The sequence below is a fragment of the Lissotriton vulgaris genome, chromosome 10 (assembly GCF_964263255.1).
Source record: "Lissotriton vulgaris chromosome 10, aLisVul1.2, whole genome shotgun sequence".
Classification (NCBI taxonomy): domain Eukaryota; kingdom Metazoa; phylum Chordata; class Amphibia; order Caudata; family Salamandridae; genus Lissotriton; species Lissotriton vulgaris.
In genome coordinates this window covers 356089468-356161556 of record NC_141698.1, presented here as the reverse complement: position 1 = coordinate 356161556, position 72089 = coordinate 356089468, and positions in this window count along the sequence as shown.

The window sequence follows — 72089 nt, the reverse complement described above, 5'->3', positions numbered from 1 at the left end:
TTATGATCAACCACTCCTTCAAACAAATGTATACGTTTCAAATAATGGCCTAGGTCATTTCATCTCACCACCTTAGTCTTCAGCTGGGCATCCTGTCTACATTGCTCCCTTTGCTATACCATGATACATGTATCCTATTGCGTACTAGGCAACTGATTGGCCCTCATGATAGATGATATCCTGCTGTAGCTTTGTGATGTAATGACACCACTTGACCAATCGCCCTTGGTGACGATTACACCGGAGGACCAGACATCAGCAATTACACACTAGGTAACTACCTGTAAATATGACTGCACAGCAAGTAGAAGGTGTAATGGGAAAGTACACTGAACCATTAAAAGCATTGTGGTCCTATTTAAAGAGGACTAGAGTTAGAAGAGGCAACTGATTGGCCCTCATGTGAGATGACATCCTGCTGTAGCTTTGTGATGTAATGGCACCACTTGATCAATCGCCCTGGATGACGATTACACCGGAGGACCAGACATTAGCAATTACACACTAGGGATGTATCTGGGAATAAGTCTGCACAGCAAGTAGGAGGTGTAATGGGAAAGTACTCTGCACCATTGAAAGCATTGGGCTCCTATTTAAAGAGGGCTAGAGTTAGAAGAACACAGTTTCTAAATACCAGTCCATCTTGAGTATCAGTGTCCCACTCGCAGAGAGCAGGGAAACAGGTTAAATAGCTTCCCTCCATCTGAAAGTAAGTCAATTGCTCTAACCTAAGAAACCTCATTCCAGCCTGAAAGATGGTAATTAACTCAGAGGAGAAATTGCCTGCACAAGTATCTAAAGAAGATTTTGTCAGCCACATAGACAGCCAAAGTCTTTGATAAACTATCATGATGGCCATAGCGTTACCCATATTGCTACCATCTTTGAAGATTATATAAATGCGGAAGACCCCACTAAAAGGCACTGAGTGCCATCAGATGGTATGAAATTTGTATTAATGGCAAAATTATTAAATGAGAGTTTGACTTACCAAGTATATTTATTGAGGCATGGAGAAGGCTGAGGAATGAATTTTCTTTTTTTTTCTCAGCAAGCAGAGAAATATTCCTCTGCAACACTGCCTCCGTTGGCCATTCAGTATAATCTGCAGATGGAAAAGTCCACTGTTAGTCAATTTTTAGAACTTGAATATTTCCAAACAAAATGCAACACTACCAAAAAAAGATTTTTATAAAGCATCAATTATTAGTACTATGGCGTGTCTAATATTGTGACAATTTAAAGCTCACTAAAAATTATAATCTCAATTTAGATTTCAACCTAGCAGACTTCTTTCCATCCTATGCCTCATTTGCTGGTACTCTCTACACAACTCTAGCACCTATATGAGGACTTCGATAGAAAGATCTCTTTGGCAGACAAGATAGTGTGCCCTTCTCACAGGAATTATTATAGGTTATGGTACACCATCGCAATTCAGTGATCTGATATGTTAAGGGAGGAAGGTTTACGCTACAGTTTGTGGGAATAATAAAAACTATGAATAACAGATTCCAACATCTTAATTTTAGCACATCCCTATCAGCTAACCTATAGAGAACTCCAGAATGTTATGATCAACTACTCCTTCAAACAAATGTATACGTTTCAAATAATGGCCTAGGTCATTTCATCTCACCACCTTAGTCTTCAGCTGGGCATCCTGTCTACATTGCTCCCTTTGCTATACCATGATACATGTATCCTATTGCGTACTAGGCAACTGATTGGCCCTCATGTCAGATGATATCCTGCTGTAGCTTTGTGATGTAATGGCACCACTTGACCAATCGCCCTTGGTGACGATTACACCGGAGGACCAGATATCAGCAATTACACACTAGGTAACTACCTGTAAATATGACTGCACAGCAAGTAGGAGGTGTAATGGGAAAGTACACTGAACCATTAAAAGCATTGTGCTCCTATTTAAAGAGGACTAGAGTTAGAAGAGGCAACTGATTGGCCCTCATGTGAGATGACATCCTGCTGTAGCTTTGTGAAGTAATGGCACCACTTGATCAATCGCCCTGGATGACGATTACACCGGAGGACCAGACATCATCAATTACACACTAGGGATGTATCTGGGAATAAGTCTGCACAGCAAGTAGGAGGTGTAATGGGAAAGTACTCTGCACCATTGAAAGCATTGGGCTCCTATTTAAAGAGGGCTAGAGTTAGAAGAACACAGTTTCTAAATACCAGTCCATCTTGAGTATCAGTGTCCCACTCGCAGAGAGCAGGGAAACAGGTTAAATAGCTTCCCTCCATCTGAAAGTAAGTCAATTGCTCTAACCTAAGAAACCTCATTCCATCCTGAAAGATGGTAATTAACTCAGAGGAGAAATTGCCTGCACAAGTATCTAAAGAAGATTTTGTCAGCCACATAGACAGCCAAAGTCTTTGATAAACTATCATGATGGCCATAGCGTTACTTATATTGCTACCGTCTTTGAAGATTATATAAATGCGGAAGACCCCACTAAAAGGCACTGAGTGCCATCAGATGGTATGAAATTTGTATTAATGGCAAAATTATTAAATGAGAGTTTGACTTACCAAGTATATTTATTGAGGCATGGAGAAGGCTGAGGAATGAATTTTCTTTTTTTTTCTCAGCAAGCAGAGAAATATTCCTCTGCAACACTGCCTCCGTTGGCCATTTAGTATAATCTGCAGATGGAAAAGTCCACTGTTAGTCAATTTTTAGAACTTGAATATTTCCAAACAAAATGCAACACTACCAAAAAAAGATTTTTATAAAGCATCAATTATTAGTACTATGGCGTGTCTAATATTGTGACAATTTAAAGCTCACTAAAAATTATAATCTCAATTTAGATTTCAACCTAGCAGACTTCTTTCCATCCTATGCCTCATTTGCTGGTACTCTCTACACAACTCTAGAACCTATATGAGGACTTCGATAGAAAGATCTCTTTGGCAGACAAGATAGTGTGCCCTTCTCACAGGAATTATTATAGGTTATGGTACACCATCGCAATTCAGTGATCTGATATGTTAAGGGAGGAAGGTTTACGCTACAGTTTGTGGGAATAATAAAAACTATGAATAACAGATTCCAACATCTTAATTTTAGCACATCCCTATCAGCTAACCTATAGAGAACTCCAGAATGTTATGATCAACCACTCCTTCAAACAAATGTATACGTTTCAAATAATGGCCTAGGTCATTTCATCTCACCACCTTAGTCTTCAGCTGGGCATCCTGTCTACATTGCTCCCTTTGCTATACCATGATACATGTATCCTATTGCGTACTAGGCAACTGATTGGCCCTCATGATAGATGATATCCTGCTGTAGCTTTGTGATGTAATGACACCACTTGACCAATCGCCCTTGGTGACGATTACACCGGAGGACCAGACATCAGCAATTACACACTAGGTAACTACCTGTAAATATGACTGCACAGCAAGTAGAAGGTGTAATGGGAAAGTACACTGAACCATTAAAAGCATTGTGGTCCTATTTAAAGAGGACTAGAGTTAGAAGAGGCAACTGATTGGCCCTCATGTGAGATGACATCCTGCTGTAGCTTTGTGATGTAATGGCACCACTTGATCAATCGCCCTGGATGACGATTACACCGGAGGACCAGACATCAGCAATTACACACTAGGGATGTATCTGGGAATAAGTCTGCACAGCAAGTAGGAGGTGTAATGGGAAAGTACTCTGCACCATTGAAAGCATTGGGCTCCTATTTAAAGAGGGCTAGAGTTAGAAGAACACAGTTTCTAAATACCAGTCCATCTTGAGTATCAGTGTCCCACTCGCAGAGAGCAGGGAAACAGGTTAAATAGCTTCCCTCCATCTGAAAGTAAGTCAATTGCTCTAACCTAAGAAACCTCATTCCAGCCTGAAAGATGGTAATTAACTCAGAGGAGAAATTGCCTGCACAAGTATCTAAAGAAGATTTTGTCAGCCACATAGACAGCCAAAGTCTTTGATAAACTATCATGATGGCCATAGCGTTACCCATATTGCTACCATCTTTGAAGATTATATAAATGCGGAAGACCCCACTAAAAGGCACTGAGTGCCATCAGATGGTATGAAATTTGTATTAATGGCAAAATTATTAAATGAGAGTTTGACTTACCAAGTATATTTATTGAGGCATGGAGAAGGCTGAGGAATGAATTTTCTTTTTTTTTCTCAGCAAGCAGAGAAATATTCCTCTGCAACACTGCCTCCGTTGGCCATTCAGTATAATCTGCAGATGGAAAAGTCCACTGTTAGTCAATTTTTAGAACTTGAATATTTCCAAACAAAATGCAACACTACCAAAAAAAGATTTTTATAAAGCATCAATTATTAGTACTATGGCGTGTCTAATATTGTGACAATTTAAAGCTCACTAAAAATTATAATCTCAATTTAGATTTCAACCTAGCAGACTTCTTTCCATCCTATGCCTCATTTGCTGGTACTCTCTACACAACTCTAGCACCTATATGAGGACTTCGATAGAAAGATCTCTTTGGCAGACAAGATAGTGTGCCCTTCTCACAGGAATTATTATAGGTTATGGTACACCATCGCAATTCAGTGATCTGATATGTTAAGGGAGGAAGGTTTACGCTACAGTTTGTGGGAATAATAAAAACTATGAATAACAGATTCCAACATCTTAATTTTAGCACATCCCTATCAGCTAACCTATAGAGAACTCCAGAATGTTATGATCAACTACTCCTTCAAACAAATGTATACGTTTCAAATAATGGCCTAGGTCATTTCATCTCACCACCTTAGTCTTCAGCTGGGCATCCTGTCTACATTGCTCCCTTTGCTATACCATGATACATGTATCCTATTGCGTACTAGGCAACTGATTGGCCCTCATGTCAGATGATATCCTGCTGTAGCTTTGTGATGTAATGGCACCACTTGACCAATCGCCCTTGGTGACGATTACACCGGAGGACCAGATATCAGCAATTACACACTAGGTAACTACCTGTAAATATGACTGCACAGCAAGTAGGAGGTGTAATGGGAAAGTACACTGAACCATTAAAAGCATTGTGCTCCTATTTAAAGAGGACTAGAGTTAGAAGAGGCAACTGATTGGCCCTCATGTGAGATGACATCCTGCTGTAGCTTTGTGAAGTAATGGCACCACTTGATCAATCGCCCTGGATGACGATTACACCGGAGGACCAGACATCATCAATTACACACTAGGGATGTATCTGGGAATAAGTCTGCACAGCAAGTAGGAGGTGTAATGGGAAAGTACTCTGCACCATTGAAAGCATTGGGCTCCTATTTAAAGAGGGCTAGAGTTAGAAGAACACAGTTTCTAAATACCAGTCCATCTTGAGTATCAGTGTCCCACTCGCAGAGAGCAGGGAAACAGGTTAAATAGCTTCCCTCCATCTGAAAGTAAGTCAATTGCTCTAACCTAAGAAACCTCATTCCATCCTGAAAGATGGTAATTAACTCAGAGGAGAAATTGCCTGCACAAGTATCTAAAGAAGATTTTGTCAGCCACATAGACAGCCAAAGTCTTTGATAAACTATCATGATGGCCATAGCGTTACTTATATTGCTACCGTCTTTGAAGATTATATAAATGCGGAAGACCCCACTAAAAGGCACTGAGTGCCATCAGATGGTATGAAATTTGTATTAATGGCAAAATTATTAAATGAGAGTTTGACTTACCAAGTATATTTATTGAGGCATGGAGAAGGCTGAGGAATGAATTTTCTTTTTTTTTCTCAGCAAGCAGAGAAATATTCCTCTGCAACACTGCCTCCGTTGGCCATTTAGTATAATCTGCAGATGGAAAAGTCCACTGTTAGTCAATTTTTAGAACTTGAATATTTCCAAACAAAATGCAACACTACCAAAAAAAGATTTTTATAAAGCATCAATTATTAGTACTATGGCGTGTCTAATATTGTGACAATTTAAAGCTCACTAAAAATTATAATCTCAATTTAGATTTCAACCTAGCAGACTTCTTTCCATCCTATGCCTCATTTGCTGGTACTCTCTACACAACTCTAGAACCTATATGAGGACTTCGATAGAAAGATCTCTTTGGCAGACAAGATAGTGTGCCCTTCTCACAGGAATTATTATAGGTTATGGTACACCATCGCAATTCAGTGATCTGATATGTTAAGGGAGGAAGGTTTACGCTACAGTTTGTGGGAATAATAAAAACTATGAATAACAGATTCCAACATCTTAATTTTAGCACATCCCTATCAGCTAACCTATAGAGAACTCCAGAATGTTATGATCAACCACTCCTTCAAACAAATGTATACGTTTCAAATAATGGCCTAGGTCATTTCATCTCACCACCTTAGTCTTCAGCTGGGCATCCTGTCTACATTGCTCCCTTTGCTATACCATGATACATGTATCCTATTGCGTACTAGGCAACTGATTGGCCCTCATGATAGATGATATCCTGCTGTAGCTTTGTGATGTAATGACACCACTTGACCAATCGCCCTTGGTGACGATTACACCGGAGGACCAGACATCAGCAATTACACACTAGGTAACTACCTGTAAATATGACTGCACAGCAAGTAGAAGGTGTAATGGGAAAGTACACTGAACCATTAAAAGCATTGTGGTCCTATTTAAAGAGGACTAGAGTTAGAAGAGGCAACTGATTGGCCCTCATGTGAGATGACATCCTGCTGTAGCTTTGTGATGTAATGGCACCACTTGATCAATCGCCCTGGATGACGATTACACCGGAGGACCAGACATCAGCAATTACACACTAGGGATGTATCTGGGAATAAGTCTGCACAGCAAGTAGGAGGTGTAATGGGAAAGTACTCTGCACCATTGAAAGCATTGGGCTCCTATTTAAAGAGGGCTAGAGTTAGAAGAACACAGTTTCTAAATACCAGTCCATCTTGAGTATCAGTGTCCCACTCGCAGAGAGCAGGGAAACAGGTTAAATAGCTTCCCTCCATCTGAAAGTAAGTCAATTGCTCTAACCTAAGAAACCTCATTCCAGCCTGAAAGATGGTAATTAACTCAGAGGAGAAATTGCCTGCACAAGTATCTAAAGAAGATTTTGTCAGCCACATAGACAGCCAAAGTCTTTGATAAACTATCATGATGGCCATAGCGTTACCCATATTGCTACCATCTTTGAAGATTATATAAATGCGGAAGACCCCACTAAAAGGCACTGAGTGCCATCAGATGGTATGAAATTTGTATTAATGGCAAAATTATTAAATGAGAGTTTGACTTACCAAGTATATTTATTGAGGCATGGAGAAGGCTGAGGAATGAATTTTCTTTTTTTTTCTCAGCAAGCAGAGAAATATTCCTCTGCAACACTGCCTCCGTTGGCCATTCAGTATAATCTGCAGATGGAAAAGTCCACTGTTAGTCAATTTTTAGAACTTGAATATTTCCAAACAAAATGCAACACTACCAAAAAAAGATTTTTATAAAGCATCAATTATTAGTACTATGGCGTGTCTAATATTGTGACAATTTAAAGCTCACTAAAAATTATAATCTCAATTTAGATTTCAACCTAGCAGACTTCTTTCCATCCTATGCCTCATTTGCTGGTACTCTCTACACAACTCTAGAACCTATATGAGGACTTCGATAGAAAGATCTCTTTGGCAGACAAGATAGTGTGCCCTTCTCACAGGAATTATTATAGGTTATGGTACACCATCGCAATTCAGTGATCTGATATGTTAAGGGAGGAAGGTTTACGCTACAGTTTGTGGGAATAATAAAAACTATGAATAACAGATTCCAACATCTTAATTTTAGCACATCCCTATCAGCTAACCTATAGAGAACTCCAGAATGTTATGATCAACCACTCCTTCAAACAAATGTATAAGTTTCAAATAATGGCCTAGGTCATTTCATCTCACCACCTTAGTCTTCAGCTGGGCATCCTGTCTACATTGCTCCCTTTGCTATACCATGATACATGTATCCTATTGCGTACTAGGCAACTGATTGGCCCTCATGATAGATGATATCCTGCTGTAGCTTTGTGATGTAATGACACCACTTGACCAATCGCCCTTGGTGACGATTACACCGGAGGACCAGACATCAGCAATTACACACTAGGTAACTACCTGTAAATATGACTGCACAGCAAGTAGAAGGTGTAATGGGAAAGTACACTGAACCATTAAAAGCATTGTGGTCCTATTTAAAGAGGACTAGAGTTAGAAGAGGCAACTGATTGGCCCTCATGTGAGATGACATCCTGCTGTAGCTTTGTGATGTAATGGCACCACTTGATCAATCGCCCTGGATGACGATTACACCGGAGGACCAGACATTAGCAATTACACACTAGGGATGTATCTGGGAATAAGTCTGCACAGCAAGTAGGAGGTGTAATGGGAAAGTACTCTGCACCATTGAAAGCATTGGGCTCCTATTTAAAGAGGGCTAGAGTTAGAAGAACACAGTTTCTAAATACCAGTCCATCTTGAGTATCAGTGTCCCACTCGCAGAGAGCAGGGAAACAGGTTAAATAGCTTCCCTCCATCTGAAAGTAAGTCAATTGCTCTAACCTAAGAAACCTCATTCCAGCCTGAAAGATGGTAATTAACTCAGAGGAGAAATTGCCTGCACAAGTATCTAAAGAAGATTTTGTCAGCCACATAGACAGCCAAAGTCTTTGATAAACTATCATGATGGCCATAGCGTTACCCATATTGCTACCATCTTTGAAGATTATATAAATGCGGAAGACCCCACTAAAAGGCACTGAGTGCCATCAGATGGTATGAAATTTGTATTAATGGCAAAATTATTAAATGAGAGTTTGACTTACCAAGTATATTTATTGAGGCATGGAGAAGGCTGAGGAATGAATTTTCTTTTTTTTTCTCAGCAAGCAGAGAAATATTCCTCTGCAACACTGCCTCCGTTGGCCATTCAGTATAATCTGCAGATGGAAAAGTCCACTGTTAGTCAATTTTTAGAACTTGAATATTTCCAAACAAAATGCAACACTACCAAAAAAAGATTTTTATAAAGCATCAATTATTAGTACTATGGCGTGTCTAATATTGTGACAATTTAAAGCTCACTAAAAATTATAATCTCAATTTAGATTTCAACCTAGCAGACTTCTTTCCATCCTATGCCTCATTTGCTGGTACTCTCTACACAACTCTAGAACCTATATGAGGACTTCGATAGAAAGATCTCTTTGGCAGACAAGATAGTGTGCCCTTCTCACAGGAATTATTATAGGTTATGGTACACCATCGCAATTCAGTGATCTGATATGTTAAGGGAGGAAGGTTTACGCTACAGTTTGTGGGAATAATAAAAACTATGAATAACAGATTCCAACATCTTAATTTTAGCACATCCCTATCAGCTAACCTATAGAGAACTCCAGAATGTTATGATCAACCACTCCTTCAAACAAATGTATACGTTTCAAATAATGGCCTAGGTCATTTCATCTCACCACCTTAGTCTTCAGCTGGGCATCCTGTCTACATTGCTCCCTTTGCTATACCATGATACATGTATCCTATTGCGTACTAGGCAACTGATTGGCCCTCATGATAGAGGATATCCTGCTGTAGCTTTGTGATGTAATGACACCACTTGACCAATCGCCCTTGGTGACGATTACACCGGAGGACCAGACATCAGCAATTACACACTAGGTAACTACCTGTAAATATGACTGCACAGCAAGTAGAAGGTGTAATGGGAAAGTACACTGAACCATTAAAAGCATTGTGGTCCTATTTAAAGAGGACTAGAGTTAGAAGAGGCAACTGATTGGCCCTCATGTGAGATGACATCCTGCTGTAGCTTTGTGATGTAATGGCACCACTTGATCAATCGCCCTGGATGACGATTACACCGGAGGACCAGACATCAGCAATTACACACTAGGGATGTATCTGGGAATAAGTCTGCACAGCAAGTAGGAGGTGTAATGGGAAAGTACTCTGCACCATTGAAAGCATTGGGCTCCTATTTAAAGAGGGCTAGAGTTAGAAGAACACAGTTTCTAAATACCAGTCCATCTTGAGTATCAGTGTCCCACTCGCAGAGAGCAGGGAAACAGGTTAAATAGCTTCCCTCCATCTGAAAGTAAGTCAATTGCTCTAACCTAAGAAACCTCATTCCAGCCTGAAAGATGGTAATTAACTCAGAGGAGAAATTGCCTGCACAAGTATCTAAAGAAGATTTTGTCAGCCACATAGACAGCCAAAGTCTTTGATAAACTATCATGATGGCCATAGCGTTACCCATATTGCTACCATCTTTGAAGATTATATAAATGCGGAAGACCCCACTAAAAGGCACTGAGTGCCATCAGATGGTATGAAATTTGTATTAATGGCAAAATTATTAAATGAGAGTTTGACTTACCAAGTATATTTATTGAGGCATGGAGAAGGCTGAGGAATGAATTTTCTTTTTTTTTCTCAGCAAGCAGAGAAATATTCCTCTGCAACACTGCCTCCGTTGGCCATTCAGTATAATCTGCAGATGGAAAAGTCCACTGTTAGTCAATTTTTAGAACTTGAATATTTCCAAACAAAATGCAACACTACCAAAAAAAGATTTTTATAAAGCATCAATTATTAGTACTATGGCGTGTCTAATATTGTGACAATTTAAAGCTCACTAAAAATTATAATCTCAATTTAGATTTCAACCTAGCAGACTTCTTTCCATCCTATGCCTCATTTGCTGGTACTCTCTACACAACTCTAGAACCTATATGAGGACTTCGATAGAAAGATCTCTTTGGCAGACAAGATAGTGTGCCCTTCTCACAGGAATTATTATAGGTTATGGTACACCATCGCAATTCAGTGATCTGATATGTTAAGGGAGGAAGGTTTACGCTACAGTTTGTGGGAATAATAAAAACTATGAATAACAGATTCCAACATCTTAATTTTAGCACATCCCTATCAGCTAACCTATAGAGAACTCCAGAATGTTATGATCAACCACTCCTTCAAACAAATGTATAAGTTTCAAATAATGGCCTAGGTCATTTCATCTCACCACCTTAGTCTTCAGCTGGGCATCCTGTCTACATTGCTCCCTTTGCTATACCATGATACATGTATCCTATTGCGTACTAGGCAACTGATTGGCCCTCATGATAGATGATATCCTGCTGTAGCTTTGTGATGTAATGACACCACTTGACCAATCGCCCTTGGTGACGATTACACCGGAGGACCAGACATCAGCAATTACACACTAGGTAACTACCTGTAAATATGACTGCACAGCAAGTAGAAGGTGTAATGGGAAAGTACACTGAACCATTAAAAGCATTGTGGTCCTATTTAAAGAGGACTAGAGTTAGAAGAGGCAACTGATTGGCCCTCATGTGAGATGACATCCTGCTGTAGCTTTGTGATGTAATGGCACCACTTGATCAATCGCCCTGGATGACGATTACACCGGAGGACCAGACATTAGCAATTACACACTAGGGATGTATCTGGGAATAAGTCTGCACAGCAAGTAGGAGGTGTAATGGGAAAGTACTCTGCACCATTGAAAGCATTGGGCTCCTATTTAAAGAGGGCTAGAGTTAGAAGAACACAGTTTCTAAATACCAGTCCATCTTGAGTATCAGTGTCCCACTCGCAGAGAGCAGGGAAACAGGTTAAATAGCTTCCCTCCATCTGAAAGTAAGTCAATTGCTCTAACCTAAGAAACCTCATTCCAGCCTGAAAGATGGTAATTAACTCAGAGGAGAAATTGCCTGCACAAGTATCTAAAGAAGATTTTGTCAGCCACATAGACAGCCAAAGTCTTTGATAAACTATCATGATGGCCATAGCGTTACCCATATTGCTACCATCTTTGAAGATTATATAAATGCGGAAGACCCCACTAAAAGGCACTGAGTGCCATCAGATGGTATGAAATTTGTATTAATGGCAAAATTATTAAATGAGAGTTTGACTTACCAAGTATATTTATTGAGGCATGGAGAAGGCTGAGGAATGAATTTTCTTTTTTTTTCTCAGCAAGCAGAGAAATATTCCTCTGCAACACTGCCTCCGTTGGCCATTCAGTATAATCTGCAGATGGAAAAGTCCACTGTTAGTCAATTTTTAGAACTTGAATATTTCCAAACAAAATGCAACACTACCAAAAAAAGATTTTTATAAAGCATCAATTATTAGTACTATGGCGTGTCTAATATTGTGACAATTTAAAGCTCACTAAAAATTATAATCTCAATTTAGATTTCAACCTAGCAGACTTCTTTCCATCCTATGCCTCATTTGCTGGTACTCTCTACACAACTCTAGCACCTATATGAGGACTTTGATAGAAAGATCTCTTTGGCAGACAAGATAGTGTGCCCTTCTCACAGGAATTATTATAGGTTATGGTACACCATCGCAATTCAGTGATCTGATATGTTAAGGGAGGAAGGTTTACGCTACAGTTTGTGGGAATAATAAAAACTATGAATAACAGATTCCAACATCTTAATTTTAGCACATCCCTATCAGCTAACCTATAGAGAACTCCAGAATGTTATGATCAACCACTCCTTCAAACAAATGTATACGTTTCAAATAATGGCCTAGGTCATTTCATCTCACCACCTTAGTCTTCAGCTGGGCATCCTGTCTACATTGCTCCCTTTGCTATACCATGATACATGTATCCTATTGCGTACTAGGCAACTGATTGGCCCTCATGTTAGATGATATCCTGCTGTAGCTTTGTGATGTAATGACACCACTTGACCAATCGCCCTTGGTGACGATTACACCGGAGGACCAGACATCAGCAATTACACACTAGGTAACTACCTGTAAATATGACTGCACAGCAAGTAGAAGGTGTAATGGGAAAGTACACTGAACCATTAAAAGCATTGTGGTCCTATTTAAAGAGGACTAGAGTTAGAAGAGGCAACTGATTGGCCCTCATGTGAGATGACATCCTGCTGTAGCTTTGTGATGTAATGGCACCACTTGATCAATCGCCCTGGATGACGATTACACCGGAGGACCAGACATCAGCAATTACACACTAGGGATGTATCTGGGAATAAGTCTGCACAGCAAGTAGGAGGTGTAATGGGAAAGTACTCTGCACCATTGAAAGCATTGGGCTCCTATTTAAAGAGGGCTAGAGTTAGAAGAACACAGTTTCTAAATACCAGTCCATCTTGAGTATCAGTGTCCCACTCGCAGAGAGCAGGGAAACAGGTTAAATAGCTTCCCTCCATCTGAAAGTAAGTCAATTGCTCTAACCTAAGAAACCTCATTCCAGCCTGAAAGATGGTAATTAACTCAGAGGAGAAATTGCCTGCACAAGTATCTAAAGAAGATTTTGTCAGCCACATAGACAGCCAAAGTCTTTGATAAACTATCATGATGGCCATAGCGTTACCCATATTGCTACCATCTTTGAAGATTATATAAATGCGGAAGACCCCACTAAAAGGCACTGAGTGCCATCAGATGGTATGAAATTTTTATTAATGGCAAAATTATTAAATGAGAGTTTGACTTACCAAGTATATTTATCGAGGCATGGAGAAGGCTGAGGAATGACTTTTCTTTTTTTTTCTCAGCAAGCAGAGAAATATTCCTCTGCAACACTGCCTCTGTTGGCCATTCAGTATAATCTGCAGATGGAAAAGTCCACTGTTAGTCAATTTTTAGAACTTGAATATTTCCAAACAAAATGCAACACTACCAAAAAAAGATTTTTATAAAGCATCAATTATTAGTACTATGGCGTGTCTAATATTGTGACAATTTAAAGCTCACTAAAAATTATAATCTCAATTTAGATTTCAACCTAGCAGACTTCTTTCCATCCTATGCCTCATTTGCTGGTACTCTCTACACAACTCTAGCACCTATATGAGGACTTCGATAGAAAGATCTCTTTGGCAGACAAGATAGTGTGCCCTTCTCACAGGAATTATTATAGGTTATGGTACACCATCGCAATTCAGTGATCTGATATGTTAAGGGAGGAAGGTTTACGCTACAGTTTGTGGGAATAATAAAAACTATGAATAACAGATTCCAACATCTTAATTTTAGCACATCCCTATCAGCTAACCTATAGAGAACTCCAGAATGTTATGATCAACCACTCCTTCAAACAAATGTATACGTTTCAAATAATGGCCTAGGTCATTTCATCTCACCACCTTAGTCTTCAGCTGGGCATCCTGTCTACATTGCTCCCTTTGCTATACCATGATACATGTATCCTATTGCGTACTAGGCAACTGATTGGCCCTCATGTTAGATGATATCCTGCTGTAGCTTTGTGATGTAATGACACCACTTGACCAATCGCCCTTGGTGACGATTACACCGGAGGACCAGACATCAGCAATTACACACTAGGTAACTACCTGTAAATATGACTGCACAGCAAGTAGAAGGTGTAATGGGAAAGTACACTGAACCATTAAAAGCATTGTGGTCCTATTTAAAGAGGACTAGAGTTAGAAGAGGCAACTGATTGGCCCTCATGTGAGATGACATCCTGCTGTAGCTTTGTGATGTAATGGCACCACTTGATCAATCGCCCTGGATGACGATTACACCGGAGGACCAGACATTAGCAATTACACACTAGGGATGTATCTGGGAATAAGTCTGCACAGCAAGTAGGAGGTGTAATGGGAAAGTACTCTGCACCATTGAAAGCATTGGGCTCCTATTTAAAGAGGGCTAGAGTTAGAAGAACACAGTTTCTAAATACCAGTCCATCTTGAGTATCAGTGTCCCACTCGCAGAGAGCAGGGAAACAGGTTAAATAGCTTCCCTCCATCTGAAAGTAAGTCAATTGCTCTAACCTAAGAAACCTCATTCCAGCCTGAAAGATGGTAATTAACTCAGAGGAGAAATTGCCTGCACAAGTATCTAAAGAAGATTTTGTCAGCCACATAGACAGCCAAAGTCTTTGATAAACTATCATGATGGCCATAGCGTTACCCATATTGCTACCATCTTTGAAGATTATATAAATGCGGAAGACCCCACTAAAAGGCACTGAGTGCCATCAGATGGTATGAAATTTGTATTAATGGCAAAATTATTAAATGAGAGTTTGACTTACCAAGTATATTTATTGAGGCATGGAGAAGGCTGAGGAATGAATTTTCTTTTTTTTTCTCAGCAAGCAGAGAAATATTCCTCTGCAACACTGCCTCCGTTGGCCATTCAGTATAATCTGCAGATGGAAAAGTCCACTGTTAGTCAATTTTTAGAACTTGAATATTTCCAAACAAAATGCAACACTACCAAAAAAAGATTTTTATAAAGCATCAATTATTAGTACTATGGCGTGTCTAATATTGTGACAATTTAAAGCTCACTAAAAATTATAATCTCAATTTAGATTTCAACCTAGCAGACTTCTTTCCATCCTATGCCTCATTTGCTGGTACTCTCTACACAACTCTAGAACCTATATGAGGACTTCGATAGAAAGATCTCTTTGGCAGACAAGATAGTGTGCCCTTCTCACAGGAATTATTATAGGTTATGGTACACCATCGCAATTCAGTGATCTGATATGTTAAGGGAGGAAGGTTTACGCTACAGTTTGTGGGAATAATAAAAACTATGAATAACAGATTCCAACATCTTAATTTTAGCACATCCCTATCAGCTAACCTATAGAGAACTCCAGAATGTTATGATCAACCACTCCTTCAAACAAATGTATAAGTTTCAAATAATGGCCTAGGTCATTTCATCTCACCACCTTAGTCTTCAGCTGGGCATCCTGTCTACATTGCTCCCTTTGCTATACCATGATACATGTATCCTATTGCGTACTAGGCAACTGATTGGCCCTCATGATAGATGATATCCTGCTGTAGCTTTGTGATGTAATGACACCACTTGACCAATCGCCCTTGGTGACGATTACACCGGAGGACCAGACATCAGCAATTACACACTAGGTAACTACCTGTAAATATGACTGCACAGCAAGTAGGAGGTGTAATGGGAAAGTACACTGAACCAATAAAAGCATTGTGCTCCTATTTAAAGAGGACTAGAGTTAGAAGAGGCAACTGATTGGCCCTCATGTGAGATGACATCCTGCTGTAGCTTTGTGATGTAATGGCACCACTTGATCAATCGCCCTGGATGACGATTACACCGGAGGACCAGACATCAGCAATTACACACTAGGGATGTATCTGGGAATAAGTCTGCACAGCAAGTAGGAGGTGTAATGGGAAAGTACTCTGCACCATTGAAAGCATTGGGCTCCTATTTAAAGAGGGCTAGAGTTAGAAGAACACAGTTTCTAAATACCAGTCCATCTTGAGTATCAGTGTCCCACTCGCAGAGAGCAGGGAAACAGGTTAAATAGCTTCCCTCTATCTGAAAGTAAGTCAATTGCTCTAACCTAAGAAACCTCATTCCAGCCTAAAAGATGGTAATTAACTCAGAGGAGAAATTGCCTACACAAATATCTAAATAAGATTTTGTCAGCCACATAGACAGCCAAAGTCTTTGATAAACTATCATGATGGCCATAGCGTTACCCATATTGCTGCCGTCTTTGAAGATTATATAAATGCGGAAGACCCCACTAAAAGGCACTGAGTGCCATCAGATGGTTTGAAATTTTTATTAATGGCAAAATTATTAAATGAGAATTTGACTTACCAAGTATATTTATCGAGGCATGGAGAAGGCTGAGGAATGACTTTTCTTTTTTTTTCTCAGCAAGCAGAGAAATATTCCTCTGCAACACTGCCTCTGTTGGCCATTCAGTATAATCTGCAGATGGAAAAGTCCACTGTTAGTCAATTTTTAGAACTTGAATATTTCCAAACAAAATGCAACACTACGAAAAAAAGATTTTTATAAAGCATCAATTATTAGTACTATGGCGTGTCTAATATTGTGACAATTTAAAGCTCACTAAAAATTATAATCTCAATTTAGATTTCAACCTAGCAGACTTCTTTCCATCCTATGCCTCATTTGCTGGTACTCTCTACACAACTCTAGCACCTATATGAGGACTTTGATAGAAAGATCTCTTTGGCAGACAAGATAGTGTGCCCTTCTCACAGGAATTATTATAGGTTATGGTACACCATCGCAATTCAGTGATCTGATATGTTAAGGGAGGAAGGTTTACGCTACAGTTTGTGGGAATAATAAAAACTATGAATAACAGATTCCAACATCTTAATTTTAGCACATCCCTATCAGCTAACCTATAGAGAACTCCAGAATGTTATGATCAACCACTCCTTCAAACAAATGTATACGTTTCAAATAATGGCCTAGGTCATTTCATCTCACCACCTTAGTCTTCAGCTGGGCATCCTGTCTACATTGCTCCCTTTGCTATACCATGATACATGTATCCTATTGCGTACTAGGCAACTGATTGGCCCTCATGTTAGATGATATCCTGCTGTAGCTTTGTGATGTAATGACACCACTTGACCAATCGCCCTTGGTGACGATTACACCGGAGGACCAGACATCAGCAATTACACACTAGGTAACTACCTGTAAATATGACTGCACAGCAAGTAGAAGGTGTAATGGGAAAGTACACTGAACCATTAAAAGCATGGTGGTCCTATTTAAAGAGGACTAGAGTTAGAAGAGGCAACTGATTGGCCCTCATGTGAGATGACATCCTGCTGTAGCTTTGTGATGTAATGGCACCACTTGATCAATCGCCCTGGATGACGATTACACCGGAGGACCAGACATCAGCAATTACACACTAGGGATGTATCTGGGAATAAGTCTGCACAGCAAGTAGGAGGTGTAATGGGAAAGTACTCTGCACCATTGAAAGCATTGGGCTCCTATTTAAAGAGGGCTAGAGTTAGAAGAACACAGTTTCTAAATACCAGTCCATCTTGAGTATCAGTGTCCCACTCGCAGAGAGCAGGGAAACAGGTTAAATAGCTTCCCTCCATCTGAAAGTAAGTCAATTGCTCTAACCTAAGAAACCTCATTCCAGCCTTAAAGATGGTAATTAACTCAGAGGAGAAATTGCCTGCACAAGTATCTAAAGAAGATTTTGTCAGCCACATAGACAGCCAAAGTCTTTGATAAACTATCATGATGGCCATAGCGTTACCCATATTGCTACCATCTTTGAAGATTATATAAATGCGGAAGACCCCACTAAAAGGCACTGAGTGCCATCAGATGGTATGACATTTTTATTAATGGCAAAATTATTAAATGAGAGTTTGACTTACCAAGTATATTTATCGAGGCATGGAGAAGGCTGAGGAATGACTTTTCTTTTTTTTCTCAGCAAGCAGAGAAATATTCCTCTGCAACACTGCCTCTGTTGGCCATTCAGTATAATCTGCAGATGGAAAAGTCCACTGTTAGTCAATTTTTAGAACTTGAATATTTCCAAACAAAATGCAACACTACCAAAAAAAGATTTTTATAAAGCATCAATTATTAGTACTATGGCGTGTCTAATATTGTGACAATTTAAAGCCTACTAAAAATTATAATCTCAATTTAGATTTCAACCTAGCAGACTTCTTTCCATCCTATGCCTCATTTGCTGGTACTCTCTACACAACTCTAGCACCTATATGAGGACTTCGGTAGAAAGATCTCTTTGGCAGACAAGATAGTGTGCCCTTCTCACAGGAATTTTTATAGGTTATGGTACACCATCGCAATTCAGTGATCTGATATGTTAAGGGAGGAAGGTTTACCCTACAGTTTGTGGGAATAATAAAAACTATGAATAACAGATTCCAACATCTTAATTTTAGCACATCCCTATCAGCTAACCTATAGAGAACTCCAGAATGTTATGATCAACCACTCCTTCAAACAAATGTATACGTTTCAAATAATGGCCTAGGTCATTTCATCTCACCACCTTAGTCTTCAGCTGGGCATCCTGTCTACATTGCTCCCTTTGCTATACCATGATACATGTATCCTATTGCGTACTAGGCAACTGATTGGCCCTCATGATAGATGATATCCTGCTGTAGCTTTGTGATGTAATGACACCACTTGACCAATCGCCCTTGGTGACGATTACACCGGAGGACCAGACATCAGCAATTACACACTAGGTAACTACCTGTAAATATGACTGCACAGCAAGTAGGAGGTGTAATGGGAAATTACACTGAACCATTAAAAGCATTGTGCTCCTATTTAAAGAGGACTAGAGTTAGAAGAGGCAACTGATTGGCCCTCATGTGAGATGACATCCTGCTGTAGCTTTGTGATGTAATGGCACCACTTGATCAATCGCCCTGGATGACGATTACACCGGAGGACCAGACATCAGCAATTACACACTAGGGATGTATCTGGGAATAAGTCTGCACAGCAAGTAGGAGGTGTAATGGGAAAGTACTCTGCACCATTGAAAGCATTGGGCTCCTATTTAAAGAGGGCTAGAGTTAGAAGAACACAGTTTCTAAATACCAGTCCATCTTGAGTATAAGTGTCCCACTCGCAGAGAGCAGGGAAACAGGTTAAATAGCTTCCCTCCATCTGAAAGTAAGTCAATTGCTCTAACCTAAGAAACCTCATTCCAGCCTGAAAGATGGTAATTAACTCAGAGGAGAAATTGCCTGCACAAGTATCTAAAGAAGATTTTGTCAGCCACATAGACAGCCAAAGTCTTTGATAAACTATCATGATGGCCATAGCGTTACCCATATTGCTACCATCTTTGAAGATTATATAAATGCGGAAGACCCCACTAAAAGGCACTGAGTGCCATCAGATGGTATGAAATTTTTATTAATGGCAAAATTATTAAATGAGAGTTTGACTTACCAAGTATATTTATCGAGGCATGGAGAAGGCTGAGGAATGACTTTTCTTTTTTTTTCTCAGCAAGCAGAGAAATATTCCTCTGCAACACTGCCTCTGTTGGCCATTCAGTATAATCTGCAGATGGAAAAGTCCACTGTTAGTCAATTTTTAGAACTTGAATATTTCCAAACAAAATGCAACACTACCAAAAAAAGATTTTTATAAAGCATCAATTATTAGTACTATGGCGTGTCTAATATTGTGACAATTTAAAGCTCACTAAAAATTATAATCTCAATTTAGATTTCAACCTAGCAGACTTCTTTCCATCCTATGCCTCATTTGCTGGTACTCTCTACACAACTCTAGCACCTATATGAGGACTTCGATAGAAAGATCTCTTTGGCAGACAAGATAGTGTGCCCTTCTCACAGGAATTATTATAGGTTATGGTACACCATCGCAATTCAGTGATCTGATATGTTAAGGGAGGAAGGTTTACGCTACAGTTTGTGGGAATAATAAAAACTATGAATAACAGATTCCAACATCTTAATTTTAGCACATCCCTATCAGCTAACCTATAGAGAACTCCAGAATGTTATGATCAACCACTCCTTCAAACAAATGTATACGTTTCAAATAATGGCCTAGGTCATTTCATCTCACCACCTTAGTCTTCAGCTGGGCATCCTGTCTACATTGCTCCCTTTGCTATACCATGATACATGTATCCTATTGCGTACTAGGCAACTGATTGGCCCTCATGTTAGATGATATCCTGCTGTAGCTTTGTGATGTAATGACACCACTTGACCAATCGCCCTTGGTGACGATTACACCGGAGGACCAGACATCAGCAATTACACACTAGGTAACTACCTGTAAATATGACTGCACAGCAAGTAGAAGGTGTAATGGGAAAGTACACTGAACCATTAAAAGCATTGTGGTCCTATTTAAAGAGGACTAGAGTTAGAAGAGGCAACTGATTGGCCCTCATGTGAGATGACATCCTGCTGTAGCTTTGTGATGTAATGGCACCACTTGATCAATCGCCCTGGATGACGATTACACCGGACGACCAGACATCATCAATTACACACTAGGGATGTATTTGGGAATAAGTCTGCACAGCAAGTAGGAGGTGTATTGGGAAAGTACTCTGCACCATTGAAAGCATTGGGCTCCTATTTAAAGAGGGCTAGAGTTAGAAGAACACAGTTTCTAAATACCAGTCCATCTTGAGTATCAGTGTCCCACTCGCAGAGAGCAGGGAAACAGGTTAAATAGCTTCCCTCCATCTGAAAGTAAGTCAATTGCTCTAACCTAAGAAACCTCATTCCATCCTGAAAGATGGTAATTAACTCAGAGGAGAAATTGCCTGCACAAGTATCTAAAGAAGATTTTGTCAGCCACATAGACAGCCAAAGTCTTTGATAAACTATCATGATGGCCATAGCGTTACTTATATTGCTACCGTCTTTGAAGATTATATAAATGCGGAAGACCCCACTAAAAGGCACTGAGTGCCATCAGATGGTATGAAATTTTTATTAATGGCAAAATTATTAAATGAGAGTTTGACTTACCAAGTATATTTATCGAGGCATGGAGAAGGCTGAGGAATGACTTTTCTTTTTTTTCTCAGCAAGCAGAGAAATATTCCTCTGCAACACTGCCTCTGTTGGCCATTCAGTATAATCTGCAGATGGAAAAGTCCACTGTTAGTCAATTTTTAGAACTTGAATATTTCCAAACAAAATGCAACACTACCAAAAAAAGATTTTTATAAAGCATCAATTATTAGTACTATGGCGTGTCTAATATTGTGACAATTTAAAGCTCACTAAAAATTATAATCTCAATTTAGATTTCAACCTAGCAGACTTCTTTCCATCCTATGCCTCATTTGCTGGTACTCTCTACACAACTCTAGAACCTATATGAGGACTTCGATCGAAAGATCTCTTTGGCAGACAAGATAGTGTGCCCTTCTCACAGGAATTATTATAGGTTATGGTACACCATCGCAATTCAGTGATCTGAAATGTTAAGGGAGGAAGGTTTACGCTACAGTTTGTGGGAATAATAAAAACTATGAATAACAGATTCCAACATCTTAATTTTAGCACATCCCTATCAGCTAACCTATAGAGAACTCCAGAATGTTATGATCAACCACTCCTTCAAACAAATGTATACGTTTCAAATAATGGCCTAGGTCATTTCATCTCACCACCTTAGTCTTCAGCTGGGCATCCTGTCTACATTGCTCCCTTTGCTATACCATGATACATGTATCCTATTGCGTACTAGGCAACTGATTGGCCCTCATGATAGATGATATCCTGCTGTAGCTTTGTGATGTAATGACACCACTTGACCAATCGCCCTTGGTGATGATTACACCGGAGGACCAGACATCAGCAATTACACACTAGGTAACTACCTGTAAATATGACTGCACAGCAAGTAGGAGGTGTAATGGGAAATTACACTGAACCATTAAAAGCATTGTGCTCCCATTTAAAGAGGACTAGAGTTAGAAGAGGCAACTGATTGGCCCTCATGTGAGATGACATCCTGCTGTAGCTTTGTGATGTAATGGCACCACTTGATCAATCGCCCTGGATGACGATTACACCGGAGGACCAGACATCAGCAATTACACACTAGGGATGTATCTGGGAATAAGTCTGCACAGCAAGTAGGAGGTGTAATGGGAAAGTACTCTGCACCATTGAAAGCATTGGGCTCCTATTTAAAGAGGGCTAGAGTTAGAAGAACACAGTTTCTAAATACCAGTCCATCTTGAGTATAAGTGTCCCACTCGCAGAGAGCAGGGAAACAGGTTAAATAGCTTCCCTCCATCTGAAAGTAAGTCAATTGCTCTAACCTAAGAAACCTCATTCCAGCCTGAAAGATGGTAATTAACTCAGAGGAGAAATTGCCTGCACAAGTATCTAAAGAAGATTTTGTCAGCCACATAGACAGCCAAAGTCTTTGATAAACTATCATGATGGCCATAGCGTTACCCATATTGCTACCATCTTTGAAGATTATATAAATGCGGAAGACCCCACTAAAAGGCACTGAGTGCCATCAGATGGTATGAAATTTTTATTAATGGCAAAATTATTAAATGAGAGTTTGACTTACCAAGTATATTTATCGAGGCATGGAGAAGGCTGAGGAATGACTTTTCTTTTTTTTTCTCAGCAAGCAGAGAAATATTCCTCTGCAACACTGCCTCTGTTGGCCATTCAGTATAATCTGCAGATGGAAAAGTCCACTGTTAGTCAATTTTTAGAACTTGAATATTTCCAAACAAAATGCAACACTACCAAAAAAAGATTTTTATAAAGCATCAATTATTAGTACTATGGCGTGTCTAATATTGTGACAATTTAAAGCTCACTAAAAATTATAATCTCAATTTAGATTTCAACCTAGCAGACTTCTTTCCATCCTATGCCTCATTTGCTGGTACTCTCTACACAACTCTAGCACCTATATGAGGACTTCGATAGAAAGATCTCTTTGGCAGACAAGATAGTGTGCCCTTCTCACAGGAATTATTATAGGTTATGGTACACCATCGCAATTCAGTGATCTGATATGTTAAGGGAGGAAGGTTTACCCTACAGTTTGTGGGAATAATAAAAACTATGAATAACAGATTCCAACATCTTAATTTTAGCACATCCCTATCAGCTAACCTATAGAGAACTCCAGAATGTTATGATCAACCACTCCTTCAAACAAATGTATACGTTTCAAATAATGGCCTAGGTCATTTCATCTCACCACCTTAGTCTTCAGCTGGGCATCCTGTCTACATTGCTCCCTTTGCTATACCATGATACATGTATCCTATTGCGTACTAGGCAACTGATTGGCCCTCATGATAGATGATATCCTGCTGTAGCTTTGTGATGTAATGACACCACTTGACCAATCGCCCTTGGTGACGATTACACCGGAGGACCAGACATCAGCAATTACACACTAGGTAACTACCTGTAAATATGACTGCACAGCAAGTAGGAGGTGTAATGGGAAATTACACTGAACCATTAAAAGCATTGTGCTCCTATTTAAAGAGGACTAGAGTTAGAAGAGGCAACTGATTGGCCCTCATGTGAGATGACATCCTGCTGTAGCTTTGTGATGTAATGGCACCACTTGATCAATCGCCCTGGATGACGATTACACCGGAGGACCAGACATCAGCAATTACACACTAGGGATGTATCTGGGAATAAGTCTGAACAGCAAGTAGGAGGTGTAATGGGAAAGTACTCTGCACCATTGAAAGCATTGGGCTCCTATTTAAAGAGTGCTAGAGTTAGAAGAACACAGTTTCTAAATACCAGTCCATCTTGAGTATAAGTGTCCCACTCGCAGAGAGCAGGGAAACAGGTTAAATAGCTTCCCTCCATCTGAAAGTAAGTCAATTGCTCTAACCTAAGAAACCTCATTCCATCCTGAAAGATGGTAATTAACTCAGAGGAGAAATTGCCTGCACAAGTATCTAAAGAAGATTTTGTCAGCCACATAGACAGCCAAAGTCTTTGATAAACTATCATGATGGCCATAGCGTTACTTATATTGCTACCGTCTTTGAAGATTATATAAATGCGGAAGACCCCACTAAAAGGCACTGAGTGCCATCAGATGGTATGAAATTTTTATTAATGGCAAAATTATTAAATGAGAGTTTGACTTACCAAGTATATTTATCGAGGCATGGAGAAGGCTGAGGAATGACTTTTCTTTTTTTTCTCAGCAAGCAGAGAAATATTCCTCTGCAACACTGCCTCTGTTGGCCATTCAGTATAATCTGCAGATGGAAAAGTCCACTGTTAGTCAATTTTTAGAACTTGAATATTTCCAAACAAAATGCAACACTACCAAAAAAAGATTTTTATAAAGCATCAATTATTAGTACTATGGCGTGTCTAATATTGTGACAATTTAAAGCTCACTAAAAATTATAATCTCAATTTAGATTTCAACCTAGCAGACTTCTTTCCATCCTATGCCTCATTTGCTGGTACTCTCTACACAACTCTAGAACCTATATGAGGACTTCGATCGAAAGATCTCTTTGGCAGACAAGATAGTGTGCCCTTCTCACAGGAATTATTATAGGTTATGGTACACCATCGCAATTCAGTGATCTGAAATGTTAAGGGAGGAAGGTTTACGCTACAGTTTGTGGGAATAATAAAAACTATGAATAACAGATTCCAACATCTTAATTTTAGCACATCCCTATCAGCTAACCTATAGAGAACTCCAGAATGTTATGATCAACCACTCCTTCAAACAAATGTATACGTTTCAAATAATGGCCTAGGTCATTTCATCTCACCACCTTAGTCTTCAGCTGGGCATCCTGTCTACATTGCTCCCTTTGCTATACCATGATACATGTATCCTATTGCGTACTAGGCAACTGATTGGCCCTCATGATAGATGATATCCTGCTGTAGCTTTGTGATGTAATGACACCACTTGACCAATCGCCCTTGGTGACGATTACACCGGAGGACCAGACATCAGCAATTACACACTTGGTAACTACCTGTAAATATGACTGCACAGCAAGTAGAAGGTGTAATGGGAAAGTACACTGAACCATTAAAAGCATTGTGGTCCTATTTAAAGAGGACTAGAGTTAGAAGAGGCAACTGATTGGCCCTCATGTGAGATGACATCCTGCTGTAGCTTTGTGATGTAATGGCACCACTTGATCAATCGCCCTGGATGACGATTACACCGGAGGACCAGACATCAGCAATTACACACTAGGGATGTATCTGGGAATAAGTCTGCACAGCAAGTAGGAGGTGTAATGGGAAAGTACTCTGCACCATTGAAAGCATTGGGCTCCTATTTAAAGAGGGCTAGAGTTAGAAGAACACAGTTTCTAAATACCAGTCCATCTTGAGTATCAGTGTCCCACTCGCAGAGAGCAGGGAAACAGGTTAAATAGCTTCCCTCCATCTGAAAGTAAGTCAATTGCTCTAACCTAAGAAACCTCATTCCAGCCTAAAAGATGGTAATTAACTCAGAGGAGAAATTGCCTGCACAAATATCTAAAGAAGATTTTGTCAGCCACATAGACAGCCAAAGTCTTTGATAAACTATCATGATGGCCATAGCGTTACCCATATTGCTGCCGTCTTTGAAGATTATATAAATGCGGAAGACCCCACTAAAAGGCACTGAGAGCCATCAGATGGTATGAACTTTTTATTAATGGCAAAATTATTAAATGAGAGTTTGACTTACCATGTATATTTATCGAGGCATGGAGAAGGCTGAGGAATGACTTTTCTTTTTTTTTCTCTCAGCAAGCAGAGAAATATTCCTCTGCAACACTGCCTCTGTTGGCCATTCAGTATAATCTGCATATGGAAAAGTCCACTGTTAGTCAATTTTTAGAACTTGAATATTTCCAAACAAAATGCAACACTACCAAAAAAAGATTTTTATAAAGCATCAATTATTAGTACTATGGCGTGTCTAATATTGTGACAATTTAAAGCTCACTAAAAATTATAATCTCAATTTAGATTTCAACCTAGCAGACTTCTTTCCATCCTATGCCTCATTTGCTGGTACTCTCTACACAACTCTAGAACCTATATGAGGACTTCGATAGAAAGATCTCTTTGGCAGACAAGATAGTGTGCCCTTCTCACAGGAATTATTATAGGTTATGGTACACCATCGCAATTCAGTGATCTGATATGTTAAGGGAGGAAGGTTTACGCTACAGTTTGTGGGAATAATAAAAACTATGAATAACAGATTCCAACATCTTAATTTTAGCACATCCCTATCAGCTAACCTATAGAGAACTCCAGAATGTTATGATCAACCACTCCTTCAAACAAATGTATACGTTTCAAATAATGGCCTAGGTCATTTCATCTCACCACCTTAGTCTTCAGCTGGGCATCCTGTCTACATTGCTCCCTTTGCTATACCATGATACATGTATCCTATTGCGTACTAGGCAACTGATTGGCCCTCATGATAGATGATATCCTGCTGTAGCTTTGTGATGTAATGACACCACTTGACCAATCGCCCTTGGTGACGATTACACCGGAGGACCAGACATCAGCAATTACACACTAGGTAACTACCTGTAAATATGACTGCACAGCAAGTAGAAGGTGTAATGGGAAAGTACACTGAACCATTAAAAGCATTGTGGTCCTATTTAAAGAGGACTAGAGTTAGAAGAGGCAACTGATTGGCCCTCATGTGAGATGACATCCTGCTGTAGCTTTGTGATGTAATGGCACCACTTGATCAATCGCCCTGGATGACGATTACACCGGAGGACCAGACATCAGCAATTACACACTAGGGATGTATCTGGGAATAAGTCTGCACAGCAAGTAGGAGGTGTAATGGGAAAGTACTCTGCACCATTGAAAGCATTGGGCTCCTATTTAAAGAGGGCTAGAGTTAGAAGAACACAGTTTCTAAATACCAGTCCATCTTGAGTATCAGTGTCCCACTCGCAGAGAGCAGGGAAACAGGTTAAATAGCTTCCCTCCATCTGAAAGTAAGTCAATTGCTCTAACCTAAGAAACCTCATTCCAGCCTAAAAGATGGTAATTAACTCAGAGGAGAAATTGCCTGCACAAATATCTAAAGAAGATTTTGTCAGCCACATAGACAGCCAAAGTCTTTGATAAACTATCATGATGGCCATAGCGTTACCCATATTTCTGCCGTCTTTGAAGATTATATAAATGCGGAAGACCCCACTAAAAGGCACTGAGAGCCATCAGATGGTATGAACTTTTTATTAATGGCAAAATTATTAAATGAGAGTTTGACTTACCATGTATATTTATCGAGGCATGGAGAAGGCTGAGGAATGACTTTTCTTTTTTTTTCTCTCAGCAAGCAGAGAAATATTCCTCTGCAACACTGCCTCTGATGGCCATTCAGTATAATCTGCAGATGGAAAAGTCCACTGTTAGTCAATTTTTAGAACTTGAATATTTCCAAACCAAATGCAACACTACCAAAAAAATATTTTTATAAAGCATCAATTATTAGTACTATGGGGTGTCTAATATTGTGACAATTTAAAGCTCACTAAAAATTATAATCTCAATTTAGATTTCAACCTAGCAGACTTCTTTCCATCCTATGCCTCATTTGCTGGTACTCTCTACACAACTCTAGCACCTATATGAGGACTTCGATAGAAAGATCTCTTTGGCAGACAAGATAGTGTGCCCTTCTCACAGGAATTATTATAGGTTATGGTACACCATCGCAATTCAGTGATCTGATATGTTAAGGGAGGAAGGTTTACGCTACAGTTTGTGGGAATAATAAAAACTATGAATAACAGATTCCAACATCTTAATTTTAGCACATCCCTATCAGCTAACCTATAGAGAACTCCAGAATGTTATGATCAACTACTCCTTCAAACAAATGTATACGTTTCAAATAATGGCCTAGGTCATTTCATCTCACCACCTTAGTCTTCAGCTGGGCATCCTGTCTACATTGCTCCCTTTGCTATACCATGATACATGTATCCTATTGCGTACTAGGCAACTGATTGGCCCTCATGTCAGATGATATCCTGCTGTAGCTTTGTGATGTAATGGCATCACTTGACCAATCGCCCTTGGTGACGATTACACCGGAGGACCAGACATCAGCAATTACACACTAGGTAACTACCTGTAAATATGACTGCACAGCAAGTAGGAGGTGTAATGGGAAATTACACTGAACCATTAAAAGCATTGTGCTCCTATTTAAAGAGGACTAGAGTTAGAAGAGGCAACTGATTGGCCCTCATGTGAGATGACATCCTGCTGTAGCTTTGTGATGTAATGGCACCACTTGATCAATCGCCCTGGATGACGATTACACCGGAGGACCAGACATCAGCAATTACACACTAGGGATGTATCTGGGAATAAGTCTGCACAGCAAGTAGGAGGTGTAATGGGAAAGTACTCTGCACCATTGAAAGCATTGGGCTCCTATTTAAAGAGGGCTAGAGTTAGAAGAACACAGTTTCTAAATACCAGTCCATCTTGAGTATAAGTGTCCCACTCGCAGAGAGCAGGGAAACAGGTTAAATAGCTTCCCTCCATCTGAAAGTAAGTCAATTGCTCTAACCTAAGAAACCTCATTCCAGCCTGAAAGATGGTAATTAACTCAGAGGAGAAATTGCCTGCACAAGTATCTAAAGAAGATTTTGTCAGCCACATAGACAGCCAAAGTCTTTGATAAACTATCATGATGGCCATAGCGTTACCCATATTGCTACCATCTTTGAAGATTATATAAATGCGGAAGACCCCACTAAAAGGCACTGAGTGCCATCAGATGGTATGAAATTTTTATTAATGGCAAAATTATTAAATGAGAGTTTGACTTACCAAGTATATTTATCGAGGCATGGAGAAGGCTGAGGAATGACTTTTCTTTTTTTTTCTCAGCAAGCAGAGAAATATTCCTCTGCAACACTGCCTCCGTTGGCCATTCAGTATAATCTGCAGATGGAAAAGTCCACTGTTAGTCAATTTTTAGAACTTGAATATTTCCAAACAAAATGCAACACTACCAAAAAAAGATTTTTATAAAGCATCAATTATTAGTACTATGGGGTGTCTAATATTGTGACAATTTAAAGCTCACTAAAAATTATAATCTCAATTTAGATTTCAACCTAGCAGACTTCTTTCCATCCTATGCCTCATTTGCTGGTACTCTCTACACAACTCTAGAACCTATATGAGGACTTCGATAGAAAGATCTCTTTGGCAGACAAGATAGTGTGCCCTTCTCACAGGAATTATTATAGGTTATGGTACACCATCGCAATTCAGTGATCTGATATGTTAAGGGAGGAAGGTTTACGCTACAGTTTGTGGGAATAATAAAAACTATGAATAACAGATTCCAACATCTTAATTTTAGCACATCCCTATCAGCTAACCTATAGAGAACTCCAGAATGTTATGATCAACCACTCCTTCAAACAAATGTATACGTTTCAAATAATGGCCTAGGTCATTTCATCTCACCACCTTAGTCTTCAGCTGGGCATCCTGTCTACATTGCTCCCTTTGCTATACCATGATACATGTATCCTATTGCGTACTAGGCAACTGATTGGCCCTCATGATAGATGATATCCTGCTGTAGCTTTGTGATGTAATGACACCACTTGACCAATCGCCCTTGGTGACGATTACACCGGAGGACCAGACATCAGCAATTACACACTAGGTAACTACCTGTAAATATGACTGCACAGCAAGTAGAAGGTGTAATGGGAAAGTACACTGAACCATTAAAAGCATTGTGGTCCTATTTAAAGAGGACTAGAGTTAGAAGAGGCAACTGATTGGCCCTCATGTGAGATGACATCCTGCTGTAGCTTTGTGATGTAATGGCACCACTTGATCAATCGCCCTGGATGACGATTACACCGGAGGACCAGACATCAGCAATTACACACTAGGGATGTATCTGGGAATAAGTCTGCACAGCAAGTAGGAGGTGTAATGGGAAAGTACTCTGCACCATTGAAAGCATTGGGCTCCTATTTAAAGAGGGCTAGAGTTAGAAGAACACAGTTTCTAAATACCAGTCCATCTTGAGTATCAGTGTCCCACTCGCAGAGAGCAGGGAAACAGGTTAAATAGCTTCCCTCCATCTGAAAGTAAGTCAATTGCTCTAACCTAAGAAACCTCATTCCAGCCTAAAAGATGGTAATTAACTCAGAGGAGAAATTGCCTGCACAAATATCTAAAGAAGATTTTGTCAGCCACATAGACAGCCAAAGTCTTTGATAAACTATCATGATGGCCATAGCGTTACCCATATTGCTGCCGTCTTTGAAGATTATATAAATGCGGAAGACCCCACTAAAAGGCACTGAGAGCCATCAGATGGTATGAACTTTTTATTAATGGCAAAATTATTAAATGAGAGTTTGACTTACCATGTATATTTATCGAGGCATGGAGAAGGCTGAGGAATGACTTTTCTTTTTTTTTCTCTCAGCAAGCAGAGAAATATTCCTCTGCAACACTGCCTCTGTTGGCCATTCAGTATAATCTGCAGATGGAAAAGTCCACTGTTAGTCAATTTTTAGAACTTGAATATTTCCAAACCAAATGCAACACTACCAAAAAAATATTTTTATAAAGCATCAATTATTAGTACTATGGGGTGTCTAATATTGTGACAATTTAAAGCTCACTAAAAATTATAATCTCAATTTAGATTTCAACCTAGCAGACTTCTTTCCATCCTATGCCTCATTTGCTGGTACTCTCTACACAACTCTAGCACCTATATGAGGACTTCGATAGAAAGATCTCTTTGGCAGACAAGATAGTGTGCCCTTCTCACAGGAATTATTATAGGTTATGGTACACCATCGCAATTCAGTGATCTGATATGTTAAGGGAGGAAGGTTTACGCTACAGTTTGTGGGAATAATAAAAACTATGAATAACAGATTCCAACATCTTAATTTTAGCACATCCCTATCAGCTAACCTATAGAGAACTCCAGAATGTTATGATCAACTACTCCTTCAAACAAATGTATACGTTTCAAATAATGGCCTAGGTCATTTCATCTCACCACCTTAGTCTTCAGCTGGGCATCCTGTCTACATTGCTCCCTTTGCTATACCATGATACATGTATCCTATTGCGTACTAGGCAACTGATTGGCCCTCATGTCAGATGATATCCTGCTGTAGCTTTGTGATGTAATGGCATCACTTGACCAATCGCCCTTGGTGACGATTACACCGGAGGACCAGACATCAGCAATTACACACTAGGTAACTACCTGTAAATATGACTGCACAGCAAGTAGGAGGTGTAATGGGAAATTACACTGAACCATTAAAAGCATTGTGCTCCTATTTAAAGAGGACTAGAGTTAGAAGAGGCAACTGATTGGCCCTCATGTGAGATGACATCCTGCTGTAGCTTTGTGATGTAATGGCACCACTTGATCAATCGCCCTGGATGACGATTACACCGGAGGACCAGACATCAGCAATTACACACTAGGGATGTATCTGGGAATAAGTCTGCACAGCAAGTAGGAGGTGTAATGGGAAAGTACTCTGCACCATTGAAAGCATTGGGCTCCTATTTAAAGAGGGCTAGAGTTAGAAGAACACAGTTTCTAAATACCAGTCCATCTTGAGTATAAGTGTCCCACTCGCAGAGAGCAGGGAAACAGGTTAAATAGCTTCCCTCCATCTGAAAGTAAGTCAATTGCTCTAACCTAAGAAACCTCATTCCAGCCTGAAAGATGGTAATTAACTCAGAGGAGAAATTGCCTGCACAAGTATCTAAAGAAGATTTTGTCAGCCACATAGACAGCCAAAGTCTTTGATAAACTATCATGATGGCCATAGCGTTACTTATATTGCTACCATCTTTGAAGATTATATAAATGCGGAAGACCCCACTAAAAGGCACTGAGTGCCATCAGATGGTATGAAATTTTTATTAATGGCAAAATTATTAAATGAGAGTTTGACTTACCAAGTATATTTATCGAGGCATGGAGAAGGCTGAGGAATGACTTTTCTTTTTTTTTCTCAGCAAGCAGAGAAATATTCCTCTGCAACACTGCCTCCGTTGGCCATTCAGTATAATCTGCAGATGGAAAAGTCCACTGTTAGGCAATTTTTAGAACTTGAATATTTCCAAACAAAATGCAACACTACCAAAAAAAGATTTTTATAAAGCATCAATTATTAGTACTATGGCGTGTCTAATATTGTGACAATTTAAAGCTCACTAAAAATTATAATCTCAATTTAGATTTCAACCTAGCAGACTTCTTTCCATCCTATGCCTCATTTGCTGGTACTCTCTACACAACTCTAGCACCTATATGAGGACTTCGATAGAATGATCTCTTTGGCAGACAAGATAGTGTGCCCTTCTCACAGGAATTATTATAGGTTATGGTACACCATCGCAATTCAGTGATCTGATATGTTAAGGGAGGAAGGTTTACGCTACAGTTTGTGGGAATAATAAAAACTATGAATAACAGATTCCAACATCTTAATTTTAGCACATCCCTATCAGCTAACCTATAGAGAACTCCAGAATGTTATGATCAACTACTCCTTCAAACAAATGTATACGTTTCAAATAATGGCCTAGGTCATTTCATCTCACCACCTTAGTCTTCAGCTGGGCATCCTGTCTACATTGCTCCCTTTGCTATACCATGATACATGTATCCTATTGCGTACTAGGCAACTGATTGGCCCTCATGTTAGATGATATCCTGCTGTAGCTTTGTGATGTAATGACACCACTTGACCAATCGCCCTTGGTGACGATTACACCGGAGGACCAGACATCAGCAATTACACACTAGGTAACTACCTGTAAATATGACTGCACAGCAAGTAGAAGGTGTAATGGGAAAGTACACTGAACCATTAAAAGCATTGTGGTCCTATTTAAAGAGGACTAGAGTTAGAAGAGGCAACTGATTGGCCCTCATGTGAGATGACATCCTGCTGTAGCTTTGTGATGTAATGGCACCACTTGATCAATCGCCCTGGATGACGATTACACCGGAGGACCAGACATCAGCAATTACACACTAGGGATGTATCTGGGAATAAGTCTGCACAGCAAGTAGGAGGTGTAATGGGAAAGTACTATGCACCATTGAAAGCATTGGGCTCCTATTTAAAGAGGGCTAGAGTTAGAAGAACACAGTTTCTAAATACCAGTCCATCTTGAGTATCAGTGTCCCACTCGCAGAGAGCAGGGAAACAGGTTAAATAGCTTCCCTCCATCTGAAAGTAAGTCAATTGCTCTAACCTAAGAAACCTCATTCCAGCCTAAAAGATGGTAATTAACTCAGAGGAGAAATTGCCTGCACAAATATCTAAAGAAGATTTTGTCAGCCACATAGACAGCCAAAGTCTTTGATAAACTATCATGATGGCCATAGCGTTACCCATATTGCTGCCGTCTTTGAAGATTATATAAATGCGGAAGACCCCACTAAAAGGCACTGAGAGCCATCAGATGGTATGAACTTTTTATTAATGGCAAAATTATTAAATGAGAGTTTGACTTACCAAGTATATTTATCGAGGCATGGAGAAGGCTGAGGAATGACTTTTCTTTTTTTTTCTCAGCAAGCAGAGAAATATTCCTCTGCAACACTGCCTCTGTTGGCCATTCAGTATAATCTGCAGATGGAAAAGTCCACTGTTAGTCAATTTTTAGAACTTGAATATTTCCAAACAAAATGCAACACTACCAAAAAAAGATTTTTATAAAGCATCAATTATTAGTACTATGGCGTGTCTAATATTGTGACAATTTAAAGCTCACTAAAAATTATAATCTCAATTTAGATTTCAACCTAGCAGACTTCTTTCCATCCTATGCCTCATTTGCTGGTACTCTCTACACAACTCTAGCACCTATATGAGGACTTCGATAGAAAGATCTCTTTGGCAGACAAGATAGTGTGCCCTTCTCACAGGAATTATTATAGGTTATGGTACACCATCGCAATTCAGTGATCTGATATGTTAAGGGAGGAAGGTTTACGCTACAGTTTGTGGGAATAATAAAAACTATGAATAACAGATTCCAACATCTTAATTTTAGCACATCCCTATCAGCTAACCTATAGAGAACTCCAGAATGTTATGATCAACCACTCCTTCAAACAAATGTATACGTTTCAAATAATGGCCTAGGTCATTTCATCTCACCACCTTAGTCTTCAGCTGGGCATCCTGTCTACATTGCTCCCTTTGCTATACCATGATACATGTATCCTATTGCGTACTAGGCAACTGATTGGCCCTCATGTTAGATGATATCCTGCTGTAGCTTTGTGATGTAATGACACCACTTGACCAATCGCCCTTGGTGACGATTACACCGGAGGACCAGACATCAGCAATTACACACTAGGTAACTACCTGTAAATATGACTGCACAGCAAGTAGGAGGTGTAATGGGAAATTACACTGAACCATTAAAAGCATTGTGCTCCTATTTAAAGAGGACTAGAGTTAGAAGAGGCAACTGATTGGCCCTCATGTGAGATGACATCCTGCTGTAGCTTTGTGATGTAATGGCACCACTTGATCAATCGCCCTGGATGACGATTACACCGGAGGACCAGACATCAGCAATTACACACTAGGGATGTATCTGGGAATAAGTCTGCACAGCAAGTAGGAGGTGTAATGGGAAAGTACTCTGCACCATTGAAAGCATTGGGCTCCTATTTAAAGAGGGCTAGAGTTAGAAGAACACAGTTTCTAAATACCAGTCCATCTTGAGTATAAGTGTCCCACTCGCAGAGAGCAGGGAAACAGGTTAAATAGCTTCCCTCCATCTGAAAGTAAGTCAATTGCTCTAACCTAAGAAACCTCATTCCAGCCTGAAAGATGGTAATTAACTCAGAGGAGAAATTGCCTGCACAAGTATCTAAAGAAGATTTTGTCAGCCACATAGACAGCCAAAGTCTTTGATAAACTATCATGATGGCCATAGCGTTACCCATATTGCTACCATCTTTGAAGATTATATAAATGCGGAAGACCCCACTAAAAGGCACTGAGTGCCATCAGATGGTATGAAATTTTTATTAATGGCAAAATTATTAAATGAGAGTTTGACTTACCAAGTATATTTATCGAGGCATGGAGAAGGCTGAGGAATGACTTTTCTTTTTTTTTCTCAGCAAGCAGAGAAATATTCCTCTGCAACACTGCCTCCGTTGGCCATTCAGTATAATCTGCAGATGGAAAAGTCCACTGTTAGTCAATTTTTAGAACTTGAATATTTCCAAACAAAATGCAACACTACCAAAAAAAGATTTTTATAAAGCATCAATTATTAGTACTATGGCGTGTCTAATATTGTGACAATTTAAAGCTCACTAAAAATTATAATCTCAATTTAGATTTCAACCTAGCAGACTTCTTTCCATCCTATGCCTCATTTGCTGGTACTCTCTACACAACTCTAGCACCTATATGAGGACTTCGATAGAAAGATCTCTTTGGCAGACAAGATAGTGTGCCCTTCTCACAGGAATTATTATAGGTTATGGTACACCATCGCAATTCAGTGATCTGATATGTTAAGGGAGGAAGGTTTACGCTACAGTTTGTGGGAATAATAAAAACTATGAATAACAGATTCCAACATCTTAATTTTAGCACATCCCTATCAGCTAACCTATAGAGAACTCCAGAATGTTATGATCAACTACTCCTTCAAACAAATGTATACGTTTCAAATAATGGCCTAGGTCATTTCATCTCACCACCTTAGTCTTCAGCTGGGCATCCGGTCTACATTGCTCCCTTTGCTATACCATGATACATGTATCCTATTGCGTACTAGGCAACTGATTGACCCTCATGTTAGATGATATCCTGCTGTAGCTTTGTGATGTAATGACACCACTTGACCAATCGCCCTTGGTGACGATTACACCGGAGGACCAGACATCAGCAATTACACACTAGGTAACTACCTGTAAATATGACTGCACAGCAAGTAGAAGGTGTAATGGGAAAGTACACTGAACCATTAAAAGCATTGTGCTCCTATTTAAAGAGGACTAGAGTTAGATGAGGCAACTGATTGGCCCTCATGTGAGATGACATCCTGCTGTAGCTTTGTGATGTAATGGCACCACTTGATCAATCGCCCTGGATGACAATTACACCGGAGGACCAGACATCAGCAATTACACACTAGGGATGTATCTGGGAATAAGTCTGCACAGCAAGTAGGAGGTGTAATGGGAAAGTACTCTGCACCATTGAAAGCATTGGGCTCCTATTTAAAGAGGGCTAGAATTAGAAGAACACAGTTTCTAAATACCAGTCCATCTTGAGTATCAGTGTCCCACTCGCAGAGAGCAGGGAAACAGGTTAAATAGCTTCCCTCCATCTGAAAGTAAGTCAATTGCTCTAACCTAAGAAACCTCATTCCAGCCTGAAAGATGGTAATTAACTCAGAGGAGAAATTGCCTGCACAAGTATCTAAAGAAGATTTTGTCAGCCACATAGACAGCCAAAGTCTTTGATAAACTATCATGATGGCCATAGCGTTACCCATATTGCTACCATCTTTGAAGATTATATAAATGCGGAAGACCCCACTAAAAGGCACTGAGTGCCATCAGATGGTATGAAATTTTTATTAATGGCAAAATTATTAAATGAGAGTTTGACTTACCAAGTATATTTATCGAGGCATGGAGAAGGCTGAGGAATGACTTTTCTTTTTTTTTCTCAGCAAGCAGAGAAATATTCCTCTGCAACACTGCCTCTGTTGGCCATTCAGTATAATCTGCAGATGGAAAAGTCCACTGTTAGTCAATTTTTAGAACTTGAATATTTCCAAACAAAATGCAACACTACCAAAAAAAGATTTTTATAAAGCATCAATTATTAGTACTATGGCGTGTCTAATATTGTGACAATTTAAAGCTCACTAAAAATTATAATCTCAATTTGGATTTCAACCTAGCAGACTTCTTTCCATCCTATGCCTCATTTGCTGGTACTCTCTACACAACTCTAGCACCTATATGAGGACTTCGATAGAAAGATCTCTTTGGCAGACAAGATAGTGTGCCCTTCTCACAGGAATTATTATAGGTTATGGTACACCATCGCAATTCAGTGATCTGATATGTTAAGGGAGGAAGGTTTACGCTACAGTTTGTGGGAATAATAAAAACTATGAATAACAGATTCCAACATCTTAATTTTAGCACATCCCTATCAGCTAACCTATAGAGAACTCCAGAATGTTATGATCAACTACTCCTTCAAACAAATGTATACGTTTCAAATAATGGCCTAGGTCATTTCATCTCACCACCTTAGTCTTCAGCTGGGCATCCTGTCTACATTGCTCCCTTTGCTATACCATGATACATGTATCCTATTGCGTACTAGGCAACTGATTGGCCCTCATGTTAGATGATATCCTGCTGTAGCTTTGTGATGTAATGATACCACTTGACCAATCGCCCTTGGTGACGATTACACCGGAGGACCAGACATCAGCAATTACACACTAGGTAACTACCTGTAAATATTACTGCACAGCAAGTAGAAGGTGTAATGGGAAAGTACACTGAACCATTAAAAGCATTGTGGTCCTATTTAAAGAGGACTAGAGTTAGAAGAGGCAACTGATTGGCCCTCATGTGAGATGACATCCTGCTGTAGCTTTGTGATGTAATGGCACCACTTGATCAATCGCCCTGGATGACGATTACACCGGAGGACCAGACATCAGCAATTACACACTAGGGATGTATCTGGGAATAAGTCTGCACAGCAAGTAGGAGGTGTAATGGGAAAGTACTCTGCACCATTGAAAGCATTGGGCTCCTATTTAAAGAGGGCTAGAGTTAGAAGAACACAGTTTCTAAATACCAGTCCATCTTGAGTATCAGTGTCCCACTCGCAGAGAGCAGGGAAACAGGTTAAATAGCTTCCCTCCATCTGAAAGTAAGTCAATTGCTCTAACCTAAGAAACCTCATTCCAGCCTGAAAGATGGTAATTAACTCAGAGGAGAAATTGCCTGCACAAGTATCTAAAGAAGATTTTGTCAGCCACATAGACAGCCAAAGTCTTTGATAAACTATCATGATGGCCATAGCGTTACCCATATTGCTACCATCTTTGAAGATTATATAAATGCGGAAGACCACACTAAAAGGCACTGAGTGCCATCAGATGGTATGAAATTTTTATTAATGGCAAAATTATTAAATGAGAGTTTGACTTACCAAGTATATTTATCGAGGCATGGAGAAGGCTGAGGAATGACTTTTCTTTTTTTTTCTCAGCAAGCAGAGAAATATTCCTCTGCAACACTGCCTCTGTTGGCCATTCAGTATAATCTGCAGATGGAAAAGTCCACTGTTAGTCAATTTTTAGAACTTGAATATTTCCAAACAAAATGCAACACTACCAAAAAAAGATTTTTATAAAGCATCAATTATTAGTACTATGGCGTGTCTAATATTGTGACAATTTAAAGCTCACTAAAAATTATAATCTCAATTTAGATTTCAACCTAGCAGACTTCTTTCCATCCTATACCTCATTTGCTGGTACTCTCTACACAACTCTAGCACCTATATGAGGACTTCGATAGAAAGATCTCTTTGGCAGACAAGATAGTGTGCCCTTCTCACAGGAATTATTATAGGTTATGGTACACCATCGCAATTCAGTGATCTGATATGTTAAGGGAGGAAGGTTTACGCTACAGTTTGTGGGAATAATAAAAACTATGAATAACAGATTCCAACATCTTAATTTTAGCACATCCCTATCAGCTAACCTATAGAGAACTCCAGAATGTTATGATCAACTACTCCTTCAAACAAATGTATACGTTTCAAATAATGGCCTAGGTCATTTCATCTCACCACCTTAGTCTTCAGCTGGGCATCCGGTCTACATTGCTCCCTTTGCTATACCATGATACATGTATCCTATTGCGTACTAGGCAACTGATTGGCCCTCATGTCAGATGATATCCTGCTGTAGCTTTGTGATGTAATGGCACCACTTGACCAATCGCCCTTGGTGACGATTACACCGGAGGACCAGACATCAGCAATTACACACTAGGTAACTACCTGTAAATATGACTGCACAGCAAGTAGGAGGTGTAATGGGAAAGTACACTGAACCATTAAAAGCATTGTGCTCTTATTTAAAGAGGACTAGAGTTAGAAGAGGCAACTGATTGGCCCTCATGTGAGATGACATCCTGCTGTAGCTTTGTGATGTAATGGCACCACTTGATCAATCGCCCTGGATGACAATTACACCGGAGGACCAGACATCAGCAATTACACACTAGGGATGTATCTGGGAATAAGTCTGCACAGCAAGTAGGAGGTGTAATGGGAAAGTACTCTGCACCATTGAAAGCATTGGGCTCCTATTTAAAGAGGGCTAGAGTTAGAAGAACACAGTTTCTAAATACCAGTCCATCTTGAGTATCAGTGTCCCACTCGCAGAGAGCAGGGAAACAGGTTAAATAGCTTCCCTCCATCTGAAAGTAAGTCAATTGCTCTAACCTAAGAAACCTCATTCCAGCCTGAAAGATGGTAATTAACTCAGAGGAGAAATTGCCTGCACAAGTATCTAAAGAAGATTTTGTCAGCCACATAGACAGCCAAAGTCTTTGATAAACTATCATGATGGCCATAGCGTTACCCATATTGCTACCATCTTTGAAGATTATATAAATGCGGAAGACCCCACTAAAAGGCACTGAGTGCCATCAGATGGTATGAAATTTTTATTAATGGCAAAATTATTAAATGAGAGTTTGACTTACCAAGTATATTTATCGAGGCATGGAGAAGGCTGAGGAATGACTTTTCTTTTTTTTTCTCAGCAAGCAGAGAAATATTCCTCTGCAACACTGCCTCTGTTGGCCATTCAGTATAATCTGCAGATGGAAAAGTCCACTGTTAGTCAATTTTTAGAACTTGAATATTTCCAAACAAAATGCAACACTACCAAAAAAAGATTTTTATAAAGCATCAATTATTAGTACTATGGCGTGTCTAATATTGTGACAATTTAAAGCTCACTAAAAATTATAATCTCAATTTGGATTTCAACCTAGCAGACTTCTTTCCATCCTATGCCTCATTTGCTGGTACTCTCTACACAACTCTAGCACCTATATGAGGACTTCGATAGAAAGATCTCTTTGGCAGACAAGATAGTGTGCCCTTCTCACAGGAATTATTATAGGTTATGGTACACCATCGCAATTCAGTGATCTGATATGTTAAGGGAGGAAGGTTTACGCTACAGTTTGTGGGAATAATAAAAACTATGAATAACAGATTCCAACATCTTAATTTTAGCACATCCCTATCAGCTAACCTATAGAGAACTCCAGAATGTTATGATCAACCACTCCTTCAAACAAATGTATACGTTTCAAATAATGGCCTAGGTCATTTCATCTCACCACCTTAGTCTTCAGCTGGGCATCCTGTCTACATTGCTCCCTTTGCTATACCATGATACATGTATCCTATTGCGTACTAGGCAACTGATTGGCCCTCATGTTAGATGATATCCTGCTGTAGCTTTGTGATGTAATGACACCACTTGACCAATCGCCCTTGGTGACGATTACACCGGAGGACCAGACATCAGCAATTACACACTAGGTAACTACCTGTAAATATGACTGCACAGCAAGTAGAAGGTGTAATGGGAAAGTACACTGAACCATTAAAAGCATTGTGGTCCTATTTAAAGAGGACTAGAGTTAGAAGAGGCAACTGATTGGCCCTCATGTGAGATGACATCCTGCTGTAGCTTTGTGATGTAATGGCACCACTTGATCAATCGCCCTGGATGACGATTACACCGGAGGACCAGACATTAGCAATTACACACTAGGGATGTATCTGGGAATAAGTCTGCACAGCAAGTAGGAGGTGTAATGGGAAAGTACTCTGCACCATTAAAAGCATTGGGCTCCTATTTAAAGAGGGCTAGAGTTAGAAGAACACAGTTTCTAAATACCAGTCCATCTTGAGTATCAGTGTCCCACTCGCAGAGAGCAGGGAAACAGGTTAAATAGCTTCCCTCCATCTGAAAGTAAGTCAATTGCTCTAACCTAAGAAACCTCATTCCATCCTGAAAGATGGTAATTAACTCAGAGGAGAAATTGCCTGCACAAGTATCTAAAGAAGATTTTGTCAGCCACATAGACAGCCAAAGTCTTTGATAAACTATCATGATGGCCATAGCGTTACTTATATTGCTACCGTCTTTGAAGATTATATAAATGCGGAAGACCCCACTAAAAGGTACTGAGTGCCATCAGATGGTATGACATTTTTATTAATGGCAAAATTATTAAATGAGAGTTTGACTTACCAAGTATATTTATCGAGGCATGGAGAAGGCTGAGGAATGACTTTTCTTTTTTTTTCTCAGCAAGCAGAGAAATATTCCTCTGCAACACTGCCTCTGTTGGCCATTCAGTATAATCTGCAGATGGAAAAGTCCACTGTTAGTCAATTTTTAGAACTTGAATATTTCCAAACAAAATGCAACACTACCTAAAAAAGATTTTTATAAAGCATCAATTATTAGTACTATGGCGTGTCTAATATTGTGACAATTTAAAGCTCACTAAAAATTATAATCTCAATTTAGATTTCAACCTAGCAGACTTCTTTCCAACCTATGCCTCATTTGCTGGTACTCTCTACACAACTCTAGAACCTATATGAGGACTTCGATAGAAAGATCTCTTTGGCAGACAAGATAGTGTGCCCTTCTCACAGGAATTATTATAGGTTATGGTACACCATCGCAATTCAGTGATCTGATATGTTAAGGGAGGAAGGTTAACGCTATAGTTTGTGGGAATAATAAAAACTATGAATAACAGATTCCAACATCTTAATTTTAGCACATCCCTATCAGCTAACCTATAGAGAACTCCAGAATGTTATGATCAACTACTCCTTCAAACAAATGTATACGTTTCAAATAATGGCCTAGGTCATTTCATCTCACCACCTTAGTCTTCAGCTGGGCATCCTGTCTACATTGCTCCCTTTGCTATACCATGATACATGTATCCTATTGCGTACTAGGCAACTGATTGGCCCTCATGTCAGATGATATCCTGCTGTAGCTTTGTGATGTAATGGCACCACTTGACCAATCGCCCTTGGTGACGATTACACCGGAGGACCAGACATCAGCAATTACACACTAGGTAACTACCTGTAAATATGACTGCACAGCAAGTAGGAGGTGTAATGGGAAAGTACACCGAACCATTAAAAGCATTGTGCTCCTATTTAAAGAGGACTAGAGTTAGAAGAGGCAACTGATTGGCCCTCATGTGAGATGACATCCTGCTGTAGCTTTGTGATGTAATGGCACCACTTGATCAATCGCCCTGGATGACGATTACACCGGAGGACCAGACATCAGCAATTACACACTAGGGATGTATCTGGGAATAAGTCTGCACAGCAAGTAGGAGGTGTAATGGGAAAGTACTCTGCACCATTGAAAGCATTGGGCTCCTATTTAAAGAGGGCTAGAGTTAGAAGAACACAGTTTCTAAATACCAGTCCATCTTGAGTATCAGTGTCCCACTCGCAGAGAGCAGGGAAACAGGTTAAATAGCTTCCCTCCATCTGAAAGTAAGTCAATTGCTCTAACCTAAGAAACCTCATTCCAGCCTAAAAGATGGTAATTAACTCAGAGGAGAAATTGCCTGCACAAATATCTAAAGAAGATTTTGTCAGCCACATAGACAGCCAAAGTCTTTGATAAACTATCATGATGGCCATAGCGTTACCCATATTGCTGCCGTCTTTGAAGATTATATAAATGCGGAAGACCCCACTAAAAGGCACTGAGAGCCATCAGATGGTATGAACTTTTTATTAATGGCAAAATTATTAAATGAGAGTTTGACTTACCATGTATATTTATCGAGGCATGGAGAAGGCTGAGGAATGACTTTTCTTTTTTTTTCTCTCAGCAAGCAGAGAAATATTCCTCTGCAACACTGCCTCTGTTGGCCATTCAGTATAATCTGCAGATGGAAAAGTCCACTGTTAGTCAATTTTTAGAACTTGAATATTTCCAAACCAAATGCAACACTACCAAAAAAATATTTTTATAAAGCATCAATTATTAGTACTATGGGGTGTCTAATATTGTGACAATTTAAAGCTCACTAAAAATTATAATCTCAATTTAGATTTCAACCTAGCAGACTTCTTTCCATCCTATGCCTCATTTGCTGGTACTCTCTACACAACTCTAGCACCTATATGAGGACTTCGATAGAAAGATCTCTTTGGCAGACAAGATAGTGTGCCCTTCTCACAGGAATTATTATAGGTTATGGTACACCATCGCAATTCAGTGATCTGATATGTTAAGGGAGGAAGGTTTACGCTACAGTTTGTGGGAATAATAAAAACTATGAATAACAGATTCCAACATCTTAATTTTAGCACATCCCTATCAGCTAACCTATAGAGAACTCCAGAATGTTATGATCAACTACTCCTTCAAACAAATGTATACGTTTCAAATAATGGCCTAGGTCATTTCATCTCACCACCTTAGTCTTCAGCTGGGCATCCTGTCTACATTGCTCCCTTTGCTATACCATGATACATGTATCCTATTGCGTACTAGGCAACTGATTGGCCCTCATGTCAGATGATATCCTGCTGTAGCTTTGTGATGTAATGGCATCACTTGACCAATCGCCCTTGGTGACGATTACACCGGAGGACCAGACATCAGCAATTACACACTAGGTAACTACCTGTAAATATGACTGCACAGCAAGTAGGAGGTGTAATGGGAAATTACACTGAACCATTAAAAGCATTGTGCTCCTATTTAAAGAGGACTAGAGTTAGAAGAGGCAACTGATTGGCCCTCATGTGAGATGACATCCTGCTGTAGCTTTGTGATGTAATGGCACCACTTGATCAATCGCCCTGGATGACGATTACACCGGAGGACCAGACATCAGCAATTACACACTAGGGATGTATCTGGGAATAAGTCTGCACAGCAAGTAGGAGGTGTAATGGGAAAGTACTCTGCACCATTGAAAGCATTGGGCTCCTATTTAAAGAGGGCTAGAGTTAGAAGAACACAGTTTCTAAATACCAGTCCATCTTGAGTATAAGTGTCCCACTCGCAGAGAGCAGGGAAACAGGTTAAATAGCTTCCCTCCATCTGAAAGTAAGTCAATTGCTCTAACCTAAGAAACCTCATTCCAGCCTGAAAGATGGTAATTAACTCAGAGGAGAAATTGCCTGCACAAGTATCTAAAGAAGATTTTGTCAGCCACATAGACAGCCAAAGTCTTTGATAAACTATCATGATGGCCATAGCGTTACCCATATTGCTACCATCTTTGAAGATTATATAAATGCGGAAGACCCCACTAAAAGGCACTGAGTGCCATCAGATGGTATGAAATTTTTATTAATGGCAAAATTATTAAATGAGAGTTTGACTTACCAAGTATATTTATCGAGGCATGGAGAAGGCTGAGGAATGACTTTTCTTTTTTTTTCTCAGCAAGCAGAGAAATATTCCTCTGCAACACTGCCTCCGTTGGCCATTCAGTATAATCTGCAGATGGAAAAGTCCACTGTTAGTCAATTTTTAGAACTTGAATATTTCCAAACAAAATGCAACACTACCAAAAAAAGATTTTTATAAAGCATCAATTATTAGTACTATGGCGTGTCTAATATTGTGACAATTTGAAGCTCACTAAAAATTATAATCTCAATTTAGATTTCAACCTAGCAGACTTCTTTCCATCCTATACCTCATTTGCTGGTACTCTCTACACAACTCTAGCACCTATATGAGGACTTCGATAGAAAGATCTCTTTGGCAGACAAGATAGTGTGCCCTTCTCACAGGAATTATTATAGGTTATGGTACACCATCGCAATTCAGTGATCTGATATGTTAAGGGAGGAAGGTTTACGCTACAGTTTGTGGGAATAATAAAAACTATGAATAACAGATTCCAACATCTTAATTTTAGCACATCCCTATCAGCTAACCTATAGAGAACTCCAGAATGTTATGATCAACTACTCCTTCAAACAAATGTATACGTTTCAAATAATGGCCTAGGTCATTTCATCTCACCACCTTAGTCTTCAGCTGGGCATCCGGTCTACATTGCTCCCTTTGCTATACCATGATACATGTATCCTATTGCGTACTAGGCAACTGATTGGCCCTCATGTCAGATGATATCCTGCTGTAGCTTTGTGATGTAATGGCACCACTTGACCAATCGCCCTTGGTGACGATTACACCGGAGGACCAGACATCAGCAATTACACACTAGGTAACTACCTGTAAATATGACTGCACAGCAAGTAGGAGGTGTAATGGGAAAGTACACTGAACCATTAAAAGCATTGTGCTCCTATTTAAAGAGGACTAGAGTTAGAAGAGGCAACTGATTGGCCCTCATGTGAGATGACATCCTGCTGTAGCTTTGTGATGTAATGGCACCACTTGATCAATCGCCCTGGATGACAATTACACCGGAGGACCAGACATCAGCAATTACACACTAGGGATGTATCTGGGAATAAGTCTGCACAGCAAGTAGGAGGTGTAATGGGAAAGTACTCTGCACCATTGAAAGCATTGGGCTCCTATTTAAAGAGGGCTAGAGTTAGAAGAACACAGTTTCTAAATACCAGTCCATCTTGAGTATCAGTGTCCCACTCGCAGAGAGCAGGGAAACAGGTTAAATAGCTTCCCTCCATCTGAAAGTAAGTCAATTGCTCTAACCTAAGAAACCTCATTCCAGCCTGAAAGATGGTAATTAACTCAGAGGAGAAATTGCCTGCACAAGTATCTAAAGAAGATTTTGTCAGCCACATAGACAGCCAAAGTCTTTGATAAACTATCATGATGGCCATAGCGTTACCCATATTGCTACCATCTTTGAAGATTATATAAATGCGGAAGACCCCACTAAAAGGCACTGAGTGCCATCAGATGGTATGAAATTTTTATTAATGGCAAAATTATTAAATGAGAGTTTGACTTACCAAGTATATTTATCGAGGCATGGAGAAGGCTGAGGAATGACTTTTCTTTTTTTTTCTCAGCAAGCAGAGAAATATTCCTCTGCAACACTGCCTCTGTTGGCCATTCAGTATAATCTGCAGATGGAAAAGTCCACTGTTAGTCAATTTTTAGAACTTGAATATTTCCAAACAAAATGCAACACTACCAAAAAAAGATTTTTATAAAGCATCAATTATTAGTACTATGGCGTGTCTAATATTGTGACAATTTAAAGCTCACTAAAAATTATAATCTCAATTTGGATTTCAACCTAGCAGACTTCTTTCCATCCTATGCCTCATTTGCTGGTACTCTCTACACAACTCTAGCACCTATATGAGGACTTCGATAGAAAGATCTCTTTGGCAGACAAGATAGTGTGCCCTTCTCACAGGAATTATTATAGGTTATGGTACACCATCGCAATTCAGTGATCTGATATGTTAAGGGAGGAAGGTTTACGCTACAGTTTGTGGGAATAATAAAAACTATGAATAACAGATTCCAACATCTTAATTTTAGCACATCCCTATCAGCTAACCTATAGAGAACTCCAGAATGTTATGATCAACTACTCCTTCAAACAAATGTATACGTTTCAAATAATGGCCTAGGTCATTTCATCTCACCACCTTAGTCTTCAGCTGGGCATCCTGTCTACATTGCTCCCTTTGCTATACCATGATACATGTATCCTATTGCGTACTAGGCAACTGATTGGCCCTCATGTTAGATGATATCCTGCTGTAGCTTTGTGATGTAATGACACCACTTGACCAATCGCCCTTGGTGACGATTACACCGGAGGACCAGACATCAGCAATTACACACTAGGTAACTACCTGTAAATATGACTGCACAGCAAGTAGAAGGTGTAATGGGAAAGTACACTGAACCATTAAAAGCATTGTGGTCCTATTTAAAGAGGACTAGAGTTAGAAGAGGCAACTGATTGGCCCTCATGTGAGATGACATCCTGCTGTAGCTTTGTGATGTAATGGCACCACTTGATCAATCGCCCTGGATGACGATTACACCGGAGGACCAGACATCAGCAATTACACACTAGGGATGTATCTGGGAATAAGTCTGCACAGCAAGTAGGAGGTGTAATGGGAAAGTACTCTGCACCATTGAAAGCATTGGGCTCCTATTTAAAGAGGGCTAGAGTTAGAAGAACACAGTTTCTAAATACCAGTCCATCTTGAGTATCAGTGTCCCACTCGCAGAGAGCAGGGAAACAGGTTAAATAGCTTCCCTCCATCTGAAAGTAAGTCAATTGCTCTAACCTAAGAAACCTCATTCCAGCCTGAAAGATGGTAATTAACTCAGAGGAGAAATTGCCTGCACAAGTATCTAAAGAAGATTTTGTCAGCCACATAGACAGCCAAAGTCTTTGATAAACTATCATGATGGCCATAGCGTTACCCATATTGCTACCATCTTTGAAGATTATATAAATGCGGAAGACCCCACTAAAAGGCACTGAGTGCCATCAGATGGTATGAAATTTTTATTAATGGCAAAATTATTAAATGAGAGTTTGACTTACCAAGTATATTTATCGAGGCATGGAGAAGGCTGAGGAATGACTTTTCTTTTTTTTTCTCAGCAAGCAGAGAAATATTCCTCTGCAACACTGCCTCTGTTGGCCATTCAGTATAATCTGCAGATGGAAAAGTCCACTGTTAGTCAATTTTTAGAACTTGAATATTTCCAAACAAAATGCAACACTACCAAAAAAAGATTTTTATAAAGCATCAATTATTAGTACTATGGCGTGTCTAATATTGTGACAATTTAAAGCTCACTAAAAATTATAATCTCAATTTAGATTTCAACCTAGCAGACTTCTTTCCATCCTATACCTCATTTGCTGGTACTCTCTACACAACTCTAGCACCTATATGAGGACTTCGATAGAAAGATCTCTTTGGCAGACAAGATAGTGTGCCCTTCTCACAGGAATTATTATAGGTTATGGTACACCATCGCAATTCAGTGATCTGATATGTTAAGGGAGGAAGGTTTACGCTACAGTTTGTGGGAATAATAAAAACTATGAATAACAGATTCCAACATCTTAATTTTAGCACATCCCTATCAGCTAACCTATAGAGAACTCCAGAATGTTATGATCAACTACTCCTTCAAACAAATGTATACGTTTCAAATAATGGCCTAGGTCATTTCATCTCACCACCTTAGTCTTCAGCTGGGCATCCGGTCTACATTGCTCCCTTTGCTATACCATGATACATGTATCCTATTGCGTACTAGGCAACTGATTGGCCCTCATGTCAGATGATATCCTGCTGTAGCTTTGTGATGTAATGGCACCACTTGACCAATCGCCCTTGGTGACGATTACACCGGAGGACCAGACATCAGCAATTACACACTAGGTAACTACCTGTAAATATGACTGCACAGCAAGTAGGAGGTGTAATGGGAAAGTACACTGAACCATTAAAAGCATTGTGCTCCTATTTAAAGAGGACTAGAGTTAGAAGAGGCAACTGATTGGCCCTCATGTGAGATGACATCCTGCTGTAGCTTTGTGATGTAATGGCACCACTTGATCAATCGCCCTGGATGACAATTACACCGGAGGACCAGACATCAGCAATTACACACTAGGGATGTATCTGGGAATAAGTCTGCACAGCAAGTAGGAGGTGTAATGGGAAAGTACTCTGCACCATTGAAAGCATTGGGCTCCTATTTAAAGAGGGCTAGAGTTAGAAGAACACAGTTTCTAAATACCAGTCCATCTTGAGTATCAGTGTCCCACTCGCAGAGAGCAGGGAAACAGGTTAAATAGCTTCCCTCCATCTGAAAGTAAGTCAATTGCTCTAACCTAAGAAACCTCATTCCAGCCTGAAAGATGGTAATTAACTCAGAGGAGAAATTGCCTGCACAAGTATCTAAAGAAGATTTTGTCAGCCACATAGACAGCCAAAGTCTTTGATAAACTATCATGATGGCCATAGCGTTACCCATATTGCTACCATCTTTGAAGATTATATAAATGCGGAAGACCCCACTAAAAGGCACTGAGTGCCATCAGATGGTATGAAATTTTTATTAATGGCAAAATTATTAAATGAGAGTTTGACTTACCAAGTATATTTATCGAGGCATGGAGAAGGCTGAGGAATGACTTTTCTTTTTTTTTCTCAGCAAGCAGAGAAATATTCCTCTGCAACACTGCCTCCGTTGGCCATTCAGTATAATCTGCAGATGGAAAAGTCCACTGTTAGTCAATTTTTAGAACTTGAATATTTCCAAACAAAATGCAACACTACCAAAAAAAGATTTTTATAAAGCATCAATTATTAGTACTATGGCGTGTCTAATATTGTGACAATTTGAAGCTCACTAAAAATTATAATCTCAATTTAGATTTCAACCTAGCAGACTTCTTTCCATCCTATACCTCATTTGCTGTTACTCTCTACACAACTCTAGCACCTATATGAGGACTTCGATAGAAAGATCTCTTTGGCAGACAAGATAGTGTACCCTTCTCACAGGAATTATTATAGGTTATGGTACACCATCGCAATTCAGTGATCTGATATGTTAAGGGAGGAAGGTTTACGCTACAGTTTGTGGGAATAATAAAAACTATGAATAACAGATTCCAACATCTTAATTTTAGCACATCCCTATCAGCTAACCTATAGAGAACTCCAGAATGTTATGATCAACTACTCCTTCAAACAAATGTATACGTTTCAAATAATGGCCTAGGTCATTTCATCTCACCACCTTAGTCTTCAGCTGGGCATCCGGTCTACATTGCTCCCTTTGCTATACCATGATACATGTATCCTATTGCGTACTAGGCAACTGATTGGCCCTCATGTCAGATGATATCCTGCTGTAGCTTTGTGATGTAATGGCACCACTTGACCAATCGCCCTTGGTGACGATTACACCGGAGGACCAGACATCAGCAATTACACACTAGGTAACTACCTGTAAATATGACTGCACAGCAAGTAGAAGGTGTAATGGGAAAGTACACTGAACCATTAAAAGCATTGTGGTCCTATTTAAAGAGGACTAGAGTTAGAAGAGGCAACTGATTGGCCCTCATGTGAGATGACATCCTGCTGTAGCTTTGTGATGTAATGGCACCACTTGATCAATCGCCCTGGATGACGATTACACCGGAGGACCAGACATTAGCAATTACACACTAGGGATGTATCTGGGAATAAGTCTGCACAGCAAGTAGGAGGTGTAATGGGAAAGTACTCTGCACCATTGAAAGCATTGGGCTCCTATTTAAAGAGGGCTAGAGTTAGAAGAACACAGTTTCTAAATACCAGGCCATCTTGAGTATCAGTGTCCCACTCGCAGAGAGCAGGGAAACAGGTTAAATAGCTTCCCTCCATCTGAAAGTAAGTCAATTGCTCTAACCTAAGAAACCTCATTCCATCCTGAAAGATGGTAATTAACTCAGAGGAGAAATTGCCTGCACAAGTATCTAAAGAAGATTTTGTCAGCCACATAGACAGCCAAAGTCTTTGATAAACTATCATGATGGCCATAGCGTTACTTATATTGCTACCGTCTTTGAAGATTATATAAATGCGGAAGACCCCACTAAAAGGCACTGAGTGCCATCAGATGGTATGACATTTTTATTAATGGCAAAATTATTAAATGAGAGTTTGACTTACCAAGTATATTTATCGAGGCATGGAGAAGGCTGAGGAATGACTTTTCTTTTTTTTTCTCAGCAAGCAGAGAAATATTCCTCTGCAACACTGCCTCTGTTGGCCATTCAGTATAATCTGCAGATGGAAAAGTCCACTGTTAGTCAATTTTTAGAACTTGAATATTTCCAAACAAAATGCAACACTACCTAAAAAAGATTTTTATAAAGCATCAATTATTAGTACTATGGCGTGTCTAATATTGTGACAATTTAAAGCTCACTAAAAATTATAATCTCAATTTAGATTTCAACCTAGCAGACTTCTTTCCAACCTATGCCTCATTTGCTGGTACTCTCTACACAACTCTAGAACCTATATGAGGACTTCGATAGAAAGATCTCTTTGGCAGACAAGATAGTGTGCCCTTCTCACAGGAGTTATTATAGGTTATGGTACACCATCGCAATTCAGTGATCTGATATGTTAAGGGAGGAAGGTTAACGCTACAGTTTGTGGGAATAATAAAAACTATGAATAACAGATTCCAACATCTTAATTTTAGCACATCCCTATCAGCTAACCTATAGAGAACTCCAGAATGTTATGATCAACTACTCCTTCAAACAAATGTATACGTTTCAAATAATGGCCTAGGTCATTTCATCTCACCACCTTAGTCTTCAGCTGGGCATCCTGTCTACGTTGCTCCCTTTGCTATACCATGATACATGTATCCTATTGCGTACTAGGCAACTGATTGGCCCTCATGTCAGATGATATCCTGCTGTAGCTTTGTGATGTAATGGCACCACTTGACCAATCGCCCTTGGTGACGATTACACCGGAGGACCAGACATCAGCAATTACACACTAGGTAACTACCTGTAAATATGACTGCACAGCAAGTAGGAGGTGTAATGGGAAAGTACACCGAACCATTAAAAGCATTGTGCTCCTATTTAAAGAGGACTAGAGTTAGAAGAGGCAACTGATTGGCCCTCATGTGAGATGACATCCTGCTGTAGCTTTGTGATGTAATGGCACCACTTGATCAATCGCCCTGGATGACGATTACACCGGAGGACCAGACATCAGCAATTACACACTAGGGATGTATCTGGGAATAAGTCTGCACAGCAAGTAGGAGGTGTAATGGGAAAGTACTCTGCACCATTGAAAGCATTGGGCTCCTATTTAAAGAGGGCTAGAGTTAGAAGAACACAGTTTCTAAATACCAGTCCATCTTGAGTATCAGTGTCCCACTCGCAGAGAGCAGGGAAACAGGTTAAATAGCTTCCCTCCATCTGAAAGTAAGTCAATTGCTCTAACCTAAGAAACCTCATTCCAGCCTGAAAGATGGTAATTAACTCAGAGGAGAAATTGCCTGCACAAGTATCTAAAGAAGATTTTGTCAGCCACATAGACAGCCAAAGTCTTTGATAAACTATCATGATGGCCATAGCGTTACCCATATTGCTACCATCTTTGAAGATTATATAAATGCGGAAGACCCCACTAAAAGGCACTGAGTGCCATCAGATGGTATGAAATTTTTATTAATGGCAAAATTATTAAATGAGAGTTTGACTTACCAAGTATATTTATCGAGGCATGGAGAAGGCTGAGGAATGACTTTTCTTTTTTTTCTCAGCAAGCAGAGAAATATTCCTCTGCAACACTGCCTCTGTTGGCCATTCAGTATAATCTGCAGATGGAAAAGTCCACTGTTAGTCAATTTTTAGAACTTGAATATTTCCAAACCAAATGCAACACTACCAAAAAAAGATTTTTATAAAGCATCAATTATTAGTACTATGGCGTGTCTAATATTGTGACAATTTAAAGCTCACTAAAAATTATAATCTCAATTTAGATTTCAACCCAGCAGACTTCTTTCCATCCTATACCTCATTTGCTGGTACTCTCTACACAACTCTAGCACCTCTATGAGGACTTCGATAGAAAGATCTCTTTGGCAGACAAGATAGTGTGCCCTTCTCACAGGAATTATTATAGGTTATGGTACACCATCGCAATTCAGTGATCTGATATGTTAAGGGAGGAAGGTTTACGCTACAGTTTGTGGGAATAATAAAAACTATGAATAACAGATTCCAACATCTTAATTTTAGCACATCCCTATCAGCTAACCTATAGAGAACTCCAGAATGTTATGATCAACCACTCCTTCAAACAAATGTATACGTTTCAAATAATGGCCTAGGTCATTTCATCTCACCACCTTAGTCTTCAGCTGGGCATCCTGTCTACATTGCTCCCTTTGCTATACCATGATACATGTATCCTATTGCGTACTAGGCAACTGATTGGCCCTCATGTTAGATGATATCCTGCTGTAGCTTTGTGATGTAATGACACCACTTGACCAATCGCCCTTGGTGACGATTACACCGGAGGACCAGACATCAGCAATTACACACTAGGTAACTACCTGTAAATATGACTGCACAGCAAGTAGAAGGTGTAATGGGAAAGTACACTGAACCATTAAAAGCATTGTGGTCCTATTTAAAGAGGACTAGAGTTAGAAGAGGCAACTGATTGGCCCTCATGTGAGATGACATCCTGCTGTAGCTTTGTGATGTAATGGCACCACTTGATCAATCGCCCTGGATGACGATTACACCGGAGGACCAGACATCAGCAATTACACACTAGGGATGTATCTGGGAATAAGTCTGCACAGCAAGTAGGAGGTGTAATGGGAAAGTACTCTGCACCATTGAAAGCATTGGGCTCCTATTTAAAGAGGGCTAGAGTTAGAAGAACACAGTTTCTAAATACCAGTCCATCTTGAGTATCAGTGTCCCACTCGCAGAGAGCAGGGAAACAGGTTAAATAGCTTCCCTCCATCTGAAAGTAAGTCAATTGCTCTAACCTAAGAAACCTCATTCCAGCCTGAAAGATGGTAATTAACTCAGAGGAGAAATTGCCTGCACAAGTATCTAAAGAAGATTTTGTCAGCCACATAGACAGCCAAAGTCTTTGATAAACTATCATGATGGCCATAGCGTTACTTATATTGCTACCGTCTTTGAAGATTATATAAATGCGGAAGACCCCACTAAAAGGCACTGAGTGCCATCAGATGGTATGAAATTTTTATTAATGGCAAAATTATTAAATGAGAGTTTGACTTACCAAGTATATTTATCGAGGCATGGAGAAGGCTGAGGAATGACTTTTCTTTTTTTTTCTCAGCAAGCAGAGAAATATTCCTCTGCAACACTGCCTCTGTTGGCCATTCAGTATAATCTGCAGATGGAAAAGTCCACTGTTAGTCAATTTTTAGAACTTGAATATTTCCAAACCAAATGCAACACTACCAAAAAAAGATTTTTATAAAGCATCAATTATTAGTACTATGGCGTGTCTAATATTGTGACAATTTAAAGCTCACTAAAAATTATAATCTCAATTTAGATTTCAACCTAGCAGACTTCTTTCCATCCTATACCTCATTTGCTGGTACTCTCTACACAACTCTAGCACCTCTATGAGGACTTCGATAGAAAGATCTCTTTGGCAGACAAGATAGTGTGCCCTTCTCACAGGAATTATTATAGGTTATGGTACACCATCGCAATTCAGTGATCTGATATGTTAAGGGAGGAAGGTTTACGCTACAGTTTGTGGGAATAATAAAAACTATGAATAACAGATTCCAACATCTTAATTTTAGCACATCCCTATCAGCTAACCTATAGAGAACTCCAGAATGTTATGATCAACCACTCCTTCAAACAAATGTATACGTTTCAAATAATGGCCTAGGTCATTTCATCTCACCACCTTAGTCTTCAGCTGGGCATCCTGTCTACATTGCTCCCTTTGCTATACCATGATACATGTATCCTATTGCGTACTAGGCAACTGATTGGCCCTCATGTTAGATGATATCCTGCTGTAGCTTTGTGATGTAATGACACCACTTGACCAATCGCCCTTGGTGTCGATTACACCGGAGGACCAGACATCAGCAATTACACACTAGGTAACTACCTGTAAATATGACTGCACAGCAAGTAGAAGGTGTAATGGGAAAGTACACTGAACCATTAAAAGCATTGTGGTCCTATTTAAAGAGGACTAGAGTTAGAAGAGGCAACTGATTGGCCCTCATGTGAGATGACATCCTGCTGTAGCTTTGTGATGTAATGGCACCACTTGATCAATCGCCCTGGATGACGATTACACCGGAGGACCAGACATCAGCAATTACACACTAGGGATGTATCTGGGAATAAGTCTGCACAGCAAGTAGGAGGTGTAATGGGAAAGTACTCTGCACCATTGAAAGCATTGGGCTCCTATTTAAAGAGGGCTAGAGTTAGAAGAACACAGTTTCTAAATACCAGTCCATCTTGAGTATCAGTGTCCCACTCGCAGAGAGCAGGGAAACAGGTTAAATAGCTTCCCTCCATCTGAAAGTAAGTCAATTGCTCTAACCTAAGAAACCTCATTCCAGCCTGAAAGATGGTAATTAACTCAGAGGAGAAATTGCCTGCACAAGTATCTAAAGAAGATTTTGTCAGCCACATAGACAGCCAAAGTCTTTGATAAACTATCATGATGGCCATAGCGTTACCCATATTGCTACCGTCTTTGAAGATTATATAAATGCAGAAGACCCCACTAAAAGGCACTGAGAGCCATCAGATGGTATGAACTTTTTATTAATGGCAAATTTATTAAATGAGAGTTTGGCTTACCATGTATATTTATCGAGGCATGGAGAAGGCTGAGGAATGACTTTTCTTTTTTTTTCTCTCAGCAAGCAGAGAAATATTCCTCTGCAACACTGCCTCTGTTGGCCATTCAGTATAATCTGCAGATGGAAAAGTTCACTGTTAGTCAATTTTTAGAACTTGAATATTTCCAAACCAAATGCAACACTACCAAAAAAAGATTTTTATAAAGCATCAATTATTAGTACTATGGCGTGTCTAATATTGTGACAATTTAAAGCTCACTAAAAATTATAATCTCAATTTAGATTTCAACCTAGCAGACTTCTTTCCATCCTATGCCTCATTTGCTGGTACTCTCTACACAACTCTAGAACCTATATGAGGACTTCGATAGAAAGATCTCTTTGGCAGACAAGATAGTGTGCCCTTCTCACAGGAATTATTATAGGTTATGGTACACCATCGCAATTCAGTGATCTGATATGTTAAGGGAGGAAGGTTTACCCTACAGTTTGTGGGAATAATAAAAACTATGAATAACAGATTCCAACATCTTAATTTTAGCACATCCTTATCAGCTAACCTATAGAGAACTCCAGAATGTTCTGATCAACCACTCCTTCAAACAAATGTATACGTTTCAAATAATGGCCTAGGTCATTTCATCTCACCACCTTAGTCTTCAGCTGGGCATCCTGTCTACATTGCTCCCTTTGCTATACCATGATACATGTATCCTATTGCGTACAAGGCAACTGATTGGCCCTCATGATAGATGATATCCTGCTGTAGCTTTGTGATGTAATGACACCACTTGACCAATCGCCCTTGGTGACGATTACACCGGAGGACCAGACATCAGCAATTACACACTAGGTAACTACCTGTAAATATGACTGCACAGCAAGTAGAAGGTGTAATGGGAAAGTACACTGAACCATTAAAAGCATTGTGGTCCTATTTAAAGAGGACTAGAGTTAGAAGAGGCAACTGATTGGCCCTCATGTGAGATGACATCCTGCTGTAGCTTTGTGATGTAATGGCACCACTTGATTAATCGCCCTGGATGACGATTACACCGGAGGACCAGACATCAGCAATTACACACTAGGGATGTATCTGGGAATAAGTCTGCACAGCAAGTAGGAGGTGTAATGGGAAAGTACTCTGCACCATTGAAAGCATTGGGCTCCTATTTAAAGAGGGCTAGAGTTAGAAGAACACAGTTTCTAAATACCAGTCCATCTTGAGTATCAGTGTCCCACTCGCAGAGAGCAGGGAAACAGGTTAAATAGCTTCCCTCCATCTGAAAGTAAGTCAATTGCTCTAACCTAAGAAACCTCATTCCAGCCTGAAAGATGGTAATTAACTCAGAGGAGAAATTGCCTGCACAAGTATCTAAAGAAGGTTTTGTGAGCCACATAGACAGCCAAAGTCTTTGATAAACTATCATGATGGCCATAGCGTTACTTATATTGCTACCGTCTTTGAAGATTATATAAATGCGGAAGACCCCACTAAAAGGCACTGAGAGCCATCAGATGGTATGAACTTTTTATTAATGGCAAAATTATTAAATGAGAGTTTGACTTACCAAGTATATTTATCGAGGCATGGAGAAGGCTGAGGAATGACTTTTCTTTTTTTTTCTCAGCAAGCAGAGAAATATTCCTCTGCAACACTGCCTCTGTTGGCCATTCAGTATAATCTGCAGATGGAAAAGTCCACTGTTAGTCAATTTTTAGAACTTGAATATTTCCAAACCAAATGCAACACTACCAAAAAAAGATTTTTATAAAGCATCAATTATTAGTACTATGGCGTGTCTAATATTGTGACAATTTAAAGCTCACTAAAAATTATAATCTCAATTTAGATTTCAACCTAGCAGACTTCTTTCCATCCTATACCTCATTTGCTGGTACTCTCTACACAACTCTAGCACCTCTATGAGGACTTCGATAGAAAGATCTCTTTGGCAGACAAGATAGTGTGCCCTTCTCACAGGAATTATTATAGGTTATGGTACACCATCGCAATTCAGTGATCTGATATGTTAAGGGAGGAAGGTTTACGCTACAGTTTGTGGGAATAATAAAAACTATGAATAACAGATTCCAACATCTTAATTTTAGCACATCCCTATCAGCTAACCTATAGAGAACTCCAGAATGTTATGATCAACCACTCCTTCAAACAAATGTATACGTTTCAAATAATGGCCTAGGTCATTTCATCTCACCACCTTAGTCTTCAGCTGGGCATCCTGTCTACATTGCTCCCTTTGCTATACCATGATACATGTATCCTATTGCGTACTAGGCAACTGATTGGCCCTCATGTTAGATGATATCCTGCTGTAGCTTTGTGATGTAATGACACCACTTGACCAATCGCCCTTGGTGTCGATTACACCGGAGGACCAGACATCAGCAATTACACACTAGGTAACTACCTGTAAATATGACTGCACAGCAAGTAGAAGGTGTAATGGGAAAGTACACTGAACCATTAAAAGCATTGTGGTCCTATTTAAAGAGGACTAGAGTTAGAAGAGGCAACTGATTGGCCCTCATGTGAGATGACATCCTGCTGTAGCTTTGTGATGTAATGGCACCACTTGATCAATCGCCCTGGATGACGATTACACCGGAGGACCAGACATCAGCAATTACACACTAGGGATGTATCTGGGAATAAGTCTGCACAGCAAGTAGGAGGTGTAATGGGAAAGTACTCTGCACCATTGAAAGCATTGGGCTCCTATTTAAAGAGGGCTAGAGTTAGAAGAACACAGTTTCTAAATACCAGTCCATCTTGAGTATCAGTGTCCCACTCGCAGAGAGCAGGGAAACAGGTTAAATAGCTTCCCTCCATCTGAAAGTAAGTCAATTGCTCTAACCTAAGAAACCTCATTCCAGCCTGAAAGATGGTAATTAACTCAGAGGAGAAATTGCCTGCACAAGTATCTAAAGAAGATTTTGTCAGCCACATAGACAGCCAAAGTCTTTGATAAACTATCATGATGGCCATAGCGTTACCCATATTGCTACCGTCTTTGAAGATTATATAAATGCAGAAGACCCCACTAAAAGGCACTGAGAGCCATCAGATGGTATGAACTTTTTATTAATGGCAAATTTATTAAATGAGAGTTTGGCTTACCATGTATATTTATCGAGGCATGGAGAAGGCTGAGGAATGACTTTTCTTTTTTTTTCTCTCAGCAAGCAGAGAAATATTCCTCTGCAACACTGCCTCTGTTGGCCATTCAGTATAATCTGCAGATGGAAAAGTTCACTGTTAGTCAATTTTTAGAACTTGAATATTTCCAAACCAAATGCAACACTACCAAAAAAAGATTTTTATAAAGCATCAATTATTAGTACTATGGCGTGTCTAATATTGTGACAATTTAAAGCTCACTAAAAATTATAATCTCAATTTAGATTTCAACCTAGCAGACTTCTTTCCATCCTATGCCTCATTTGCTGGTACTCTCTACACAACTCTAGAACCTATATGAGGACTTCGATAGAAAGATCTCTTTGGCAGACAAGATAGTGTGCCCTTCTCACAGGAATTATTATAGGTTATGGTACACCATCGCAATTCAGTGATCTGATATGTTAAGGGAGGAAGGTTTACCCTACAGTTTGTGGGAATAATAAAAACTATGAATAACAGATTCCAACATCTTAATTTTAGCACATCCTTATCAGCTAACCTATAGAGAACTCCAGAATGTTCTGATCAACCACTCCTTCAAACAAATGTATACGTTTCAAATAATGGCCTAGGTCATTTCATCTCACCACCTTAGTCTTCAGCTGGGCATCCTGTCTACATTGCTCCCTTTGCTATACCATGATACATGTATCCTATTGCGTACAAGGCAACTGATTGGCCCTCATGATAGATGATATCCTGCTGTAGCTTTGTGATGTAATGACACCACTTGACCAATCGCCCTTGGTGACGATTACACCGGAGGACCAGACATCAGCAATTACACACTAGGTAACTACCTGTAAATATGACTGCACAGCAAGTAGAAGGTGTAATGGGAAAGTACACTGAACCATTAAAAGCATTGTGGTCCTATTTAAAGAGGACTAGAGTTAGAAGAGGCAACTGATTGGCCCTCATGTGAGATGACATCCTGCTGTAGCTTTGTGATGTAATGGCACCACTTGATTAATCGCCCTGGATGACGATTACACCGGAGGACCAGACATCAGCAATTACACACTAGGGATGTATCTGGGAATAAGTCTGCACAGCAAGTAGGAGGTGTAATGGGAAAGTACTCTGCACCATTGAAAGCATTGGGCTCCTATTTAAAGAGGGCTAGAGTTAGAAGAACACAGTTTCTAAATACCAGTCCATCTTGAGTATCAGTGTCCCACTCGCAGAGAGCAGGGAAACAGGTTAAATAGCTTCCCTCCATCTGAAAGTAAGTCAATTGCTCTAACCTAAGAAACCTCATTCCAGCCTGAAAGATGGTAATTAACTCAGAGGAGAAATTGCCTGCACAAGTATCTAAAGAAGGTTTTGTGAGCCACATAGACAGCCAAAGTCTTTGATAAACTATCATGATGGCCATAGCGTTACTTATATTGCTACCGTCTTTGAAGATTATATAAATGCGGAAGACCCCACTAAAAGGCACTGAGAGCCATCAGATGGTATGAACTTTTTATTAATGGCAAATTTATTAAATGAGAGTTTGGCTTACCATGTATATTTATCGAGGCATGGAGAAGGCTGAGGAATGACTTTTCTTTTTTTTTCTCTCAGCAAGCAGAGAAATATTCCTCTGCAACACTGCCTCTGTTGGCCATTCAGTATAATCTGCAGATGGAAAAGTCCACTGTTAGTCAATTTTTAGAACTTGAATATTTCCAAACCAAATGCAATACTACCAAAAAAAGATTTTTATAAAGCATCAATTATTAGTACTATGGCGTGTCTAATATTGTGACAATTTAAAGCTCACTAAAAATTATAATCTCAATTTAGATTTCAACCTAGCAGACTTCTTTCCATCCTATACCTCATTTGCTGGTACTCTCTACACAACTCTAGCACCTCTATGAGGACTTCGATAGAAAGATCTCTTTGGCAGACAAGATAGTGTGCCCTTCTCACAGGAATTATTATAGGTTATGGTACACCATCGCAATTCAGTGATCTGATATGTTAAGGGAGGAAGGTTTACGCTACAGTTTGTGGGAATAATAAAAACTATGAATAACAGATTCCAACATCTTAATTTTAGCACATCCCTATCAGCTAACCTATAGAGAACTCCAGAATGTTATGATCAACCACTCCTTCAAACAAATGTATACGTTTCAAATAATGGCCTAGGTCATTTCATCTCACCACCTTAGTCTTCAGCTGGGCATCCTGTCTACATTGCTCCCTTTGCTATACCATGATACATGTATCCTATTGCGTACTAGGCAACTGATTGGCCCTCATGTTAGATGATATCCTGCTGTAGCTTTGTGATGTAATGACACCACTTGACCAATCGCCCTTGGTGTCGATTACACCGGAGGACCAGACATCAGCAATTACACACTAGGTAACTACCTGTAAATATGACTGCACAGCAAGTAGAAGGTGTAATGGGAAAGTACACTGAACCATTAAAAGCATTGTGGTCCTATTTAAAGAGGACTAGAGTTAGAAGAGGCAACTGATTGGCCCTCATGTGAGATGACATCCTGCTGTAGCTTTGTGATGTAATGGCACCACTTGATCAATCGCCCTGGATGACGATTACACCGGAGGACCAGACATCAGCAATTACACACTAGGGATGTATCTGGGAATAAGTCTGCACAGCAAGTAGGAGGTGTAATGGGAAAGTACTCTGCACCATTGAAAGCATTGGGCTCCTATTTAAAGAGGGCTAGAGTTAGAAGAACACAGTTTCTAAATACCAGTCCATCTTGAGTATCAGTGTCCCACTCGCAGAGAGCAGGGAAACAGGTTAAATAGCTTCCCTCCATCTGAAAGTAAGTCAATTGCTCTAACCTAAGAAACCTCATTCCAGCCTGAAAGATGGTAATTAACTCAGAGGAGAAATTGCCTGCACAAGTATCTAAAGAAGATTTTGTCAGCCACATAGACAGCCAAAGTCTTTGATAAACTATCATGATGGCCATAGCGTTACCCATATTGCTACCGTCTTTGAAGATTATATAAATGCAGAAGACCCCACTAAAAGGCACTGAGAGCCATCAGATGGTATGAACTTTTTATTAATGGCAAATTTATTAAATGAGAGTTTGGCTTACCATGTATATTTATCGAGGCATGGAGAAGGCTGAGGAATGACTTTTCTTTTTTTTTCTCTCAGCAAGCAGAGAAATATTCCTCTGCAACACTGCCTCTGTTGGCCATTCAGTATAATCTGCAGATGGAAAAGTTCACTGTTAGTCAATTTTTAGAACTTGAATATTTCCAAACCAAATGCAACACTACCAAAAAAAGATTTTTATAAAGCATCAATTATTAGTACTATGGCGTGTCTAATATTGTGACAATTTAAAGCTCACTAAAAATTATAATCTCAATTTAGATTTCAACCTAGCAGACTTCTTTCCATCCTATGCCTCATTTGCTGGTACTCTCTACACAACTCTAGAACCTATATGAGGACTTCGATAGAAAGATCTCTTTGGCAGACAAGATAGTGTGCCCTTCTCACAGGAATTATTATAGGTTATGGTACACCATCGCAATTCAGTGATCTGATATGTTAAGGGAGGAAGGTTTACCCTACAGTTTGTGGGAATAATAAAAACTATGAATAACAGATTCCAACATCTTAATTTTAGCACATCCTTATCAGCTAACCTATAGAGAACTCCAGAATGTTCTGATCAACCACTCCTTCAAACAAATGTATACGTTTCAAATAATGGCCTAGGTCATTTCATCTCACCACCTTAGTCTTCAGCTGGGCATCCTGTCTACATTGCTCCCTTTGCTATACCATGATACATGTATCCTATTGCGTACAAGGCAACTGATTGGCCCTCATGATAGATGATATCCTGCTGTAGCTTTGTGATGTAATGACACCACTTGACCAATCGCCCTTGGTGACGATTACACCGGAGGACCAGACATCAGCAATTACACACTAGGTAACTACCTGTAAATATGACTGCACAGCAAGTAGAAGGTGTAATGGGAAAGTACACTGAACCATTAAAAGCATTGTGGTCCTATTTAAAGAGGACTAGAGTTAGAAGAGGCAACTGATTGGCCCTCATGTGAGATGACATCCTGCTGTAGCTTTGTGATGTAATGGCACCACTTGATTAATCGCCCTGGATGACGATTACACCGGAGGACCAGACATCAGCAATTACACACTAGGGATGTATCTGGGAATAAGTCTGCACAGCAAGTAGGAGGTGTAATGGGAAAGTACTCTGCACCATTGAAAGCATTGGGCTCCTATTTAAAGAGGGCTAGAGTTAGAAGAACACAGTTTCTAAATACCAGTCCATCTTGAGTATCAGTGTCCCACTCGCAGAGAGCAGGGAAACAGGTTAAATAGCTTCCCTCCATCTGAAAGTAAGTCAATTGCTCTAACCTAAGAAACCTCATTCCAGCCTGAAAGATGGTAATTAACTCAGAGGAGAAATTGCCTGCACAAGTATCTAAAGAAGGTTTTGTGAGCCACATAGACAGCCAAAGTCTTTGATAAACTATCATGATGGCCATAGCGTTACTTATATTGCTACCGTCTTTGAAGATTATATAAATGCGGAAGACCCCACTAAAAGGCACTGAGAGCCATCAGATGGTATGAACTTTTTATTAATGGCAAAATTATTAAATGAGAGTTTGACTTACCAAGTATATTTATCGAGGCATGGAGAAGGCTGAGGAATGACTTTTCTTTTTTTTTCTCAGCAAGCAGAGAAATATTCCTCTGCAACACTGCCTCTGTTGGCCATTCAGTATAATCTGCAGATGGAAAAGTCCACTGTTAGTCAATTTTTAGAACTTGAATATTTCCAAACCAAATGCAACACTACCAAAAAAAGATTTTTATAAAGCATCAATTATTAGTACTATGGCGTGTCTAATATTGTGACAATTTAAAGCTCACTAAAAATTATAATCTCAATTTAGATTTCAACCTAGCAGACTTCTTTCCATCCTATACCTCATTTGCTGGTACTCTCTACACAACTCTAGCACCTCTATGAGGACTTCGATAGAAAGATCTCTTTGGCAGACAAGATAGTGTGCCCTTCTCACAGGAATTATTATAGGTTATGGTACACCATCGCAATTCAGTGATCTGATATGTTAAGGGAGGAAGGTTTACGCTACAGTTTGTGGGAATAATAAAAACTATGAATAACAGATTCCAACATCTTAATTTTAGCACATCCCTATCAGCTAACCTATAGAGAACTCCAGAATGTTATGATCAACCACTCCTTCAAACAAATGTATACGTTTCAAATAATGGCCTAGGTCATTTCATCTCACCACCTTAGTCTTCAGCTGGGCATCCTGTCTACATTGCTCCCTTTGCTATACCATGATACATGTATCCTATTGCGTACTAGGCAACTGATTGGCCCTCATGTTAGATGATATCCTGCTGTAGCTTTGTGATGTAATGACACCACTTGACCAATCGCCCTTGGTGTCGATTACACCGGAGGACCAGACATCAGCAATTACACACTAGGTAACTACCTGTAAATATGACTGCACAGCAAGTAGAAGGTGTAATGGGAAAGTACACTGAACCATTAAAAGCATTGTGGTCCTATTTAAAGAGGACTAGAGTTAGAAGAGGCAACTGATTGGCCCTCATGTGAGATGACATCCTGCTGTAGCTTTGTGATGTAATGGCACCACTTGATCAATCGCCCTGGATGACGATTACACCGGAGGACCAGACATCAGCAATTACACACTAGGGATGTATCTGGGAATAAGTCTGCACAGCAAGTAGGAGGTGTAATGGGAAAGTACTCTGCACCATTGAAAGCATTGGGCTCCTATTTAAAGAGGGCTAGAGTTAGAAGAACACAGTTTCTAAATACCAGTCCATCTTGAGTATCAGTGTCCCACTCGCAGAGAGCAGGGAAACAGGTTAAATAGCTTCCCTCCATCTGAAAGTAAGTCAATTGCTCTAACCTAAGAAACCTCATTCCAGCCTGAAAGATGGTAATTAACTCAGAGGAGAAATTGCCTGCACAAGTATCTAAAGAAGATTTTGTCAGCCACATAGACAGCCAAAGTCTTTGATAAACTATCATGATGGCCATAGCGTTACCCATATTGCTACCGTCTTTGAAGATTATATAAATGCAGAAGACCCCACTAAAAGGCACTGAGAGCCATCAGATGGTATGAACTTTTTATTAATGGCAAATTTATTAAATGAGAGTTTGGCTTACCATGTATATTTATCGAGGCATGGAGAAGGCTGAGGAATGACTTTTCTTTTTTTTTCTCTCAGCAAGCAGAGAAATATTCCTCTGCAACACTGCCTCTGTTGGCCATTCAGTATAATCTGCAGATGGAAAAGTTCACTGTTAGTCAATTTTTAGAACTTGAATATTTCCAAACCAAATGCAACACTACCAAAAAAAGATTTTTATAAAGCATCAATTATTAGTACTATGGCGTGTCTAATATTGTGACAATTTAAAGCTCACTAAAAATTATAATCTCAATTTAGATTTCAACCTAGCAGACTTCTTTCCATCCTATGCCTCATTTGCTGGTACTCTCTACACAACTCTAGAACCTATATGAGGACTTCGATAGAAAGATCTCTTTGGCAGACAAGATAGTGTGCCCTTCTCACAGGAATTATTATAGGTTATGGTACACCATCGCAATTCAGTGATCTGATATGTTAAGGGAGGAAGGTTTACCCTACAGTTTGTGGGAATAATAAAAACTATGAATAACAGATTCCAACATCTTAATTTTAGCACATCCTTATCAGCTAACCTATAGAGAACTCCAGAATGTTCTGATCAACCACTCCTTCAAACAAATGTATACGTTTCAAATAATGGCCTAGGTCATTTCATCTCACCACCTTAGTCTTCAGCTGGGCATCCTGTCTACATTGCTCCCTTTGCTATACCATGATACATGTATCCTATTGCGTACAAGGCAACTGATTGGCCCTCATGATAGATGATATCCTGCTGTAGCTTTGTGATGTAATGACACCACTTGACCAATCGCCCTTGGTGACGATTACACCGGAGGACCAGACATCAGCAATTACACACTAGGTAACTACCTGTAAATATGACTGCACAGCAAGTAGAAGGTGTAATGGGAAAGTACACTGAACCATTAAAAGCATTGTGGTCCTATTTAAAGAGGACTAGAGTTAGAAGAGGCAACTGATTGGCCCTCATGTGAGATGACATCCTGCTGTAGCTTTGTGATGTAATGGCACCACTTGATTAATCGCCCTGGATGACGATTACACCGGAGGACCAGACATCAGCAATTACACACTAGGGATGTATCTGGGAATAAGTCTGCACAGCAAGTAGGAGGTGTAATGGGAAAGTACTCTGCACCATTGAAAGCATTGGGCTCCTATTTAAAGAGGGCTAGAGTTAGAAGAACACAGTTTCTAAATACCAGTCCATCTTGAGTATCAGTGTCCCACTCGCAGAGAGCAGGGAAACAGGTTAAATAGCTTCCCTCCATCTGAAAGTAAGTCAATTGCTCTAACCTAAGAAACCTCATTCCAGCCTGAAAGATGGTAATTAACTCAGAGGAGAAATTGCCTGCACAAGTATCTAAAGAAGGTTTTGTGAGCCACATAGACAGCCAAAGTCTTTGATAAACTATCATGATGGCCATAGCGTTACTTATATTGCTACCGTCTTTGAAGATTATATAAATGCGGAAGACCCCACTAAAAGGCACTGAGAGCCATCAGATGGTATGAACTTTTTATTAATGGCAAATTTATTAAATGAGAGTTTGGCTTACCATGTATATTTATCGAGGCATGGAGAAGGCTGAGGAATGACTTTTCTTTTTTTTTCTCTCAGCAAGCAGAGAAATATTCCTCTGCAACACTGCCTCTGTTGGCCATTCAGTATAATCTGCAGATGGAAAAGTCCACTGTTAGTCAATTTTTAGAACTTGAATATTTCCAAACCAAATGCAATACTACCAAAAAAAGATTTTTATAAAGCATCAATTATTAGTACTATGGCGTGTCTAATATTGTGACAATTTAAAGCTCACTAAAAATTATAATCTCAATTTAGATTTCAACCTAGCAGACTTCTTTCCATCCTATACCTCATTTGCTGGTACTCTCTACACAACTCTAGCACCTCTATGAGGACTTCGATAGAAAGATCTCTTTGGCAGACAAGATAGTGTGCCCTTCTCACAGGAATTATTATAGGTTATGGTACACCATCGCAATTCAGTGATCTGATATGTTAAGGGAGGAAGGTTTACGCTACAGTTTGTGGGAATAATAAAAACTATGAATAACAGATTCCAACATCTTAATTTTAGCACATCCCTATCAGCTAACCTATAGAGAACTCCAGAATGTTATGATCAACCACTCCTTCAAACAAATGTATACGTTTCAAATAATGGCCTAGGTCATTTCATCTCACCACCTTAGTCTTCAGCTGGGCATCCTGTCTACATTGCTCCCTTTGCTATACCATGATACATGTATCCTATTGCGTACTAGGCAACTGATTGGCCCTCATGTTAGATGATATCCTGCTGTAGCTTTGTGATGTAATGACACCACTTGACCAATCGCCCTTGGTGACGATTACACCGGAGGACCAGACATCAGCAATTACACACTAGGTAACTACCTGTAAATATGACTGCACAGCAAGTAGAAGGTGTAATGGGAAAGTACACTGAACCATTAAAAGCATTGTGGTCCTATTTAAAGAGGACTAGAGTTAGAAGAGGCAACTGATTGGCCCTCATGTGAGATGACATCCTGCTGTAGCTTTGTGATGTAATGGCACCACTTGATCAATCGCCCTGGATGACGATTACACCGGAGGACCAGACATCAGCAATTACACACTAGGGATGTATCTGGGAATAAGTCTGCACAGCAAGTAGGAGGTGTAATGGGAAAGTACTCTGCACCATTGAAAGCATTGGGCTCCTATTTAAAGAGAGCTAGAGTTAGAAGAACACAGTTTCTAAATACCAGTCCATCTTGAGTATCAGTGTCCCACTCGCAGAGAGCAGGGAAACAGGTTAAATAGCTTCCCTCCATCTGAAAGTAAGTCAATTGCTCTAACCTAAGAAACCTCATTCCAGCCTGAAAGATGGTAATTAACTCAGAGGAGAAATTGCCTGCACAAGTATCTAAAGAAGATTTTGTCAGCCACATAGACAGCCAAAGTCTTTGATAAACTATCATGATGGCCATAGCGTTACTTATATTGCTACCGTCTTTGAAGATTATATAAATGCGAAAGACCCCACTAAAAGGCACTGAGAGCCATCAGATGGTATGAACTTTTTATTAATGGCAAATTTATTAAATGAGAGTTTGGCTTACCATGTATATTTATCGAGGCATGGAGAAGGCTGAGGAATGACTTTTCTTTTTTTTTCTCTCAGCAAGCAGAGAAATATTCCTCTGCAACACTGCCTCTGTTGGCCATTCAGTATAATCTGCAGATGGAAAAGTCCACTGTTAGTCAATTTTTAGAACTTGAATATTTCCAAACCAAATGCAATACTACCAAAAAAAGATTTTTATAAAGCATCAATTATTAGTACTATGGCGTGTCTAATATTGTGACAATTTAAAGCTCACTAAAAATTATAATCTCAATTTAGATTTCAACCTAGCAGACTTCTTTCCATCCTATACCTCATTTGCTGGTACTCTCTACACAACTCTAGCACCTCTATGAGGACTTCGATAGAAAGATCTCTTTGGCAGACAAGATAGTGTGCCCTTCTCACAGGAATTATTATAGGTTATGGTACACCATCGCAATTCAGTGATCTGATATGTTAAGGGAGGAAGGTTTACGCTACAGTTTGTGGGAATAATAAAAACTATGAATAACAGATTCCAACATCTTAATTTTAGCACATCCCTATCAGCTAACCTATAGAGAACTCCAGAATGTTATGATCAACCACTCCTTCAAACAAATGTATACGTTTCAAATAATGGCCTAGGTCATTTCATCTCACCACCTTAGTCTTCAGCTGGGCATCCTGTCTACATTGCTCCCTTTGCTATACCATGATACATGTATCCTATTGCGTACTAGGCAACTGATTGGCCCTCATGTTAGATGATATCCTGCTGTAGCTTTGTGATGTAATGACACCACTTGACCAATCGCCCTTGGTGTCGATTACACCGGAGGACCAGACATCAGCAATTACACACTAGGTAACTACCTGTAAATATGACTGCACAGCAAGTAGAAGGTGTAATGGGAAAGTACACTGAACCATTAAAAGCATTGTGGTCCTATTTAAAGAGGACTAGAGTTAGAAGAGGCAACTGATTGGCCCTCATGTGAGATGACATCCTGCTGTAGCTTTGTGATGTAATGGCACCACTTGATCAATCGCCCTGGATGACGATTACACCGGAGGACCAGACATCAGCAATTACACACTAGGGACGTATCTGGGAATAAGTCTGCACAGCAAGCAGGAGGTGTAATGGGAAAGTACTCTGCACCATTGAAAGCATTGGGCTCCTATTTAAAGAGGGCTAGAGTTAGAAGAACACAGTTTCTAAATACCAGTCCATCTTGAGTATCAGTGTCCCACTCGCAGAGAGCAGGGAAACAGGTTAAATAGCTTCCCTCCATCTGAAAGTAAGTCAATTGCTCTAACCTAAGAAACCTCATTCCAGCCTGAAAGATGGTAATTAACTCAGAGGAGAAATTGCCTGCACAAGTATCTAAAGAAGATTTTGTCCGCCACATAGACAGCCAAAGTCTTTGATAAACTATCATGATGGCCATTTCGTTACTTATATTGCTACCGTCTTTGAAGATTATATAAATGCGGAAGACCCCACTAAAAGGCACTGAGTGCCATCAGATGGTATGAAATTTTTATTAATGGCAAAATTATTAAATGAGAGTTTGACTTACCAAGTATATTTATCGAGGCATGGAGAAGGCTGAGGAATGACTTTTCTTTTTTTTTCTCAGCAAGCAGAGAAATATTCCTCTGCAACACTGCCTCTGTTGGCCATTCAGTATAATCTGCAGATGGAAAAGTCCACTGTTAGTCAATTTTTAGAACTTGAATATTTCCAAACCAAATGCAACACTACCAAAAAAAGATTTTTATAAAGCATCAATTATTAGTACTATGGCGTGTCTAATATTGTGACAATTTAAAGCTCACTAAAAATTATAATCTCAATTTAGATTTCAACCTAGCAGACTTCTTTCCATCCTATGCCTCATTTGCTGGTACTCTCTACACAACTCTAGAACCTATATGAGGACTTCGATAGAAAGATCTCTTTGGCAGACAAGATAGTGTGCCCTTCTCACAGGAATTATTATAGGTTATGGTACACCATCGCAATTCAGTGATCTGATATGTTAAGGGAGGAAGGTTTACGCTACAGTTTGTGGGAATAATAAAAACTATGAATAACAGATTCCAACATCTTAATTTTAGCACATCCCTATCAGCTAACCTATAGAGAACTCCAGAATGTTATGATCAACCACTCCTTCAAACAAATGTATACGTTTCAAATAATGGCCTAGGTTATTTCATCTCACCACCTTAGTCTTCAGCTGGGCATCCTGTCTACATTGCTCCCTTTGCTATACCATGATACATGTATCCTATTGCGTACTAGGCAACTGATTGGCCCTCATGTTAGATGATATCCTGCTGTAGCTTTGTGATGTAATGACACCACTTGACCAATCGCCTTTGGTGACGATTACACCGGAGGACCAGACATCAGCAATTACACACTAGGTAACTACCTGTAAATATGACTGCACAGCAAGTAGGAGGTGTAATGGGAAAGTACACTGAACCATTAAAAGCATTGTGGTCCTATTTAAAGAGGACTAGAGTTAGAAGAGGCAACTGATTGGCCCTCATGTGAGATGACATCCTGCTGTAGCTTTGTGATGTAATGGCACCACTTGATCAATCGCCCTGGATGACGATTACACCGGAGGACCAGACATCAGCAATTACACACTAGGGATGTATCTGGGAATAAGTCTGCACAGCAAGTAGGAGGTGTAATGGGAAAGTACTCTGCACCATTGAAAGCATTGGGCTCCTATTTAAAGAGGGCTAGAGTTAGAAGAACACAGTTTCTAAATACCAGTCCATCTTGAGTATCAGTGTCCCACTCGCAGAGAGCAGGGAAACAGGTTAAATAGCTTCCCTCCATCTGAAAGTAAGTCAATTGCTCTAACCTAAGAAACCTCATTCCAGCCTGAAAGATGGTAATTAACTCAGAGGAGAAATTGCCTGCACAAGTATCTAAAGAAGATTTTGTCAGCCACATAGACAGCCAAAGTCTTTGATAAACTATCATGATGGCCATAGCGTTACCCATATTGCTACCGTCTATGAAGATTATATAAATGCGGAAGACCCCACTAAAAGGCACTGAGAGCCATCAGATGGTATGAACTTTTTATTAATGGCAAAATTATTAAATGAGAGTTTGGCTTACCATGTATATTTATCGAGGCATGGAGAAGGCTGAGGAATGACTTTTCTTTTTTTTTCTCTCAGCAAGCAGAGAAATATTCCTCTGCAACACTGCCTCTGTTGGCCATTCAGTATAATCTGCAGATGGAAAAGTCCACTGTTAGTCAATTTTTAGAACTTGAATATTTCCAAACCAAATGCAACACTACCAAAAAAAGATTTTTATAAAGCATCAATTATTAGTACTATGGCGTGTCTAATATTGTGACAATTTAAAGCTCACTAAAAATTATAATCTCAATTTAGATTTCAACCTAGCAGACTACTTTCCATCCTATGCCTCATTTGCTGGTACTCTCTACACAACTCTAGCACCGATATGAGGACTTCGATAGAAAGATCTCTTT